Source organism: Notamacropus eugenii, chromosome 2, assembly GCF_028372415.1.
Source record: "Notamacropus eugenii isolate mMacEug1 chromosome 2, mMacEug1.pri_v2, whole genome shotgun sequence".
Taxonomy (NCBI): Eukaryota; Metazoa; Chordata; class Mammalia; order Diprotodontia; family Macropodidae; genus Notamacropus; species Notamacropus eugenii.
Window position 1 is genome coordinate 359991327 of NC_092873.1, and position 72089 is coordinate 360063415.

The window sequence follows — 72089 nt, forward strand, 5'->3', positions numbered from 1 at the left end:
TAATTTTGTGGGCATGGGTTTCTTGATTGATTTGGAAAATTTTCTGTGACTGACTTAGTAAATTAAGCTATAAATTTGATTTTAGTTTATATTCTGTTTAGCATGGTACTTGGTACACGGTAAACTTTTAATAAGTGCTTTTTCATTCATTCATTCATTCAACAAACATCCAGAAGTCTGTTGTAGAACACTAATTCTGATTTTTTATAGGTTATTTGAAAAGGAAGGGATCTTAGGAATCATCTAGGATCAGTCAGGGATGGGGAAGCTGTGGCCTCGAGGCCACATGTGGCCCTCTAGGTCCTCAAGTATGGCCCTTTGATTGAATCCAAACTTCATTATGAAGTTTGGATTCAATCAAACGACCACAGTTAAGGACCTTGAGGATCACACGTATCTTTGAAGATGCAGGTACCCCATACCTGACAAGGTCAATGCTCTTATTTTTACTTATTACTTAATTATTATTTTTAGATACATGCACAGTGGATAGAGCACTGGGCCTGGCATCAGGAAGACCTGAGTTCAAATCTGGCCTCAGACACTTATTGACTGTGTGACCCTGGGCAAGTTGCTTAATCCTATTTGCCTCAGTTTCCTCATCTGTAAAATGAGCTGGAGAAGAAAATGGCAAAACCACTCCAGTATCTTTGACAAGAAAACCCCAAATGGGGTCACGCAGGTCAGACACAATGGGAACAACTGAACAACAACAACAACACTTTAATATAAATATTACAATAATTTACAGAGGTGTTGCACATTATTGTATCCATAGAGTTAACTTCTAACAACAACAAAAATGAACACCATAATATCTGAATAGAAAGACCATGCATAAAAATAAGAGCAGAGAGTTTAAGATAAATGCTGTTTTCAGATGTGTCACTAGCATCATCCTCCCCTTCTTCCTTCTCAAATTCCTCAGGTTCACCCCCAGTGACATCCTGGCACTACTGATATTCAGATATTCATGTTGTCATCTGCATCTGTGAATTCCATCTCATTCATGTCTTCCCCTGTGACCCAGTGCAAGAAAGCTTGATGGCAGAACAGAGCTGTAAATTGTTCTAGAATGTACCTGAACAGCTTCTGACTAGGTGTGCTCTTGCCAATGAAAGTGGAAGACATTTTTTGGTCCCATGACATAATGTCACATAATGTCTTCACCTTGTTGGGAATCCAGTCTCAAAGTAGCTGCTTTCTTGTCCTGCACATACACAAACATCTGCTTATCCTCCTCCTTTGTGGGCATGTGGACCCATAGGTAACAACTGTACTGGAAGTTATCAATAGCCATCCTAGAACCAAACTTAGCATGAAGTGCTGATGGGGGAATGACATCATGCTTTTTTCTAGTTTGTAGAACACATCATTCAGCTGATGGGAACTGGAGGTTGGAGTGGTGATGTCATTCCTGGTAGCAGAAGGCAAATAGTTGGAATCTCTATAATTGGGTATGGTCAGTTAAACGGTTTGGAAGCGAATGTCATACAAATTTTCATCAATGGAATAGATGTTTTTTCTGTGTTATCCACCAAGAGGTAGATTTTATTATAGGGTTGAACTATATTGATATCTTGGGAAAAGGTATCATACTGAAGTTACTCATGATTCAATCTGTCTACCCTTCCCTGATTTTGGTGATAAGTAGAGCGTTCCTTCCGGATTCAGTGAATGGGTCAGTCATAAATCTTACAAACACACATCTTTCTTATTCCTTCATCTGCATATCTAGTAGACTCAAAGCCTATTAATTCAGCTCCCTCTGTGTAGTGGCCTTTTGTCTAGTTATTTCTTGTACCATGCTGGTCAAAAATGAAGCTATCTGGCTTAAAGGTCTAGTCAAATGGTGCAGCAATGACAATCCATTGTGCCAGGCTCCAAATCCACTAGGATTGCCTGTATTTGTAATCAATAGATTTGTAGTAATAGACATTGATTTTCTCTAGCCACATATCATTCTCTCCATGATAACTGCCACAGTGGAGGTGAGAGGATGTTGATACCATATTCATCATGGGTGACTTATCAAAACTTGGCTCCTACCTGGAGAACACATTGACCAGCCTGGATGTGTGTAATGGTATGTGCTTGTGAAAGTGATTTCTCTTTTCCTCAGCTGACCTGAGTACTCCTCTTCCCAAGGCTGTAGTTGAGAGCAATACTTCCATTTTACAGACAAGGAAACTGAGGACCAAGGAGATGACTTGCCCATATTGTATAGTGAGTTAGTAACAGAGAAAAGACTAGAGCCTGCTATCTCCTGGCTCCACATGCACATGTGTCTTTTAACAGATGGTGTCTCTTAACTGCCATGTTTACAGATCCCAACTGAGTTTATTTGAATGACAATCATCATAATCTTAATAATAATAATTACTGTTGTTCAGTTGTGTCTGCCTCTTTATGACTCCATTTGGGGTTTTCTTGGCAAAGATACTGGAGTGGTTTGCCATTTCTTTATCCAGCTCATTTTACAGATGAGGAAACTGAGGCAATCAGAATTAAGTGATTTGCCCAGGGTCACTTAGCTAGTAAATGTCTGAAGTTGTCTTTAGGTCTTCCTGACTCCAGCTCAGGAGTCTCTATCTGCTGCACCACTAAGCTGTCATAATTATAATCATAAAAATAAAATTTATGTGGTTCTTCAAGGTTTACAAAATACTTTATGAAGAGTTTCTCATTTTATCTTCATAACAATCCCGGGAGATAGATACTATTATTATCATTCCAATTTTTTAGATGAAGAAATGGAGGCAGACAGAGTTTAATTAACTTGCCACAGTTAGTCAGTGATGGGGACTGCAGTTAAACTCTTCCTGGATTTGAAATATTCCTGACTTTTGGTCCAGCACTCCATCCACTCTACCACCCACCTGTCTTTTCAGGGATTAGATTGCTTTCAAGTGGATCTTTCAATTTTCCCCATTTTCTTACTTCTTTCATACCTCTTTTATGTCCTTATTGTTCTACAAGCCTAGCCCGTTCTCCTAGTTTTTAAGCTTTGTTTTGCCTTTTTTCCATGTTCATTCTTTACCCAATTAAGGGTAAGCCCTTTCAGTAATGCCTTCTCTTCCCTTGACATTCTACTACTGCTGTCCTCTCACCTTATGTAACCCCCAAGGATTCATCTTTCATCTGCCTTTACTCTTTCTACTCACAATCCTTGAATGCTGCTAAAGAAAATCATGGGCTGACTATATTCACTACAAGTTTTAGTTTAATTGAATCATAGAATTGAAGAATCTAGGGAGTTGAGGAGGAGCAAAACCTAGGAGAATTTTTTTTAATTACAAGAAGATCTGAGAATTCTGTAGACTAAGGAGGGAGGAGTCAACAATGAGGGAAAGATCGAAGACTTGAGAGGAAAAGAGATGATTAATAGAATAATTTAACAAAGGACAGGGAAGGATATAGGATCAAGGACACAAGCAGAATAAATTTAGCAAGGAGGAAACACACCTCATCAATCCATCAATTGACAAGCATTTATTAAACACTTACTATGTTTCAGGCGGTGGCTTAGGCACAGAAGAGACAAAGATAAAATGAAACTGTAACCTGTCCTCAAGCTTACGTTCTATCAGGGAATACAATGTGTACACATATTTTTATATAAAACATATACATGTTTGTAAAATATGTATTATGTATGTAATATATATGTATTTATAATTTGTAAATCTAAATACATACAAATAAATAATATGTGCACATATATTGAAAATCGGAAGAACTTGCCTCAACCATCTAACCCAACTCATATATGAAATGAATTTCCTCTATAACATATGTGAGTGTTAGAAGAAGTTTAGTTCCTACTCCATACATCTGTCATATCCCTCTGAATCTTCCCTTCTCTTAACCAGGCTCAATTCCTTCAATAAATTCTCATATGGTATGAATGCAAAGCCCTTCACCATCTTGATTGCCTTCTCTGGACACTTTCCAACCTGTCAATGTCCTTTTTAAGCCATAGCACCCATAACTGAGGACAATATTCCAAGTGAAATCTGATGAGGGCAGAGTATAGCATCATCTCCCTATTCCTGGAGGCTAAACCCCTTGTAATTCAGCCCAAGATCTCATTAGCTTCCTTGGATGTCATAATCTCTGATTGCAGAAAGTGAAGAATTAAGAAGTCTCTTGATCAGCTTAAAATAGGAGAGTGTAAAAACTGGTTTAAACTTCACATAAGAACAAAGCACAAGAAAGTGAACTAAGATCTTGGCAACTGGTCCTATCACTTCCTGGCAAACAGAGGGAGAAGAAATGGAAGCAGTGTCGGATTTTATATTCTTGGGCTCAAAGATCACTACAGAAAGAGAATGCAGTCATGAAACTAAAAGACATTTGCTCCTTGGAAGGAAAGCTATGGTGAACCTGGACAGCATATTAAGAAGTAGAGACATTACCTGGGTAACAAAGATCCATATAGTCAAAGCTATGGTTTTTCCAGGAGCAATATATGGGTGTGAGATTTAGTGCTACCACACTGACACTTTCAAATTGTGGTGCTGGAAAAGACTTTTGAGAGTCTCTTGGATAGAAAGGAGATCAAAGTAGTTAATACTTAAAGAAATTAATTCATGTGATTCGCTGGAAGGTCAAATACTGAAGCTGAAGTTTAAATACTCTGGCCACATAATGAGAAGCTGGTACTCAGTAGAAAAGACCCTGATAACGGGAAAGATTGAAGGTAAAAGGAAAAGAAAACAGCAGAGGATGAGATGGATCAAGAGTGTTACGGAAAGAATGAACATGAACTTGGATAGACTTGGAGAGAGTGGAGGATAGAAGGACCTGGCATGCTACGGTCCATGGGGACATGGAAAGTCGGACACAACTAAACAACAACGACAACAAATGTCACAATCATATAGTTGATTCGTATTGACCTTGCAATCATCTGACAGCCCCAGATCTTTTTCAGAACATCTGCTGAATAGCACCCCCATCTCATACTTAGGAGGTTGCAAAAACTTTCATTTATCCCTGTTGAACTTTACCTTATTAGATTTAGGTATTGTCAAAATCCTCTTGGATCTGACCTTGTCATCCAGTGTGTTAGCTATTCCTTGGTATTATCTATAGATTTCATAAGTTTACCAAATATATCTTTGTTCATCACAGCAGCATAGCATTTCTTGTATTTATCTTGTCTTGATTCTCTATCACACTTCCCATTTCCCCACAAACTACCTCTCTCTGCAAGACTCTACCTCCATCCTATCACTTTCCCTCTCATCTAATGAGCTACCCTCTTGCTCGGCTGGGAAGTACCAGACCAGAGGTAAAAGAATTTGTTCTGTGGATTCAATCCTTTGACTCAGGCCACTCCAGAGAATGTAGAGGGACACATGTGGCTTCAAGACTACATTAAGGGGATTTGTTCTGTGAAGTTTGGATTCAGTCAAAGAGCTACACTTGAGGACCTAGAAGGCCACATGTGACCTCAAGCCACAGGTTTAACTAGACCATCCCATATATTGCCTTCGTTCCCCCTCCGCCACTTCTCAGACACATGACATTCTATCTCTCACCTCCTGTATCTCTACTTTTGAATGAGATGCTTGGAACATATTTCCTCTTTATTTCTGTCTCTTAGAATTTCTAGTTTTCTTTAAAGTTCAGCTCAAATGTTATCCCTTACATGAGGCATTTCCTGATCTCCCTCTGAGCCCCCAGTTATTAATACCTCCTCTTCCAAATTACCTTGTATTTATTATATCTAAATATAAGTGAATTTATTATATCATAATAAATTATATTTATATTATATACATATTATATACACAATGTATATTATACATAAAAGTGTTATATATAAAAGTATGCATACTTATTGTATTCCCTGATAGAATGTACGCTTGAGGACCAGTTACTGTTTCATTTTTATCTTTGTCTGTCCTGTGCCTAGGTCGGTGCCTGATATGTAGTAAGTGTTTAATAAATACTTGTCACTTGATGGATTGATGAGATGTGTTTCCTCCTTGCTAAATATATTCTGCTTGTGTCCTTGATCCTATATCCTTCCTTGTCCTTTCTTAGCTTATTGTATTAATCATCTCTTTTCTTCTCCAGTCTTCAGTCTTTCTCTCATTGTTGACTCTTTCCTCCTCAGTCTACAGAATTCTCAGATCTTGCTGTAATTAAAAAAAAAACTCTCCCAGATTTTGACACTCCTCAGATTATTTTTCTGCTTGTTTCTCCTCTTTACTATCAAACTATAAGGAGTAGGTCACACTTATTCCTCCTGTTCACTTACCACCTATTCACTCATTAACCTCTACCTCTTGCTACGATTGAGGCTTTTTTTTGACATAGAAGAAATTTATCTTGCTTGACTATATCTGTAATAAGGCTATGTATTTCTTGCTTTCTTGGGGAGGGAGGAAAGAGGAGGGGGGAGAGAGGAGAGTGAGATAATGTGAACTTGAAACACAAAATTGAATTTAAAAAATTAAGCCCCTTAATAACTGGCTCTTGTCACTAGCACTCAAAGGAAATAGCTCTCATCAAGGGACCAGTGGGAATGGGGTAGGAAGAAGGGATCCCAACTCTACCCTGCTCCTTTCCCCACTCAGTGATTTCCTTTCGAGGACCAGGTTCTTTTTTCCATTGCTTGTGGACCTTGTCACCCAATTCAATGTCCTTTCCACCCAGTTATCCTCATCAACTTCTCTGTATCTTTTGACATGATGGACCATGTCTTAATTCTTTTTGGGGGGGGTGGGGGTGGGGAAAGGGAGGTAATCTGGGTTAAGTGACTTACCCATGGTCACACAGCTAATATATGTCTGAGACTGGATTTGAACTCAGGCCTTCCTGACTTCAGGGCTGGTGTTCTATCCATTGTGCCACTTAGCAGCCTCCACTTGATTTTTTTAAATTTGCTTTAAGTAGTATTTTATTTTTTTCCACAATTACATATCAAGAAAAATTTTAGCATTCATTTTTACAAGATTTTGAGTTCCAAATTTTTTTCCCTCTCTCCTCTCCCCTCTTCTGAAAATGGTAGCTTGATATAATTTATACATATCCTATCATGTAAAACACTCTACTTAACTATCTATTGAGGAGATAGACTTAGTGGTCTATCTACCCTTGGCTTCTATCTATACTCATGCCTTTCCTTCCCTTCTCATTTATCTTTCTTTCCTTCATTGTTTACCCTTTATTAGTCTACCTTCTAAGTGTAGGCATCCCCCAAGTTCAGCCCTTGGTCTTTAAGGAAAAAGTTCCTAAAAGTTATCCAAAAGTAGAATGTGCTACTTTGGAAGATATTGAGTTTTCCTTCCCTGGAGGTCTTCAAGAAAAGACTGGATCCCTCTTGTCAGGGATGTCAGGAAGGGAATCTTTGTTCATGTATGGATTGGATTAGAGGGTCTCTGAGATCCTTTCCAACTTGGAGGTTCTATGATTCATTTCTTTCATTTCTATACATCACTTTTTTTTTTTGCTAGGTGGCACAGTGGATACCATGCTATCCATGTTGTCAGAAAGACTTGAATCCAAGTCCTGAGATTTTATTCTATCATCCAGGGAAGATCTCTTAACCATTCTGTGGTTCACTTTCCTTATCTGCAAAATGGGGATGCTTATTATGACCTACTTCTCAAGGTTGTCATGAAGATAAAATAAAATGATGTACATAAAGCAACTTCCAAACCTTAAAGTGCTATAAATGCCAACTATTATTATTGTTCCTTCATCAGTTCCTTTGACTTCAATTATCATCTCGAAACAGATGACTTCAATAACTATTACTTTCAGTCACAATCTCTCCCCTACTGCAAGTCCCACATTTCAACTGCCCAACTGGACATCCCCACCTGTGTGTCTCAACAGTACCTCAACCTTAACCTCAACGTACCTAAAAATGAATTTATCATTTTCCCTTCTAAATCATCCTCTCCTCCCAACTCCCTTTTTTTTGTTGATCAAATTTAGGGACAAGTCCAGGCTCTGGTGTACACTAGGCAAGGATTGTCATACAATCCTCCTGTAACAGACATTAATCATTATTATTGAAATTATACTGTAAGTCAATGGGAAAATAGTTTGTTTTGCCAAGATTTCCTTTACACCACTTTTCAGGAAGATATAGGGAGGGGGATGGGTAATAGTTCCATCTGTGTAAGTTTTTTCTCCTTCCAGTTTGCAAAGACTGACTATTTGGTGGAATTTTCCTAGTTTCATTCAGGCAAGAATCAGGTTTGTTACCAGAAATGAAAGAAAAGTATGCACAAGATCAGAGGGAAAGGAGAGGAAATGACCAAGTGTTTTGTATTTTTTATTGATTTTTTTCTTTAGGATTTTTGTTATAAAGTATAATGATCTCGAAGAGTTAGATTGATGAGAAATATACAGTTGTGCTTTACAAAAAATTACAGATGCTAAAATCAGTCTTCCTGGTTGATGATCAATTTTCACGGTTCTTGTGACCGTTTAAAACCACATATGAAAGATCAAAGACTTAATTCCTGCTTACCCTCTGCAGTGGGTTGACTCAGGAGGACTGAGAACTAAACCAAATGGGGTCTCCTTTGGAGAATGGGGGGAGGTGTTCTCTTTCCCAGGAAGATCTGTTACCATCTACTAGGGCATCAGGATTTCAGTCATGTCTGACTCTTTGTAATCCCATTTAGGGTTTTGTGTTTTTTTTTTTGCAGATACTGGGAGTGGTTTGATGTTTCCTGCTCTAGTTCACTTTACAGATGAAGAAACTGAGGCAAACGGGGTTAAATGCCCAGGGTCACACATCTAGTAGGCATCTGAGGCCAGATTTGAACTCAGGAAGATGAGTCTTTCTAACTCCAGGCCCAGCATTCTATCTGCTTCACTACTTAGCAACAGGATTAGATAGTCTTTAAATCATTGCTGCCTTAGGTTCCCCTGCCTATCAGCATTATTGTGCCAACACTGAGGAAGAGGTATAAATTATGAGAACTATGCCCCTGCTATAGACAATGTATAGGAACACAGTGCCTTGTACACAGTGGGTACTAAATAAAAGTTTGTTTATTGAATTGAAGAGAGTGGATCTATCAGCACAAAAAGGGAACATTCCATTTGGAATGTTTATTGGAGCTCTGTTATGACATGGGACAGTGACATTAGACAAATTTCCTTTTTCATAGGCCACCCAACTCTACTATTGACTTTCCTTATGTCGGGGTTCTCATTTATAATACTTAAATCCCAACTCTTAGGCCATTGGCATTTTCAGATATTTGTCATGAATTAAGGCTAAATTGCTACATCGTAGATCTCTACTTCATCTACTTCAATTCCCTGATTTTATAAATGAAGAAATTGAGAATCATGGATAGAGGTGAAATGACTTGATACAAATGATAAGCGTTATAGGCAGGATTTGAACCTTGGTCCTCTGTCACTAAAACCAGTGTGTTTGTTTTTGTTTCCACTGTACCACACAGTTTAGGGCTCAGTGTTTCACTCAATGGGGTATGGAAGAAGACCACTGATCACAGACATATAGTTGTTATGAGGTTCTCTCTCCCCCTTCTCTTTTTTCTTCTTCAACAGAATTAATGGCAGTTAAACTAGGTATGGATAGGCCTATCTGGTTGGATCAAGTCTCATGTGATCCAGCTCTAGTATTCCTAAAGAGACATTTTGGCATTTTCCTAATATGCTGCCTCAACCATCCCAGGGCCAAGGTATTGACCATAGGAAGATATTCCAGCAGGGAAATGGGTCACTTACTTACATGGCTAGACACGTATAAAGCAAATTTTGTCAGATCACAGGGAAAAGCAAGAGTCATGGAGAAGTAGGCTCTCCAGATCTTTCTGACCAGGGTAAGGCATTAGATCTTCTGCCCATGGCATCCTCTCTTAGATTTCTTTTCTGGAGGATTTCAAAGTATCAAAAAAGGAGGGTTCCAAAGTCTTGAACTCAAAGGGTAGACTGGTTGGGGTGAGGTCTGAAATAGGTATTTTTTTTCCTGTTTTTGTTCTTATTCTGGAAAGTCATCAATAGGTCCATTCAATAGGTGCCACTGGATGGATAGAGTATCTCTCATATAAAGAGTTAGGAACACAAGCTCAAGCACTGGCTCCATGATGGGGCTGGGAAAGGGAATAGGAAACTGGGGACTGGGGCAGAGGATTAGTCAGTGATCCAGGAAGCCCCCCAAATGGGCCACTTTAGCTGATGAGGGAAACTTTTTCAGTTTGGTTTAGTCTCCAGTTTTTGTAGCTGCTTCCTGACAAAGGCATCCAATGACTTTGGGATTGGGTAGGGATGGAAGGTGGGAGGGACATTAAGTTTTTTTTTAAAGTAGACAGGGTCAGTGAGTTAGATCAAACAGAACATCTTTTTCTCTGGAGCTTCAGGGCTTCAGAGAAGCTGAGTTATTTGTCTCCCTTTCAAGAGGTACAGAGTGGAGAAGAGTTTGGGGGATGTCCTTCAGGGTGTCAGAGGTGTAGTCTGTAGAATGGGGCAGGTAGGGAGAAGAGTTTCTTGGAATCACAGCTCCCAGTCCCATTTCTCACTTCCTGAAGCATCTCACTCTGAACTTAGGGAGGCTGCAGAGTCTACATCTTCAGTATCTTGCTCCTGGGGGGAAACAGGCTGCCCCCCTTTCACTCGTTTCCATTTCATCCTTCGATTTTGGAACCATACTTTGACCTGGGGAGAAGAAAGAGTGATGACAAGTTTAGTGACTCGTGGAGTTGATGTGACTTCTCCCCTGTGGAAACATTTAATCTAGCCTTAAGGGATAGAAGAGTTGGTTACGCCAACATGCCCAAAGAGCCGAGATGGAAAAGGGTATATCATCACTATTTTTACATGCTTTGCTTTCTTCCTTGCCAGCTACCCAAGAGAGCCCAAGGAACTGCTTGAAGACAAGACTTAAGATCATCTGGGAGACAGGAAGGTAGTACATTCATTAAACAGACAAAGAAAAGCTCAGGAAAAAGAAGATAAAGAAACTGCATGGGGTGGGGAAGGGGAGATGTGGAGGAAGAAAAGAGAAAAAGTCATTGGCATTGAGAAGAAAGAGGAGAGAAAGAAGGGGAGAGGGGGAAGAGGAGAAAAAAGGAGAAGAATGGAATGAAAGAGAGAAGAGGAAAGAAAATGGAGGGAAAGGAGGGAGGAGAAGAGGCGATTGGAAAGAAGGGGAAAGAGAAGGAAATTGGAGGGACAGAGAGAGGAGGAGTGTGGAGGGAAGGGATGAGGAGAATGGAAATGAGGGGAGAGGAGAGTGGCAGGAAGGGGAGAGGGGAAAGAGAACAAAGAATAGGAGAAATATAAAGCCCAAAGAGGTTCTCACCTGGCGTTCAGTGAGGTCCAGGTTCACAGCAATCTCATATCTCCTGAGTCTTGTCAGGTAGTTGTGATGGGCAAATTCTGCCTCCAGTTCCCTCAGCTGTTCCTTGGTGAAGGCTGTCCGCTCCTTACGAGCTTTGCTGCTGGTTTCTGGCTTCCCTCTGCAGTCCTGGTTTTCTGGGGGTAGAGCAGGAGAGAAAGAACAAACGTTGTAGAGAACTTGTTACTCTCAGAAGGAAGACACTAATCGAAGAACCTATAAAAGCTAGCCAGTCAGCTCTTCAGAAGCCACTGTGTCTTTCTTCTGCATCTAGGCAGCACTGTTTCTTTACTTTCCCATTTTAAAAGACCTTCTGGGAAAAGATACTACCTTTGAACTCCCTCATCTCTCTAGTGTCTCACATTCAGTTAAGTTCAGCAGTTCTTTTTGCCACCTGACCTAAATTCTCTTAATCCCTTCAACTATTTATTCTGTATGTATACATTACATATAAGTGCAGCAAAACTGGTCGGAAGGAGATCACAAGGGTCTCTTTGCTAGCACTGAGGCAAGACCCCGTTGCTTTGCTCACACTCTGATGAATATATGTGTGTATGTATATGTATATACACACACATGTGTAACATACATACACACACATTCTATACACACACAGATAAAAAAATATATACAACAGCATAATTCAATTTAATTCTACTTCTGGTACTAACTATGACCCTGGGCAAGTCACTTAACCTTTCTCCTCATTTTTCTCATCTGTAAAATGATAGGGTTGGACTAGCTATTCTCTGAGGTCCCTTCTAGCTCTAGACCCACAATCCTATGATCTTTATTCAACAAGTACATTAAGCATCTGCTGCGTTCATGGTACCCAGTCATGAGACTGAAAGACAACCAAAAGTCTCTGCTCTCAAGAAGTTTACATTCTTTTGTAAAGACCACTAGAGACTCACAGACTGGTCAGCTTTTTCAGTGTCCGATTGGGGCAGATGGGGGGAGAAGAGGAAATCTGACTTCTTTCTCTTTTGAAATGTGAAAGGGCAAGCTGATAGGGAAAGCAGAGATGAAAAGGAGTGCATTTTAGGCAGAGCAAACAGCTAGGGGAAATGCCTAGAGTAGGAGGTGGAGCCAAGATGGAAGCAAAAGGCAACGACTCTACTGAGCTCTCCCCCAAGCCTCTCCAAACATCTTTAAATAATGCCAGCACACCAGCACAGCTCCAGTCCCAGCAAACCAGAAGCAGGCCTTGGGAGTCATTGAATCAACTGTGGCAACAGCTGCTTCTGGAGCTCTTCGTCCATAGATGGTAAGGGGGTAGCAAAACTGGTCAGAAGGAGATCACAGGGGTGTCTTTGCTAGCAATGAGGCAGGGTTCTGTTGCTTTGCCCATACTCTTATCTGGGTCACAGTCCTGGGTGGCAGTCCCAGGGCAAGGAGGAGCACTAGCACTGCACAGCTTGTAGCTGCAATGAAGCAGGGATCCTTGTCACAGTTCCAGGGCAGAAAAAAATGCTTGTGGTCACTTACAAACCAGAGCACAGGCTAGGAGAGTAGCCTCATCTCTCCTTGGATCATATCACATTGGAAGAACTGAAAACTTACAGGCCCCTAGGAGTATCTTTGAAAAAAGTTGCACAAACCCTTGAAGCTTGGGACAGTGTGCTCTCCACCCTGGAAGCAGAGCCCTACTTTAAAAAAGAGTTAAAAGTCAAGAAATAGACTGGGAAAATGAATAGCTGAGAGAGAAAAATTCTGACCATAGAAGGTTATTATGGTGACAAGGAAGATCAAAACACACACTCAGAAGAAGATAACAAAGTCAAAACTTCAACATCCAAAGCCTCCAAGAAAAATGTGAATTGGTCTCAGGCCACAGAAGAGCTCAAAAAGGATTTTGAAAATCAAGTAACAGAAAAGGGAAGAGAAATGAGAGTGATGCAAGAGAATCATGAAAAAGAGTCAACAGTTTGGTGGAGACACAAAAAAATACTGAAGAAAATAATGCCTTAAAAAACAAAATAGACCAAAAGGTAAAGAGGTACAAAAAGCCAATAAGGAGAAGAATGCCTTGAAAAATAGAATTGGTCAAATGGAAAAAGAGTCACAAAGATTCACCAAAGAAAATAACTTCTTAAAAAGTAAAAATGGCCAAATGGAAAAAGAGGTACAAAAGCCCAGTGAAAAAAATAATAATTCCTTAAAAATATGAATTGAGCAAATAGAAGCTAATGACTTTATAAGAAATCAAGAAACAATAAAACAAAAACAAAAGAATTAAAAAATAGAAGACAACATGAAATGTCTCATTGGAAAAACAACTGACCTGGAAAATAAACCCAGGAAAGAAGATTTAAAAATTAGTGGATTTCCTGAAAGTCATCATCAAAAAAGGAGCTAGATATCATCTTTTAAGAAATTATCAAGGAAAACTGCCCTGATATTTTAGAATCAGAAGGTAAAATAAAAATGGAAGAATCCACTCATCACTTCTTGAAAGAGATCCCCAAATGAAAACTCCCAGGAATATTACAGCAAAATTCCAGAGCTCCCAGGTCAAGGAGAGAATATTGCAAGCAGCCAGAAAGAAACAATTCAAATACTGTAGAGCCACACTCAGGATAACACAAGATTTAGCAGCTTCTACATTAAAGTATTGGAGGGCTTGGAATATGATATTCCAGAGGGCAAAGGAGTTAGCTTAGAGATATGAACAGTATTCAGATGAAGTAATCAAAGCTATCTAAAGCCATATAAAAAGTGCCCTCAATTTCTATTGATTGGAGGAATGCAAATTGAAACAATTCTGAGATGTTATATCATACCTATTAGAGTGTCTAATAATGGAGGGGATGTGGGGAATATGAGACATTAATACATTGTTGGTGGAGTTGAGAACTGACTCAACCCATCATTTAAAGCAATTGGGAACTATGCCCAAAGAGCATAAAACCATGCATACCCCTTGATCTAGTAGTGCCACCATCAGTGCCACTATATCCAAAATGAGATAAAGAACAAGAGGGAAAAGGACCTATATGTATGGAAATATTTATAGCAGCTCTTTTCTGGTGGCAGGGGAGTTGGAAATTGGGAGGATGCCCATCAACTGGGGAATGACTGAACAAATTGTGCTATATGATTGTGATGGGATACTATTGTGCTATAAGAAATGATGAGCTGGATGCTCTCGGAAAAACCTAGAAAGACTTACATGAACTAATGCAAAGTGAAATGTACTGTGTATAAAGTAATAGTAACATTGTAAGGTGATTAACTGTGAAGGACTTAGCTCTTCTCAGCAATACAATGATCCAAGACGACACTCAAGGACTTATGATGAAAAAATGCTATCCATCTCCATCCAAAGAACTAATAGTGTCTGAATACTGACTGAAGCACACTTTTTCACTTTCTTTATTTTTATTGTTTTGTTCTATGTTTTCTTTCACGTCATGATGATTATGTGTTGCATGACTACACATGTAAAATATATATCAAACTTCTTGCCTTCTCAATGAAGGGGATGAAGAAGGAAGAAGGGAAAGAATTTGGAACTCAAAGTTTTAAAAACAAATGATAAAAATGGTTTTTATATGTAATTGGGGGAAAACAGAATACTAAATAAATTTAAAAAGAAAAAGAAAAGAAAATGCCCAGAGTAGGCAGATGAAGTATTGTGTGCAAAGTAAAATCAAGTCAGCCAGTGTCATTGGATTGGAGCATGTAGAGGTGAGTAAGGTTTAAGGAGACTGGAAAGGTAGGAAGGGGTCAGGTTCTAAAAAGTTTTGAACACCGAGAAGGTGTCCTGGAGAGCGTAGGGAACCATTGGGTAAATAGTGAGTGATATGGTAAGACTTGCTTGTGAGATCAGTCTGATGGCTGAGTGGTAAATGGATTGAAGTGGGGATAGATTGGAGGCAGTAGATCGAGAAGCAGGCTATTGCAGTGGTCCAGGGGTGAGGTTATGAGGGCCTGCTCCAAGGTGGTGGGAGAGAAAGAAGAGAGAAGGGGGCATATACAAGAGATGTTAAAAAGGTAGAAAGATAAGACTTGAACACTGATTGGACATGGGAGATGAGAGAGAGAAAGAGGGATCAAGCATGACTCCTAGGTTGTGGGTCCAAGTGACTGGGTGGATGATGGTTCCCTTAACAGCAATAGGAAAGTCTGGAAGAAGGGAGGGTTTTGGGGGAAAGATAATGAGTTCAGTCATTCTTTAATAATTTACACATGTGTGTGTATAGTACTTTCAAGGTTACAAAGTTATTTCCTTACAGCAACTGTAGGCCTCAGATTCCTCTGGCCTGTAGTTCAGAGTCTTTAAGTGACCTACTTAGGGTTATATACCAGAGCCAAGACCCAAACCCAGGCTTCCTGATTCCTCAAGCAACTTACAATCTAGTTGGGCCTAGAATTAAAGAAAAACTAATTGATAACAGGAGGCAGGATATGCTGAGTGAGTGGTACAGTGACTGCTCTAATTAGGAATTCAGGGAAAGAAAGTGTTGGTTTGGTCCAGGAAGGCTTCAAGGAGGAGAAAAGCTTTCAGTCAGCTCTTGAAGGATGAGCAAAGTTTAGATTGTTGGTTTGTAGATTTTTGAACTGGAAAAGATCATAAAGATCATCTAATACAATACCCCCATTTTATAGATGGAAAAGAAAGAAAATGACCTGTGTAAGGTCACACAGGACTTGGAGTAGCAGAATTGGGATTTGAAGGTTCTCTGACTTCAGGTTCAGACCTCTAAGATATATGTCAGGCAATTCCTAGTTCTTATCTGCAAAAACTTGTATCAGAGGTCATGCATGATGGCATGAGGTGTAGTATAGGGTAGTGGAAATTATGTTGAACTGCAAGTAAGGAGACAGGCTTTGACACTTGCTAGCTGCCCAACCCTGGATGATTCACTAGATCTCTGTTTTCTGATCCATAACATCTGGATAAAGACCCTTATATACACAGAGACTACTTCACAAAGATGCTGAGAGAAAAGTACTTTATAATAATTAATGATATTTACATATTGACTTATGGTTCATAAAGTTCTTTATATTATCCCATTTTACCAAAAGGGATACTTCGCAACCCTCTGAGCCCAATATACATGTTAGCTATATTCATTATTATTATTCACATACAATAACTCTGTGAGGATCTCCGTTTTACAAATGAGAAAACTGAGGTTGAGAGTTTATGACTCATCCAGTGTCACAGAACTTGGATTTGACTGAGTTTTCCTAACTCCAAAGCTCTACTCCCTATTGTGTGCTGTACAAGACTCAAAGGGCCATAGACATGTAAACATTTTTATTTTTGCTAGATCTTACCTGTGATCTCACTGGTGTCCGGAAATTCCCAGTAAGGAACTCTTTCTGTTTATACATGTTTGACACCTATTAATTTCTAGTCTTAGAGAGCTACCCTGGGGGCAATGAGGAATTAAGTGACTTGCCCAGAGGGCCAATATGTCTCAAAGGGACTTTAACCCAGTTCATCTTTCCAACCATTACCTCATGTCATCATCATTTTAATTTTAATTACTCTTACTAGTCTAGTAGAGTGAGTTGATCAGGACACCCTGGATCAATTAATTTACTGATTTCCTCCTTTCCTAGCCCAGTCAATTAAATCACAGAAGGTAAGGAGCAAGAAACAAGGACAAGGTTTTAAAATCTTAAAGGAAGTCTTAAGGAATCTGTCACTCAAGTATGAGAGAATTAGAAGCAAGCTTTGTTATCCTCTCTCCCTCCCCTTCTCAAAACTGTGAAAAGAGTTTTCAACCAAATTTCAGGTCAGTCATTAACACCAATTTCAGGTAGCTTTGAGGAGTGTAGCCTCCAGTAGCAGAGAAAAGAGCCAACTGTGGAAGTTAAGATCCAGGAATCATGCCTTCCTTAGGAGAGAGATACTATACTGAGAGAGAGCAAGCAGAGAGTTGAGGAATATGACGTTGGGAAGCAGAAAACACAGATAGCAATGAATTTAAGGGAAAAATAGTCTGGAATTTTTGGAAACTGAGACTCAAATAAGACACTGCCTTGGGAATTCAGCTGAGTGGCCTGCCTAGAAGGAATGCTATATCCAGTGGGAGGCATTGTAAAGACAAAAGAAATAATATCAGGGCCCTGTAGTGTCAGAGGTGTGGGTTGCTTGGCTACATGTATTCCCTATGTGTGTCTCTCAACCAGTATATTCTGTGTATGTGTTTACCCTTTCTGTTGATGCTGAATGTTGTTGTAGAAGAATATGTCCCATATCTATGGCAAGGGACTATATTGTAGCTATCGTTCTTTATGTTTTATTTCAGGAAATGTCTTTGCTTTGAGTTAATTTTGTCTAAATGCTGTCTGCTAAAGGGAAGCACACTGATGGGGGCTTTTGATCTATGGACTGCAGACCCACAGAGTCGTTTGAACCTGGGAGTAGTTGCCAAGTTGGGAAGGTAGCTCAGAGTGGGTAGTACACTATTTTAAATTTATGACCTTATAACCAGCACTCATGATTACTACTACTATTACCATTATCGCCACCGCTGTCACCTTTACCACTCTTACTATGGGAAATATGCTTAGGAAACAATTGAGATTCTCAAGCGTCTCTGTGTTGGGCTTCTCCACTCCTATCAGACTTCATTCCTTATCCTCCAGAGCAGAGGAGCACATGAGGAGAAGGGGAGGGGAGTAGTTGGCTCTTTCCCTCTGCAGAAAGGCCAAGGAAAGGCTCATGCTAAAACAATTTGTGAGCAGACAGTGTTGGGTTTCCCCATCCTTCCTCTGCACAAACCACTTTGCTCTTGTTAATCCCTTCTCCTCTCCCCCTCCCCCAACAAGCGATTTCTATGATGTGGCCTCAGGTTTTACATCATTAAGATGAATTGACTGCAGGGCCTCTGAGGAGGTCTGAATTCTCCCCCTTGAGTCATCTAGACAAAGTGCAGAGAAAGCCACAAACACCCCAAATCAACAAGGATTTGGACTTAGGAGCTCTGGGCCAACTGGGAGGCACTGAGGGTGGAGGCAGGAGGGGGTTGCTGTCTGGTGTCCCTGCTTCTTTTCCAGGGAGTTTTTTGCTGTCCTGGGATGTATCAGCCCACTTGAAATTCCTGGCACATAGTAAGAGGTTATTAAAAACTTCTTCATTAATTTATTCAAGGGCTTGTTAGGGCTCAAGCCAGCCATCGCCTGTGGATGTTTATATTAATTTTAAAAAATTTGTGAAACTAAATAAACATTTATTATTATGCTCAGTACTGTTTTAGGAACTGAGGGGGACATAAGAGCAGGGATGTGAATATTTAACAACTGGCTCTCCACAAACACACAACATACTTTCAAATGTAATCTGTATTATTCATACTTTCTCTTTCACTTTCTTAAGTCTAGAGACAGTCAACAAGGCAATCAAGCCCTAACTTGTAGCTATCTGCTGATGTCTGAGGTGTGAATACTCATGCTGAAAATTTTACAGTCTCTCACAAATTGGTTCTACCTGCGCTAACACATCCCTACATAGGAATATAAAACATGGTCCCTGTCCTAAAGAAATTTACAAGACATTTGGAGATTCATGATTAACATATATGAAACAGCAGTGAACACTCAAATAGCCTATCATTTAGAATTCAACTCTCTGGTACCAAATGTGTGTAGAATAAGAAAGTTTAGGGTGGGGAGGGCCAGGGTAGTAAAAGAGCTTAGGGAAGACTCCATAAAAGAGGAAGGATATAGGCTAAGATTCATAAGATGGGTGGGACTTGAGTGGATGCAGGAAGGGTGAGGGGGCATTCCAAGTATAGAGAAGAGCAGGCCACCAAATTACAGGAGTGACTGTGTGATGGTGAGGTTTTATTGGGGATGGGGAATGGGGATAGGAAAGGGAAGGCAGTGAGATGAGCCTGACCTCATAGTCTGCAGTACTGACCTCTGCCTACAATAGATACTCAGCAACAATGATATTTGAGCAGCTGGGTGGCTCAGTGGATAGACTGCCAGATCTAGAGTTAAGAAGACTCCTCTAGAGTTAGGAAGACTCCTCTTCCTGAGTTCAAATCTGCCCCCAGACAATTATTAACTATATGACCCTGAGCAAGGCACTTAACCCTGTTGGCCTCAGTTTCCTGATCTGTAAAGCGAGCTGGAGAAGGAAGTGGCAAACCACTCCAGTATCTTTGCCAAGAAAAACCTAAATGGGTCAGGAAGATTTTGAATGAAACAAATGAACAAAAACAATGATATTAGGAAATTACCGGGAGAAAGTGGGTATGACTCTTGATACAGTATTTTTCAAAGCTGTTAGAATCTAACCATAGTAATAGCTTTCATCTCTATAGTACTTTCTATCTTTTAAAAAATCTGTTTTTAAAATCCAATTTTATTTTATTTCCAGTTCAACACTTTTCCTCTTAATAACTCCATGAAGTGGGCAGTGAAATATCTTTGTCATTTTACAGATGATATATACATTAAATTTTAGACCTGCTCGTCATTGAGTCCCTTTTACCCTGGGGGCAGAGGTGGGGAGAGGAGTAGAGGTCACTCTTTTTGCAAGAAAAACTACTGGCCCACCTGCAGGAAAGCAGAGGGGTCATACCTTTCAAGAAACAGGAAGGTGGGGAAAGTGAGGAGGGAGAGGGAAGTGAGGTGAAGGTAAAGGGCTCAAGGTCACAGGGCCAGAAATGTCTGAATCCCGGAGGATTCCTGGTCCTGCCTTTCTGTCCAGCCTGCCTACCCCTAAGTATGCTTGGAAGAAGCAAGAGCTTAGGAGGTTCGCTCAGCAGCCCAAGTAATGAGTTCTTTTACATTCCATTGACAGGTCAAGGAGATAGGTCAAGCCTGGAGCAGGCTCTGGATCACATCTCAGACAGGGGATGGGGAAAGGTAGGGAATGGGGGTAGGAGGAAGAGGATTGGAAAGACATGTGGTGGGGTCAGCTGTCACATCCCATACTTGGTTATGCACTCTGTCCTCTGGCCAAGTCTTTCAGTTTTTCCTCCCAAACTCTTAGGTGCTAACCTCTATAATTCAATTAGAAAGAGTTCTTTGTGAAGGACAGACCCTGGGGAGAGGGTGGGAGAGGGATAGAGACAGAAAGGGAGAGAGAACTATGAGAAACAGTCAGAAAGAAAAAGCAGTTGAAAAGGTCTTGGCTAACAAGGCTGGACTTGGGTCCTGAATGGGATAGGGTTACCACTGTGGACTTGGACCTCCTAACATCACATAAACTGGGAGGTCCTGAGCCTCCTGGAAAGCAATGGAAAATCCAGAAGATGTTGTTCTCTGCCTTAACCTTTCCACTTACCAGCTATATGCCGTGGGAAAAAATGCAATTTCTTTCAGCCTCAATTTCCCCATCTTTTAAATAGGAATAATGATATTACTGCCCTTCTGAGCCCTTTCCTATTTATAAAATGAATATAATGATAACTTGTTCTCCCAGGGTTGTTTTTGGTGGAAACAAGGTAACAGATGTAACTGTAAGAGAGGTACCTTAGCATAGTGGATAGACAGCTGGCCTTGGAGCCGAGAAAACCTGAGTTCAAATTCTGCCTTCAATACATATTGGTTACACAGTTCTGGGCAATTATCTCTCAGTGTTCTCAACAACTATTGAATACTAAGTTTGAGAGAAGGTGTTGACCTGTACCAGTACAAGGAGTTTCTCCATCTGGGAGTTCCCTATAACAATGAAATCACAGGTCTATTCTCTAATCTCCTATGGGAAGAAATGTAAAACACACATCACACTCACATAGGATGTCCCAAAAGTCTTGGTTCAGTTTAAACTCTTAGAGATTGGACTAAGATTGGAGGACCCCTTGTATACCCAAACACAAATGTCCAATGTTGAAAGCCACACTGACCATACACATCTTAGCCCCAGTACATGGGAAAACAAGGACTCAGCAATCAAGTCATCTTCTCATTCCCATCATCCTTCCCTGGGGCAGGGAGAGAAGATGATCAAGGGAGGGCCACCAGGACAGGAAGAGCTTGCTTCTCAGTGATCCTCTGCCTTTCTGACCAGGATAGGACACAGGGCTGGTCACCCACAAACCAGGCCAAAGCTAGCCTCTCTGGGCCCACTCCTCACTCTCCATCCTCAGGTTTTTTATTGTTTGACTTGAAAGCTGTGATGTCATGGTTGGAATGTTCCACACCTCTCCCTCAGCCAGATTTGGGGGCCCTACGCAGTCCCTTTCTCTAAGCCTTATAACACAATCTTAGAGGCACCGAATTTCAGCTCAACCTATGCCTGCTCAGGCACCTTCTCTACAGCCTCCTTGACTTCTATTGTCTCTGAATACCTCAAGTAACAGGCAACTCACTGTCTTCCAAGGTGGCTTATTCCACTTTTGGACCATTCAAATCATTAGGAGGCTTTTCCTAAGTCTGGCCCTCCTCAGTCTACTCAAATCAGGACTGTGTTGGGTTATTCTAGGACAGGCAGTGAAATCTCTCTTTGTCTGTCTTGGAGAGACATGCAGATGTCTCTTGCCAAGATCTCTTCAGCAGATCATTTGTTCCCAGGCTGGGTGGGCACTGGGGGCTAGGGCTGGGAGTGGTTATGCTTGTAATATCTCTTTGAGATCCTTTCCCCTATACACACTGGGGGAACAGACTGCTCTGTGTACCTGAATCAGGAATTCCTAGCCTACCCCTCTAATTTGGTCATGCATCATCGATTTAGAGATGGCAAAGCCTTCTTGTGAAATACTCTTATTTTACAAATAGGGAAGCTGAAGGCCAGAGAGACTAAGTGACTTCCCCAAGGGCACACAGGTAGCAAACTAAGATTTGAACCTGGGTCCTCTGATGTCTTCCTAATTGGGTTCTTGGTTTTTCTTGCTGTTTTTAAGTCTATTGGCTCTTGTTTCTTAAAATATATATTCTTCTCTTACATCATATACAGGAAAGATGTAGCATGTAGGACAGCAGGGTGTGGTATAGAGGAAAGAGCACAGACCTGGAGTCAAAAGGCTTAGATTCAAATTTCAACTCTGATACTTACTATCTGTGGAACCTTGTGCTAATAATGATGCAGGTGTGGGGAATAGGTAGCCTTGAGGCCATGTGGCCCTCTAAGTCCTCAAGTGCAATCCTTTGACTGACTCCAAACTTCACAGAACAAATCTCCTTAATAAAAGGATTTGTTTCGTAAAATTTGGACTCAGTCAAAAGGCCACACTCAAGGACCTAAAAGGCCACAGGGTCTCAGGTTTCCCTACCCCTGAATCCCTTCCGCTCTCTTCATCTTCAGATGTAAAATGATGCAGTTGGATTAGGCAGCTCTGAAGATTTCTTCCAGCTTAAAGTCTTGGGATCCTCATGTGGCAGGCTGGCCTTGGGGTCCCTCCTGTCACCCTCTTCTCTAGTTTCTCCCCTCCCCTTCCACCGGATCCCATCATCTGACTCAGGTGGGGAGAGGTACCATGACTTTCTGTTCTCCTCTCTTTCCTTCCCTGCTGTAAATACAGATGGAGAGTAAAGAGAGCAGAGAAGCCAATAGTGCAGGAAGAGATTTTTATTGTTAGCATGGTTAGTCAGTGAGGGGGAATCCCAGGCATCACACAGACATTCCACATGACCTTGAGCTGCATTGGAAAACCCTCTTACAGATGCTTGGTTTTTAAAAATGTACTTTCTCATAGCTGCATTTGGAGTCAGGATGGCCTGGTTCAAAGTCCCATCTCTGTCACATACAGATGGTGAAAAGTTATTATTCTGTCGTATCCGACTCTCTGTGACTCCATTTGGGTTTTCTTGACAAAGATAATGGAGTGGTTTGTCATTTCCTTCTCCAGCCATTTTAAAAATGAGAAAACCGAGGCAAGCAGGATTTAAGTGACTTGCCCAGGATCACACAGCTAGTAAGTGTCTGAGGCTGGATTTGAACTCAAGTCTTCCTGACTCTAGGTGCTTTATCCACTGTGCCACATACCTGCCCCAGTTGTGACAGATATGTCCAGGCAAATCACAACCTCTCAGTCACCCCAGGCAACTCTCCAAAGACTGAGAATTGCAGAGAAGGTACAGACCTTCATGAGTAGAGGGAGTTTCCTCTTTGAGATGCAGCCTTTTGGCCTCTGGAAGATCCTGGATCCTCTGCTAACCTTTCATCTGATTGGTCAGTTCCTCCTGTCACCTCTGCTTTAAGAAAGGTGTCTAGACCAGCCATGGTCACTCTTTCATTCCTTTGGTGTGTAGAACCTCCTTGAGGACAGGGGTTGTCTTTCTTTTTGTTTGTGTTTGTACTTCCAGTGTAAGCACAGTGTGAGTAAGGCACTATGCCTGGTACATCATAAATGTTTAATAAATTCTTTCTGACCCAAAAAATATATCAATGAAATTGCAGAGTCATTCCATAACCTTCTTTTCCCTTTCTACAATTGTAGCTTGACTAAAAATTATTTTGTTGTTGATTAGTTGTGTCTGAACATTTCATGATCCCATTTGGGGTTTTCTTGAGAGATACTGGAATGGTTTGTCATTTCCTTCTCCATCTCATTTTACAGATGAGGAAATGGAGGCAAACAGTGTTAAGTGACTCGCCCAGGGTCATCCAACCAATAAGTGTCCGAGGTTGGATTTGAACTCAGATTCTTCTGACTCCAGTTCCAACTCTCTATCTACTGCACCACTGAGTTACCTTAAGAAAATTGTTTAGCATTTGATAACATAAGGTTATTTCTGGATATTGTTTTTCAGAGGATGTTTCCTCATAGGAACACAGACTTTATATCAGAAGAGATCTCAGAAACCATTTACTCCAGCCCCCTCATTCTACAGATGAGAAACTTTGAGCCCTAAAGTCTAAATGACTTGTCTAAGGCCACACAGATAGTCAATAGCAGAGCCAAGGTTAGAATTTAGAATGTCTGACTTCAAATACCACCTTCTTTCCACTGTACCAAACTTCCTCTCAACAAGAATCTCTGTCATCATGCATTTCATGTCTGACAATTTCTGAATGACACTTTATCACACCAGTGACTTGGTAGAGGAGATCCTCTCAGACACCTGTCCTATCTCCTTTAAACCCTTTCTTGTGGGATCACATCAAAACTGTTGTGGGAACATCAAAACGTAGTTTTTTGGGATAATTTTTGGCCATCATTCCAAAGGCAATTCTTTCAGTCACTGAGCAGCAGCTGATGAAAGCTTTTACCAAGTTTGAAAATTGATTAAAATAATGAATAGCACAAGAGACTGGTTATGTTGAATTTTAATTTAAAAAAATCAATATCTTAAAATTTTAAGTAATTGACCTTTCAAATTTTTTAAAAAAGTTTGAAGCTTTTATGATTCAGAAGTTATTGAAACTTAAAACTAAACTTTTTCTTCTTGTTTAGTCACATTTGACTCTTTGTGACCCCATTTGGGGGTTTTCTTGGCAAAGATACTGGAGCAGTTTGCCATTTCCTTTTCCATCTCATTTTACAGATAAGGAGATGGAGGCAAACAGGGATTAAGTGACTTGCCCAGGGTCACACAGCTAATAAATGTCTGATTTGAGCTCTGGTCTTCCTGACTCCAGATCTAGTGCACCACCTAGCTGCCCATACTAAAACTTTTGGGACATGCTATATGTATACATGTTCTCTTCCCAGATTGAAAGCTGCTTGTGGTTAGGGGTAATTTCATTTTTGTCTTTTAATTCCCAGAGTATACAATACTTGACACATAGTAGGTGTTTAATAAATACTTCCTGATTGATTGTAATGAAATTCTAACTCATTTCTCCTGTTTCAGCTCCTCAGGACATAGCAATAAATACATCTTCAAAAGTTCCAACAACTCAGCACTGGCTGTTCCTGTCTGTGGGCAGGAGTTAAATGCCCCTATTCTCCCATGCCAAGCCACAGAAGCCTTCTTTTGGAGGGTTTACCCTAAATCAACAATTACAAGGGTCAGAGGGACTTGTGTTTCTTGTTTAAAGGAAGATATTGATACAGAGGTTCTCTGATGAAATTCTTTAGTGTGCCCACACAGTTGCCAATGGGATGTATGTGTGTGTGTGTGTGTGTGTGTGTGTGTGATTATGGTTTCTATTGTGTGCTTTTATGACTGCAAGGCAGATTATTTCATAAAGAGTTGTCACATCTGTCAGTCTCGCCTAAAGTCAGCATTTTATCATGGCTGAAAGAAGGCTTAAACCCCAGGAAGTCAGACTTCTTGGAGGAGCCCACTTCCATACCACCGGTCAACCCAAACCCATGAAGTTCAATGTCAGTACCAGGCAGTGGAAATAATAGCTTTCACACTAATAGGAAAGCATGCCTCCCACCTCTCAATAGAGGTGTGGAAGGTAGGTGTGGAATGAGGCCAGATATGGCCAGATATGGCCAATGTGTTGATTTGTTTAATTATACTGTGCTACAAGGGAGAGCTCTAGGTGGGAACAGGAGGGGAGAGTCATTGAGAAGTGAATGGTATGAAAACAAAGGGCATCAGTCTAAAGTTTGAAGGGACCTCAGGTCATCTTGTCCAATTCCCTTATTTTATAAATGAGGAAACTGAGGCCCAGAGAAGTTAAATGACTTCTCCATGGTAACATATACTAAGGATAAAAGATAGAATTTGAATCCAGGTCCTCTGAAGACAGTCAATGCTTTTTTTCTACTGAAAAGCCAATAAGACTTTTTTGAAAGAAAGAAAGGAAGAAAGAAGGAAAGAAATAAAGAAGGAAAGAAAAAGGAAGAAAGGAAGGAAGGAGGAAAGGGAAAGAAGGCAAAAAGAAAAGAAGGAAGGGAGAAAGAAAGAAAAAAGAAAAGAAGGGAGGAAGGAAGGGGGAAAGAAAAGACATCTCCTCTTGAAGGCAGTCCAGAGAAGAGAAAACATTGCCGTTCTTGCAAAGAGAAATAGGATCACGGAAGCTCAGATCTAGACCTAGAAAGGACCTTAGTGCTTCACCTAGTTCAATCTTCTCCTTTTACAGATGAGGAAACTGAGGCCCAAGAGGATAAGTGACTTGCCCAAAGTCACACAGGTAATAATAATAGTAGCTAACATTTACAGAGCTCTTACTATATGCCAGGCACTGTGCTAAGTGCTTCATATTTATTATCTCAATAGATCCTCACAATAACCCTGAGAAGTGGGTGCTATTATTATTCCCATTTTACAGATGAGGAAACTGAGGTGAAGTGATTTACCAAAGGTCACACAAATAGGAGATGTTTGAGGTCAAATTTGAACTCAGGTCTTCCTGTTTCCAGGCCCAGTTTTCTATCCACTGAGCCACCTAGCTTCCCAGGTCATAGATATAGAAATGGAACTCACCTCAGAGGACATCTGATACAATTCCTCTCACTTTTCAGATAAAAAAATTGAGGCCCAGAGAGGTTGTGACTTGCCCAAGGTCACATGGGTTATAAGTAGCAGAGCCAGAATCTGAACCCAGGTCTTCTGACTTTCTGTACTGTACCATGTTCTTACCATGACATTCATTAGCAGAGTACTTTTTTATAAAAGGAAGAGAGAATCCATGTGGAAGGGGAAAGTCAGGGATTGGTGTCTACTCCAACCTCCAGGGAATGAGTGGGGAGGAGATGAGATAAGGTAGGGATAGCAGAGGGAAGGGGAACTGTGTTGTCAGTTATAGGGATGGGAGACTAGGTGTGATGGAACAGCAGAGCCAAATGAGGCAGTGAGAGTGGGGCTGAGTCAGGTTGGGTTGAGGGCAGCAGTAGTCAGCAGGATTGGGGGAAATAATTGTGAGGTGAGGGGGTATCTCGTAGCAGGGGGTAAGGTCAGATAGGAACACTGGCAAGGGGAAGGGAGAGAGGGGGATGGACTGAGTCCCCCTCTGGCTTTGTTTATTTTTATAAGTTACAGATGCGGTTCTTAGCTGTCACTGAAGGAAATGGTATGCTTGAATGCTGGAGCCTACTCATATCATTTCTTGAGATTTTTAGTTTGGGGAAAAAGAAAGATGTTTAAAAAAAAAGAACCAAAGGTAGAAGGAAGGGGGAGTTTTTCCTGGCCCATAGCCCAGAAGCCCCTTTGGGTGGGAAGGCCTCACTCTGATGGCTGGAGGCTAGCTGGGAAGGTGCGTTTGCTCACGTTGGGAGGAATATCTTTTTGAAGCACTGCCAGTTGGAAGCAAGTTTACTGTAAGGCACCAGCCCTATGGATCTGCTCATGCCCCATGGGTTTAATCCAGGGGTGGGGAACCTGTGGCCTTGAGGTCACATGTGGCTTTCCAGGTCCTCAAGTGTGGCCCTTTTACTGAATCCAAGTGGATTCACTACCCTATGCATACATATATGTATGTATGGTATAGTCACACACTCATATATATATTTCATTATTTTGAAGAGACTGGATTCAAATTGAGCTTTCTCTCTTTTTCTCTCTTTTCCACTCTGTCTCCTTTCCTTCCCTTCCCCCTTCTGTCTCTCGCTGTCTCTCTCCCTCGGTCTTTCCTTCTCTTCTTTTCTTGTGTCTTCTCTCTCTCTCTCTTTCTGTAACATCTCCTATATATACATGCATATACATATATGGATGCACAAACATATATATCCGTTTGAATCCAGTCTCTCCTAAGTAATGAATATTTCTGAATATTTACTAAATAGTGAAATATATTTTAAATATCTGGGTGACTTTGGGAGAAACCTTCCTCCTCCTCTCTGAGTCTCCATTTCTTCACTTGCAAAATGAAGAGATTACACTATATGACCTCTGGGGTCCTTTCTAACTTTAAGTCTGGGAGCCTATGGGCCTGCGTCTCTTAACCTTTATGGACCTCAGTTTTCTCAAATGTAAGATGAAAGAGTTGGACAAAATGACCTTCAAAACCCTACGCAGCTCTAAATCTATGATCCTATATTTGTCAGTGTGGAAAATTCCTGTTGTAGAAACACTTTCTACCTGTGTAGATATTAGAGATTTGCCCAAGGCACTGGGAGAGCCTCTAATTTGCCCATGATGACCCTGGTCTTCCTGTCTCCAAACTCTACCCTTTCTCCATGATACCACGCTGTCTTTCCAATAGATAAATAGGTCTTGAATATTACCATATAAATAACTATTTTACAAATGTTTGTAAAAGCTATTGAGAAGAAACAAGTACACGTTTATTACCGAATTGATCCTAGCTTTTTTGAACTCTGTGCTTCCTGACTCCAAGCCTGGTTCTCTACAGTGCCCCCTAGCTACCCCTCAGTGTTCTTTTTCCAATCAAAACTAATGTATTGTGGGGGATGGGGAGGACAGGGGCAGGGTGCCAAGAAATTGCTGGCCATCAAAAAGGTACCTTCCTGTTGGAAAAGGCTGACTTAGGTGCTGTCTGTCCTGGAGGCAAAAGGAGAGACCGAGAGAACTCTGTTGGTCAATTTGTCAATTCAGCAAACATTTCTTAAATGACCACTATGCCCGGGGGCACTGGTCTCTTATTTGTAGCCCAAGGCTACAGTGATAAGGTATTATAATTCAACTGTTCAGCAGCTAACCACTAATAACCAACTTTCCCCCTTCACTTTCTCCTGGCTCCCTCATATTGTAGTGGCTCAAATGCTGGTCTAATAATAAGCCAGGAAGACCCGGGTTTTAATTCTACCACAGATACTTATAAGGGTGAGCCTGGCAACTCCCTCAGCTTCAGCCCTTCCTCTGTACAAGGAAGAGGGGCTGGTAGAGACAGCCCCTTTAGCCCCTTCCAGCTCTAAATCCATTCTCCTACCCACAGCCTTGGATCTTAATTTTGTCTTCCTCCCTGAGGGCTGTAAACCTAGAGAAAGGATTTCTAGTCTGCCTGCAGCTGTGTAGTTATTCAAACCAACTTCCGGCTGCCTCCTGTTTGGGGGGAGGGGGGAGACGGTGAAGGAGGGAAAGCAGTGGAGTGGTGGAGAGTGCAGAATTAACTGCCTGAGGAAGGTCAAACAGCTCAGGTCTGACCACTGGGAAGGAAGAGTTTAAACACCCAGGCAATTCCTGCACAGCCCAGTTCGGGACACTGAGTCACATCCTCTCCTGTTTTCAATCAGTCCTGGCATCTGAGTCGTGTTTCCCAGAAAGGATAAGCCCACAGCTAGAGAGAAACACTCAAGTTTATCAAAGGGATCTCTAAAAAATCACCAGTTCAACCCCTCATCATCCTTATTTATTATCATTATTATGCAGAGAAAAGCAAAACAAACCAAAACAATCCAAATTTAAGATCCAGAGAAGGGGAGTGACTTGATTAAGGGTGTACAGCCAGTAAATAACAGAGCCAGAACCAGAACCCTCGAACCCGGGTCTCCTTCCCCCAATCTCATATTGCTCCCAGTTTCATTTAGCATTCTGAGGGAGCGTAAAGCCAATTAGAAAATCGCTTTCCAGCTGGTGCTCTCTCTTGCCTATGAGTCTTTGGGGACGCATGTTTTCCAGTTTTCATTGTGTGTTTATGTCATTGCAAACACAATAGTGCTGAAATGCTAACTGGTTTCTCCTTTTCTTGATCCCCGTACCTAGCAATGCACGTTCTGAAGCCAAAAAGGTGGGGGGAGGGGGTGGCTTTCCATTGGCTTCTGTTCTTGTAGAAGAGTTAAATTTCTGGGCTCACAGGATCTTCAGTTTAGAGGTGGAACGTTCCCTAGAGGATATCTAGTGCTACCCCTTCATTTTCCAGATGAGGAAACTAAGGCCCAGAGTGATGAAATAAGTCAAGGACAGTCAGTCACAATTTGAACCCAGGTTCTCTGACTCCAAAGTCCAGATACACTCTTTCCATTGTATCCCATATCCTTACTCCTCTTTCTCCATGTTAATTCTGTGCCTGTGCCATTTTGTGTTATGTCTTAGAAGTATTTACTTACTAATAGTTGAGTTTTTTTGCCTAAGTTTTTCAAGCCTCCCAACCCCCCACAATTTTCCCTTGCCGTGGTCAGAATAGCCCCTATTTTTTAATAGATTTTTGTTATTCAGTTAGGTTCAATTCTTTGTGACCCCCTTTGGAATTTTCTTGGCAAAGCTACTAGAGTGGTTTATCATTTACTCTACAGATGAGAAAACTGAGGCAAACAGGGGTGAAGTGACTTGGCCAGAGTCCCACAGTTAGTAAGTGTCTGAAGCTGAATTTGATTCCAGGGTTGGGTGCTCTATCCACTATACCACCTAAGTGCCCCTCTTTTAAAAGATAGTTATCTTTAAAATTCTCCCCACACTATTGTTATTTCTTTGTAGAACTGAGACACTTGTCTCTAAGCATATGACTCCAGTGCTAAGAAATCATCCCATTCCAGGAGCACTCCAAATGTTATTTGGGGATTAACCCTTTCATTAGGTTGTGACTGGCACCTCCTTTCCACCCACTCCTTTGGGAGACCATTTCCCTGGCCAGTCTTACTAACGAAGGGGCTGGCTTGCTGAAATACTAACAGCTAAGTATCTAACAGCCTGTAATAGGTGCTAAGAGAGATGTTCTGAAAGTGAGCTAGAAGGTGCTGCTTCCTAAGGTAGTGAGTTCCCCATCCTGGAGGTCTTCCAGTTCTCTGGATGATTGTTTGTGAGGGGTTGAACTGGTGATTTTTGAGAGATCCCTTTAGTAAACTATAGTGATGGTTGCAGAGGGGGTTCTCTATCAGGTACAACTAGGACTCGGTGGCTTCTGAAATCCCTTTCAGCTCTGATATCCTGTGTAATCTGAAGCTGCAGCCCAGACGGTGGCTTAAAGTGGGGCTTTTTCTTTCTCACTGACCCTTGCCCTTCTTGGTGCTAGTTTTATGTCCGAGGCATACTTTACTGCCACAAGCTCTGTGCCTCTCTCAAGTATGGAAAGGTCAAACCATGCCTTGATTACTGTATGTAGCCCAGGGGTACCCAGAACAAAAGGGTTTCATTCCCAAGAAACCCTTACAGTGCTCTCTAAATGGACATATAATCTTCTTGTCCCCTCTTCCTCTTAGAATATAAACTTCTTGAGTGTTTTATTTGTCTTTTATTGTATTTTGTCCCAGGTGGCACAGTAGGTGGCACAGTGCCTGGCACATAGTAGGTGTTTAACTGATAACAAATAGTTACAGAATGATGGATCAGAACCACCAAGAATATGTGAGCGGTCAAGTAGCAGTCGTATACGTGTGCACTCTGAGGATGGAGGGTGAGGCTGGCTGATGTCAAACTTGGTTAAAGCAGGGAAGAAATGTAATGGGGGAGGGAAGGCAGAGCCAGGGCCCAGACAATTGGGGTTTTACGTATGATTAAATTTATATTAAGTGAAATAGACAAATGATTAAATGCTTCCTTCCCTTGAACTCGACTATGAAATTGGCAATTTCTCTTACAATGATAAATTCAATTGACTTATGATTTTTGGAGGCGGGGCTCCTACTGTTCAGTTAGGTTAGGGGAGGGGTAGACAGAAACAACCAAACAATTGTCACCACTGAGGAGTGTTGACTTTGAAAATAGTGAGATACTTGGAAGAGTCCCATGTAAGAAAACATCACATTTCATAGGAGAATAGATTCAGAGCAGGGAGGAACTTTAAGAGGACATTGAATCCAATCCCCTTATTTTACAGATGAGGAAACCAAGGCACATAGTTGTCAAGTGACTTGACCAGGGTCACATATGTAGTATCTAAGAAGGCAGGATTGAAACCTAGGTCTTCCTAACTCCAAGTCCCATGCCCTATCCACTGTGCCATGATGATAACAAGAGGTTGAGCCAACAGAAGCAAGAAGCAGATTAGCAGCATGCCTGGGCAGTAGCCTGTGTAGCTCTTTCTTTATTAGACTTGAGATATCACAGCAGAGTGAAACCAGTTTGGCTCTCACAAGGAGAGTAGGGTGAGAAGGGGAGGTGAATCAAGGGAAACATGCCATTTAAATTACCAGGTGTCCAGACACCCCTTAAGGGGTTTGCTGGTAAAAGATGAATGAGGAGCCTTCTTCCCTACCTCCTCTCCCCCCACCAGATGCCTGGAAGAGCCTACAAGACTCCAGTTGATTTAACACCCTGACAGAACAGTGATTACGAGCATCCTAAAGGCAGGAATTATACTTTATTCATCTCCATAGCCTCCATAGCACCTAACAGAGTGACTTGCCTAACCCCACTGGTTAAACTGTTCGGGGATGCTAGGGATGAGAGATAACCACATGTTGAGTATTTGGGATCAGTGGTAGGGTGAAGGGGTAGAAATGTTGTCTTTGGGATAAGTCCTGTTTGTCTGGAGCTGAAGTGCACCTGCTTAGTTTGGGGAAAGGTTGTATGTTGATCATAGATTTTGAGCTTAAAGGGACATCAGAGGTCATAGGGTCATATATTTGGAATAGAAGGGATCTTCGAGGTCATCCAGTTCAATCTCTTTTTTTTTTTTTGAGGAAACCAAGGCTTATAAAAATTAAGTAGTGTGCCCTGGTTGTATAGCTGGTAAGTATCAGAAGCAGGATTTGAACCCAAGATTTTTTCCACTATACCGCACTGCCTCCCTGGTAATGGTGGGGGTGGGGTAGGGGTTAACATAGAGGGTTTGGTGATTGATTTCAGTCCCTTCCAATTATAGAAGGGGAAAGTTGAGATTTAGAGATGTTAAGGAGTTTGCCAAAGATCATACTGGTAGTAAGTGGGAGAGGTGTGATTTGAACTCAGGTCTTCTGACTGCAATTCCAGTGTTCTTTCTGCTATGGAAGTGGATAAAGCCGGACCTCAAGTTAGGAAGACCTAAATTTAAATCCAGATTCAGTTGACTCTGTGCAAGTCAATTGACCTTTTATCTGCCTCAATTTCCCTAACTGTAAAATGGGAATAATAACAGCACCTACCATCCAGATTTGTTGTGAGGGTCAAATGAGATAATCATTATAAAGTACTTTGTAACCCTTAAAGTTGGCTTTAGCTGTTACAGTACGCAGCCTATAGTAAGCATTATATACATGTTATCATAATATTTTAAAACATAAAATAACATCTCCTGTGTTGGGTTGGATAGTAATTCTGGGGCAATATGGGAGCGAATGAAATACCAGGGCCACGGACAGCCTCACCTCATAAATATGTGCTGTTTTTCCCAAGGAGGACCAGACAATGGCACCAACCCACCCTGCTGCAGAGAAAACAACTCAGAACATATGGTCTCCTGATGGCCGCTCGCAACATCACCTCCGTGGATGGAAACCTTGTTATTGCAATGACTTTCTAAACAAAATTACTCCATGTGTTATTTGTATAATAATAAAACCAGAATAACAGAGAAGAGCATTCAATTCACCTTAATGAAGTACCCTCTCCATTTGCAAGCACCAAGCAAGAGTGCTTGGCCATCTACAGCAATGAAAAATAATTGGAGAAAATTTGTCAAATCCTGACCAACCATTGGGCTTTCCTGTCCCATCCCAGTCTGTTTTCAGTCACTATTCCACTGGAAGGCACATATAACTTCCCTTTTCAGAAAATTGAGAGAGTTGGAGGAGAAATAGTGAGAATGCAGAATGAGATCTTTCTAATTTAGTACTGGAGCTGACTTACTTAGAGTCGTCCGATGAAGGCAAGAGGAGCCCATACCTTTACTTACAGAGCTCTAGTGAAGATGGGAAGGGGCAAGAGTGAGGCTATTCAGATTACTTATCTCACTGAGGTTTCAAAGGGTCAACTCTGCTTAGCGTACAAGGATACACTTGGAAAAATGTACAAAAGCATTACATTTAATTGCGATTCCAGAAATTGTTTAAGAATAAGAATTTTTTTAAAAATCTAAAATATGCAGTTTTTTAAAATAAAGGAAATTATTTCCTTGGAGTCTTTAATTGTTCTGGCTGCCACATGATAAAGAAGGCTAGCATCAGGCCTAGAGGGCCAACTCTGGAGCCAGGAAGAGTTCAAGTATTGCTTCTGGCACACAATGGCTGTGTGATGGTGGGTGCTTCTTTGCTTGAAGCATCTTTCCAAAATTATAAATTACAGATAAACTACTCTTCTTATCAATGAAAATAATTTCCCAGGCAGCTAGGTGGCTCAGTGGGTAGAGCTCTGGGCCCAGAGTCAGGAAGATTCCAATCAAATCTGGCCTCAGACATGTACTAGCTGTGTCACCCTGGGCAAGTCACTTGACCCTCTTTGCCTCAGTTATATGGTATCGAAGGACTGAGACAAAGAGTGGTTTTGATGATGCCTTAAATTAATTCTTCAAGACTTCACTTGGGGTTTTCATCCTGTTTACCTCAGTTTCCTCACCTGTAAAGTGAGCTGGAGAAGGAAATGGTAAACCACTCCAGTGTTTCTGCCTCGCAGGCCTCAAATGGGGTCATGAAAAATCAGATATGACCGAACAATAATAATGAAGTTTCCTAAGTGGATGAAATCACAGATTCCGTCTTTCTCCCCCTGCCTGCACTCACATAGATACCCATGTGAAAATAGCTGCAGTTCTGCCCTGCTCTGATGAGGCATGGAATGCACAGGTTCTTTAAGCCTAGGCCGGCGGGGCACCCAGGCCAGGCAGCAGACTGTATTGCCTATCTGTGCACCAAGCTAAGTAGAGAATAAGGATAATGACAATAATAGAGAAGAATGAGGCAATAATATGAAAAATAATATTAAAATAATAAAAACTTTCACTCAACAAAAGCTCCGTCATTCTATTTACCTACATAATAGTTTGCTGAATTCTAAATATCAGAAGTAATAGCAGGCTAGTGACTTGTCCCAGGATGATTTCTGAGACCCATGGAACAAAAAGATGAGAAGAATGAAATGATAAAAAGAAAGGGCTACCATTTATGTAACACTTTAAAGTTTGCAAAGTGATTTACATAATCTCATTTGAGTGAAGATTTAAGGTTTACTAAGTGTTCTGTACCTATAATCTCATTTGGCTGGATTTTAATTATCACTGGCAAGCTGATGCCAGAGAATGAATTCTTTGGTGAATTATGAAATCTACCAAGGTCAATTTTTTGGCGGGGGATGGTAAGTGCAGGAATAAACAGATTCATTTGGGGTCTGCCAGGTGAGGCCAGACTGGTGTGCTATAGACCACTCATTGAAAGCTATCTTCGGTTAGGAGAAAGAAGGAAAAGTGAGGTGGAGTTGGGGAAGAAGGTGCTAAAGAAAGAAGATGGGAAGGACTCAGTTTCCCATCATAGCTAGATTTCCCATTGCAACTGTAGAATACATTGCTGGGAAAATGGTGACAGCAAGGATCCCAGCTGCCCTAGAATATCAACAGCACATGGCTAATGATTAATTTGGGGGGCAGCTAGGTGGTGCAGTGAATAGAGTGCTGGGTCTGAAATCATCTTCTTGGGTTCAAATCTGGCCTCAGACTTACTAGCTGTGTGATCTTGGCCAAGTCATTTAATTCTGTTTGCCTCAGTTTCCTTATCTGTAAAATGAGCTGGAAAAGGAAATGGTAAACTACTAGCTGTGTGACCCTGGGCAAGTCACTTTACTCTGTTTGCCTCAGTTTCCTTATCTGTAAAATGAGCTGGAGAAGGAAATGGTAAACTACTAGCTGTGTGACCCTAGGCAAGTCACTTTACCCTGTTTGCCTCAGTTTTCTCATCTGTAAAATGAGCTGGAGAAGGAAATGGCAAAACACTCCAGTATCTTTGCCAAACGGAGTCATGAAGAATTGGATGCAGCTGAACAAATGCAAAAAAATTAATTTAAGGCATCCTCAAAACCACTCTTTGTCTCAGGTAGTTCCAGCCCTCCAATACTATATGAAGGACTAGCTTTGTGATCAGGCTCAGCTCCAAGGCTCATTTTGCCCACTTGCCTTCAGCATGAAGGATTTCTGACCTCAATCCAGGGTTTCCTATGAAATACGTATGACCCTGATCCCAATCCTGAGCAGTTCCCTAGGTCAGTCAGCTATACTTTTGTGGCAAATGAGTTTGCTCTTTGGGCACTTTGACATGAAATGGTGGCACCTTTCCCCCCGTGTTCATGCCAAGGTGAGAGATGAGGAAGACCTCTACTTCATCTACATTCTCTGTCCTGCTCCAGATAATTCTGAATCATTTGCCCAGTGGTATCCCAGGACCCATTCATTCCTGCCCTCAAGCTAATACCAGCCTCTTTTATCTCCTTAGAGGGCAGAGCTAGGAGCAGCGTATACAAACTGCAAATTGCTTTAGGCTTGAGGTAAGGTAAACATGACATGGGCTACTGCCCAAGATCTTAGTTCATTCTCACCCGACACCGTCAAGCACAAGCTGGATGACCACTCATCTGTTGTGTGGAAGACAGGATTCTTTTACAGTTGTGGCCACGGCGGTCCCCTCTAACTCTGGGATTCTGGGATCCCTCACCCTTTCACCAGGTTCATTGGATTCTGACCTTGATTAACCCTTCCTTAAATCACCAAGGGGTATTGTATTTTATTCTGATTTCAACTTCCTCTCTCCTATGCCCTCTGAGTCCCACCTTTCTCTATCCCCTGTTGTCCCATTCATTCTCTTGCAGTCAGCTCCGCTCCAAGGTCTTATCTGGGCTGACATTTAAAAATGCTGAATGGAGAGTTTTGACTGAAGCCCCAAATTCAAATAATCGTCAAAGGTGGGATGGTCTCACCAGGGGGATGTGGGTTAGGGCAAGTGGTCACTTAGTGCTTCTCTAAGGGCTGACTATGTGTGGCACTTGCCATATGATCTGGGTTCTATTCAGTCAGGTGGGGGCCAAGCAGGCCAGGGTGACTCAAAGGCATTGTGGTACCACCTGAAGGATCAATTCGAGTTTCCTGTTTGTCCCGAGCTTCACCTCTGCTTGAATGTCTATCCCTTCCCTTGGGTTGAGAGACTATTTGATAGGAGTTAGACCCTAGAAATCGCTTGTCCTCTTCCTAGCATACGTTTTCCTTGCCACAGTGTTTCCATAGGGTGTAGAATCCTAGAATTTAGTCTTCAAACTAGACACGACTTTAAGGGACCATCCCATCCAGCCCTCTACCTTGGAGGATGGTAATTATCCCAATTTTACAGATTAGGTAACTAGGCCCAGAGAGGTTGAACAATTTGCCCAAGGTCACACAGCTTGTAAGTGCCCATCTGCCCCAGTGCTGGCCCCTCTCATCTCCCCCATGCCACTTACCTGAGTTCTCCTTTTTCCTTTTCGCTGATTTTTTCTCAGTTTCGTTGGCAGTGGTCCCAGGGACCCCATAGTCCTCCCCTAGGCTCCCTACAGCATCCATGAGGCCGGGGCTGCTTTCACCCACCTCCCCAGAACTCAAGGTTGGGCCTGGGGTGAGTCTTCTCCGGGCCTCGGAGCCAGAGAAATGCCAGTCAGGGGGCTGTGGAAAGGTAGGGTGCTGGTCAGCAAGGATCCTCTCCTCTCGGGGCAGGCTATGGGGTGCAGCGGCCAAGCATGAGGCAGAGAAGTCAGGGTACGTTGGGAAGTCTGGTTTCTGGTGGAAGGAGAATGGAGCAGGAGGGTAGTGGGGCAGTGCCATTGGCCCGCTGACCTCAGAATGGGGGCTCCGCAGGCAGCCCCACAATGGGGCTGGAGAATGGGGGCCCCTCATACAGCTGTTGGCTGCTGAATCCATCTGCGTCTCCGGCTGCAGTGCTGTGCTCAGTCCTCCCACAAGTTCAGTTGTTACCCTTTTAAATTCGGATTAAAAAAAAAAAAGGAAACCACAAAAAAAAAAATACAAACCACCCAAGACAACAGAACACCCACCCAGACAACCCCCAAACAAACAAAATCCCTCCCTAATTACAAAAAAAAAAAAAATCAAATGTATCTCCTCCTCTCTCTCTTTCCACCTATATAAAACTTCAGCCTCTAACTTCCCACCCTCTAACGAGTCAGCCTGTTTATTTTGGTTCTATTGTAAATGTATTTGTTAGGAAGCCGTGGATGTCAATGAACATTTTCACTGTCCTGGCTCAGCCCCACCAGCTGGTTAGGAGTCGCTAGCAGCCCAGCCCAAATGCACTTCCCAAGGCCCTGAGACTCCTGTGAGAGTCTGGACGGGGGGGCTGGGGAGACACTTTTTAAATACTGTGGTGGGGAGAGAATGACAAGTTTCTGAAGTGAAATGTGAGAGAGGGGAAGGAGGGGTTAACCTGCACACATTAGATCCTCCAACCAAAGCAAAGCAGTCAGCTATTAATCATCAGAAACCTTATATGCACATCTAATGGGATTTGCAGATGGAGACTTTTTAAAGAAACATTGTATGTATTTTTTTAAAGGGGAGAGAGCAGCACACACACACAAAGTCTTTCATGTTTCCCTGTAACACTATTAAGTTATTTTTATTGCACTGTTAACAAAATTCCCCAAGTCTTGGATTTGGAAAAAGCCTTAAACCAGATCCAGAATCCATCGGATGCCAAATTCCAGGGAATAAGAGGCAAGAGACAAGCTTGCTGACTGCATTTGATTTAAAGGCCGATCTCATACGCACTTCAAAAGTCAGAATTATTTCTAAGTGATTTTGCCCAGATCTTGATAGAGGACTATGCTTTAACCTAGACAGAAAGACAGAGTTGTCAAAACCCCAGAAGAGTGTCATCCTTCTTGCCCAGTGGAAGATTCGTTCACCTTAGCAACTTGACCCAAGAATCAGTACCTTCCTTCCTATCAATAGACTCCGGCATTCTTACTGATTTGCTAAGACATCCTTTTTAAGTAGCAGGGCTGGTTCATCCTTACCCTAACAGGACTCTCAGAAATTTCCTATGTCCTAATGGAAGGTGTCTCCTGCCTCTATACTGCCTTCCTTCCCCACCTCCCCCATCTTCTTGGCTTCCCCCAGCCTTGCCTTTTTCATGGTCAATGCTTTTTACCATCTGCGATGGAAAGGGAGGGGGAAGATCTGACTTCTCCAAAGGAGTTATCTTTGGCAAAGGAGTTATAAATTGTGCCCAGACTATTGCCTCTAATATCAACATGAGCTCCTGTCTTCTAGCCAGAATATGCCTGTGGGCTTTCCCACCCTATCATCCACCCACCTTAGGGATGAATTTCTTGGATTAGCTGGTAACCAAGATCTGAGATCTCCTGGGGAGACGTCACTCCCTGAATGATATTTCAATCAAGTCTACCGTTTCATGCAATCCTCCATGCACTGTGGCACTCCTGAAAAGTTATTGTAATTTCTTGGAGAAATCACTCTCTGAACACATGGGGAGCAGAGCTCCTCTCCCACTAATGAGGAGCTAGGAGGCTGGTGCCATCTGGAATGTCTCCATGGGCCAAAGCAATAGGATCTGGGTGCAGAAAATGTTGACAGAATCAAGTCTGGAGACTAGTCTTTTAACTTTGTCTTTGCTGTTATCATGCAGACCCAGGGATCTCACAAGCTGGGAGCTCTAGGGATCTTAGCTTTGTGGCTTGATAGTAAAAGTCAATGGAAAGGGTGAGGGAGGTCTTCTCATCGAGCAGGCTTTGACAGAGTTGGATGTGAAGTCATATCTTTTAAGGCAACATGGAAGCTTGAGTCTGTGACTCGATTAACATATATTGAGTACCCAGTGTGTGCAGGACACTGAATAGCATTGGGCAATGAGTGTGTGTGTGTGTGTGTGTGTGTGTGTGTGTGTGTGTAGAATGCTCGATATTGTAACGGTAAAGTTTAGGTAAGAAGAAGGCATCATTCTTTTTCTCTGGAACCTAACAACTTAGGGAAATGGGACATACCTAAATCAAAAAGCATTTTATCATGTGAATATGGTGTAAACTGAGTGTTTTAGGACTAAGGGGACCCAGAGTAAATATGTGACCAAAGGCAGGTAGAGCTCCTCATGAATGGCTTCCTGGAAATGACTTTGGAAGGAGATGAGGAGCATGGGTTGGAATACCTTGATATCAAGAAGCAGGGCAAGAGAATTCCAGGATGTGAGAATGACAAATATAATGGTGTGGAAGGGGATGGGATTCCTCCCTCTGGAAAAAGATGCAAAGTAGCATGTGGTGAATTTTGGTGTGAATTAGATTCAAAGTTCCTGTCACTTACTTAGTTATATGATCCTAGGCAAGTCGCCTAATCTTTCTGAGCCTCGGAATATTGGGGATAATATCAGTGCTACCAATCTCTCTTACAGGGCTGTGATCCAGGATCAAATGAAATCATTTACGTCAACTGCTTTAGAAACCCTGTAGCCCTACATAAATGTCAACTATTATTATTGCTGGATAGGACTTGTGGTTTCATTGGTATGGGGGACTCTCCCAGTGAGGAAAATGCCTCTACTAACTGCAGATCAGCACCTGTGACTCTTGGAGAGTTGCCTGTGGATGCCAAGAGATTAAGTCCCTTGCCCAGGGTTCACACTGCCAGTCTTTGTCAGGGGAAGGATCTGAACACTGGTTTTTCTGATTCTTTGTCCAGCTGTCTGTTATTGCTTCTCTGTTGTTATCATCTCCCTATCGCCTTATTGCCTCTCTATTCTTATCATCACTGATGTTACTGTTATGACTGAATGCACTTAGAGAAGGCTCAGAGTTATTCCGTGGAAGCAACAGAATACCTAAAGCCTGTTAGACTATCAAGTACCTGAGTATGAAGACCTGTCTCCCTCTGCCTTTTAGCTTCATGGGCCCTTCCATAATTTCTGGACAGTTAAGCCCTTCCATGAAATAATAAAGGTGTCCTTTTCTGATCTAGCTTCTCCTTGATGGTGTCTTCTAATATAGCTTTTCCTGCTTGGAATAGGCCTAAAGGGCTGAATGTCTACCACCCCAAATACACCTGTCAACAGGGCTGTGAAGCTCTCTGCTGTTTCCAAGTCCTGTACTCTAACCACTACACCACACTGCCTCTGTGGTTCTGAGTTAGCCTGTAATAATAAACCACATGACTGTTGTTCATTCTAAAGCATGAAAGAGGGAAAGGGGAAGTCCAAGGGAATCATATCAGATTGTGAGCTCTGAAAGCTGTCTGTGGGAGGGTGGAAAGGAAATGCTACTGGACAACAAAGGAAAGTCTTTCAGGATTGGGCTCATTGATCCAGGAATGGCTATGTTTGAATCCTTGACCTGGACTTAGGTGGCTGGTTTACCAAGAGTACCAAACCACTACCCTAAGTTGTCCAAAGTGGCCTGTCACTCATAAATGCCCTTCTCTGCTTTCTCTTTCTTCTTGAGCCTAAGTGGTAGGGCTATGAAATGGGATGTGAGCAGTGGGGTGTATGGAGAAGAGATAGGTGGTTAGAGGGCAGTGCTCTTGGTGGTGAGAACGTGCTGGCCCTGCAGCCCCCTAACACCCTCAGCAGCTGCCTGTGTCTGTCAGCCACCCCTTGGGGGGGTTGTTTGCCCTCTACATCTTCCTGACAGTTGACTCTTCTGAAACCAGAAAAAAAACAATTCCTCCTTGTCACTGAAACCCATTTGTTAGATGCTGCTGGGGACTGGCACCTTTAACCTTCTTAAAGTCAACATTTCCCTTGTCAATATCCAGGTCCGGATAAGAGGCCAAGATGGATGGAAAACAATTGTTTGCAAAAGCAACTCCTTTAGTGAGACCAACAAACTGAACTAGGGGTTTCCAAGAAAGGAGCTAGGGATGCCAAACCCAATAATTCCACTTTGTTAGGGACATGGGGGGAAGGGAGAAGGGAATCAGTAAAGTGGAGGGCCATGGCCTAGGTTCATCCTGGTGAATCATCATGGTGTGAGTTATGTGTAACCAGAGACCAGAAAGTGATGAATGAATGAAGAAGATGAGGGAAATGGAAATGATAAGCATATAGGTCCAGGACCATGATCCCCAAGGAGTTCCCAGGAACTTGACAACATTTTCTCAAAAGTTTTTTGCCATCCTTAAAGTACTATGTTAAAGCAAGTTAATATTATTATTGATTGTGCATAAATGATTATCACCATAATTATTCTGCCAGTAATGGCAGGGCTCAGGGTGAGTGATTGAGCTACAAAATACTGCAAATATGGAACCTAGCAGAACTGGAAGAAGGATGTCAGCAAGGAAATGCATGAATGCAAAAGATGATAGGTTGGTCATGTGACAAGAGTAAAGGCTAATCAATGGACAATCCATGTGCTCTACTAACTTTGTGATGTCGAGAAAAAGCAAGAAAGGTGTCCAGCACATTGGGTGAATTCTGTGTAGCAAAATTATGGGAGGGAATAGTAGTGTCACAGAGGATGGGCAGGTGTGGATGAGCTGTAATTGGCATCACTGGTGGGAACATCCACATTGATTACATTCCTGATCCATTTAAGTAGATGGATAAGAATAACGTGGAGCAGTGAGGTGGCATGGTGGATAGAGCGCTGGTCCTGGAGTCAGGAGTTCAAATCTAGTCTCAGACACTCACTAGCTATGTGACCCTGGAAAAATCACTTAACCCTGTTTACCTCAGTTCCCTATTCTGTAAAATGAGCTGGAGAAGGAAATGCCGAATGGAGTCATGGATAGTCAGAAATGACTGAAACAAGAAGAACAACAATTCCTCATAATTCTATCCCCTACGAAGTGCAGTGGAGAGAGTGCTGGGCCTGAAAATAGGAGGACTTGAATTCCAATCTCACCTCAGACACTTGACACTCACTAGCTGTGTGACCTTGGGCAAGTCACGTAACCCCAATTGCCTCATCCTGGGTCATCTCCAGTAATTGTGATGAATATGTGGTCACTGGATTCAGATGGCTCTGGAGGAGAAGTGAGGCTGGTGACCTGCACAACCCTCCCTCACTCAAAAACAAAGTCAAGTGCAAGTCATGTCATTATCTCTCTGATGGAATGGTCTTCTTCAGCAATGAAGGACGAACACACACATACTATGGATCATTCACTTCTTACTGGTTAGTTACTCTCAGAATCACAGAATTGGAAGGGAATGTCAGAGACAGACCAGTCCAACTCATTTCAGTTGTATTTCACTTGTGTCTAACTTTTCATAACCCCATTTGGAAAAGGTACTGGGAGTAGTTTGTCATTTCCTTCTCCAGCTCATTTTACAGATGAGGAAACTGAGGCAAAGAGGGTTAAGTGCCTTGCCCCGGGTCACACAGCCAGCAAGTGTCTGAGGTCAGATTTGAACTTAGGTCTTCCTGACTCCAGGTCTTCCACTGAGCCACCCAGCTGCCTCACTCACACCTGAACAGAAATCCCATCTGTAATGTCCCCAAATAGATGTCATTCAACTTTTGCTTGAAGACAGTCAAGAGGAGTGTAACACATGCAATTCATTTTGGGAGAGCTCTAATTGATAGGAAGTTTTTCTTTACATAGATTTTAAATTTATTTCTGTACAGCTATCAACCATTGCTCCTGATTCTGCTCTCTGGGGCCAGGAAAAACACATGTATTCTCATTTCTAGGTGATAATCTTTCAGTTACTTGAAGACAACTATCATGTCCTAATAAGTCTTCCTTTTTCTAGGCTTTCAACCTTTCTTTCAAACAGTTCTCATATAGAATGAACTTGCCAAAGCCCTTTATAAAATTTGACATCTAGAACTGAGCACAATAGTCCAGATGTGTTCTGAGCAAGGCAGAGCACAATGATTCTATCACCTTCCTACTCCTGGATGTTATTCCTCTTGAACTGCAAGAGAAAATAGAACTATCTTTCCTGGCTGCCCCTATCACCCTATTGATTCCTATTGAGTTTGCAGTTCATTAAAACCCCTCATCCTTTTCAGATACTCGTTGTCTAGTGATACCTCTCCCATCTTGGATTTGTGAAGTTGATTTTTTGAGCCCAGATGTACTTCTTTACATTCATCCATTATACTACATACAATCATCAATTGAATTGTATTAGACTTGGTCCCATGTTCTAGTTTGTAAAGATCATGCTGAATCCTGGTTATTATCCTGTGTTTGTTCCTTCCAGCTTCATGTCATTTGTAAATCAGATGCCATATATTCAGTGCATGACGCCATTTATGCTTTTGGCCAAGTCATTTGCAAAAATGTTAAATAGCATAAGGTCAAGCAGAGATCCTTGGGCCACTCACTCCATGGGAAATTTCCTTCCAAGCTGTCATCAAATCATTAATGTCTGCTCTTTGGGTCCAAGCATTCAACCGGTTCCAAATTTACGTAATTGTGTTATTGCCTGCTCCACACCTCTTCATCTTTCCCACAAGAATAGTATGAGAGAACTTTGTTAAGTGCTTTGCTAAAATTTTGTTAAACTATGTTTATATTTCCCTGTTCTGCCAATCTAGCAACCTTGTTATAAAAAGGAAATAAGATTAATTTGTAATGACCTGCTCTTGAGAAAAACATGCTGTCTTTTATAATCATTCCTTCCTTTTTGACATCTTTACTTACTTTAATAAAACTTTTCAAGACAAACTCCTAGAAAAAAAGCTATCTGTGCTTGTTGCCCAACTTCCCTTTTTCTCATTGACTTCTCAGCACTTTGTAATCTGTCTGCCTCTCCTGCCACTTGACTGAAAGTACTCCCTTCAAGATTTACAGTGAATTCTTTTTTATTTCCTTATTCGGTATTTTATTTTTCCCCAGTTACACGTAAAAACAATTTTTAACAATTATTTTTAAAACTTTAAGTTCCAAATTCTCTCCCTTCCTCCCTTTCCACTCCACTCCCTATTGAGAAGGCAAACAATTCAATATAGATTATACATGTGTAGTCATTCAAAACATATTTCCATAATAGTTATGTTGTGAAAGAAAACAGAAAACAAAACCTCAAGAAGAATGAAGAAAGTATAAAAAAGTGTGCTTCAGTCTGAATTCAGAAGCTATCAGTTCTTGGTCTGGAGATGGATAGCATTTTTCATCCTAAGTCTTTCAGAGTTGTCTTGGATTGTTTTATTGCTGAGAATAGCCAAGTCATTTAGAGCTGATCATCCTACAATATTACTGTTACTTTGTACATAGTGCATTTCACTTCGTATCAGTTCATATAAGTCTTTTCAGGCTTTTCTGAGAGTATCCTGCTCATCATTTCCTATAGTACAAGAGTGTTCCATTATAATCACATAATACAACTTGTGTAGTCATTCCCCAATTGATTGGCATTCCCTCAATTTCTAATTCTTTGCCCCCAGAAAAGAGCTGCTATAAATATTTTTGTACGTGTAGTTTGTTTTTTATCTCTTTTGGAATACAGACCAGAGGTGGTATTGCTAGCTCAAAGGGTATGCATGGTTTTATTACAGTGATTTCTTAATGCTTTTCTCAGTTCTCATTCTTATTGGCCTTTCTATAGCTTTTGACACTACTGACCGCTCTATTCTTTTGGATACTTTACATGACCTGGTTCTCTTACCTGTGTGACCATTCTTTCTTGATGTTCTTTACTGTATTATCAACCCAGTCCTGTCCCTCTACCATGGATCTCTCCCAAGACTCTTTTCCCTCTATGTATCCTTCTTCAGTGATCTCAGATGCAAGTGGTTCAGTGATAATCTTTATGTAAATGACTTCCAGATCTACATATTCAACCATCCTCTCTCTCTGAACTTCATTCCCACATCGCCAACTGACTACTGAGAATCTTTCTTTGGCTTCCTGTAGGTTTCTCAAAAATAGATGTCCAAATGGAACTTTGACTTCCTCCTTAAACCCACTCATTCTGCAAACTTCTCTCTATTGAGGGTATTACTATTACTTACATTCACAGCTTCAGAGTCATCCTCAACCCTCTCCTTCCCACAATCCCCCCCCCCATCTAATTGATTGCCAATCTAATCAGTCTTGTGGCTTTATCTCTATAACATCTCTTGTATCCATCTACTGCTTTCCACTTACATGGACATTACCTTTTCTAGATTATGGCAACAGCCTCTGACCATAATTGGACTCACTGCTTCCAGTATCTCTTCTCCAAGACATCCTCTGCCAAAATGATACCAAATGTTCTATGTTACCAAAGGCCTATCCATGTCATTCCCTCCCTCTGATATCTTCTGTGACTCCCTAGTGCTTCTAGGATAAAATCCAAACTCAGTTTGGAATTGAAAGTCCTTTGTGCATTAACTCCAGCCTACTTTTGAGTACTTATTTCACATTACTAACCCCTTCCCCTATCCAAGCATTCTAGGTTCTAGTCAAGCTGGTCTACTTCCTGTATGCTGGTCTAGAATTTGCCAACTCCATTTCTTCATATAAATATATATGTATGTATATACACACACATGTGTGTGTGCATGGGCATACACATGTGCATATATGTGCATGCATACATGTGTGCACACAATATATGTTTATATGTGTATGTTATAAAGAATGTATAATAGTAATATGTAGAGTATGTTGTACATATTTATAGCATATATCATATGATGCATGCAGCTATACATTATGAATGCATGTTTGTGTACATATAGACATATATATGTTTGTGCGTATATATAGACATCTCTCTATATATATTTTAGTCATTTTTAGTTGTGTCCAACTCTCTGTGATCCCATTTGGGGTTTTCTTGGCAAAGATGCTGGAGTGATTTGCCATTTCCTTCTCTAGTTCATTTGACAGATGAAGAAACTGAGGCTAATAGAGTTAAGTGACTTATTCAGGATCACACAGTTGGTAAGTGTCTGAGGCCAGATTTGAACTCAGGAAGATGAGTCTTCCTGGCTCCAGACTTGGCATTCTATCCACTGTGCCACATACGTACATACAAAGAAGTCATGGGGAGTAGGTGAAGTAGTATAGATTTCAATAAGGAAAAATGTCCTGATATATGAGTGTGCATGTATACACATGTGTATGCATCTATGTATATTGAGCGTATATGTAGGGGAATATACACACATGACACATGTATACATATAAACGTATGTGTAGATACATACAGATATGCACATGTCCCCCCCATATATATATATATATCTCAGGACATTGTTTCCTTATTGAAACCTGTGCTACCTCCTCTGTTCTCCATGATGAGTCATGGCAGTAGTTTAGTGATCCCACCATCTGTCAATATTTTCAGTGTCCTTGGATGAATGCAGTTCATTTGGATCAGATAACTTTAGGGGTAGTTAGCTAGGTGTTCTTTGACTACCTCTCTACTTTCCTTATAACATTTTTGTTCGGTTCTTTTCAGTTCAAAGATCGTTTTCTATGGCAGAGAGGGAAGAAGCAGTTACCACCTTTGTTCAGATTTTCCCCTGAATTCAACCCTGGGCCTGGCTACCCCATATCCCCTAGGAGATCATCTGGAAGCTCAGTATAGCCCAGGAAGAGATGAATCTACATCCAGATTAGACCCAGAGAGCCAAGGTCTAACTCTATTGGAACATTAAAGTAGTCATGACCTTGTGGCCAAGAGCAATGGGGGAAGTGGGAGTGACCTCAGGGTTTCCTATGGACAGCTCAGGCCCCTCATTCTCTCATTCCTGCCCTCCAGGAGTGTCTAAAGCATAGACATTATCTGGGAAATTGAATGAAACTGGCAGAGACCAGGCAGCAGATCTTTTTCTGGAAGGTGGGAGACCTAAATTCTAGTCTGACAATAACTCATGATTCAACCTAAGATAGGTTACTTCCTCTTTCTGGGACTCAGTTTGCTTTTCTGTAAAAATGAGAGGTAGCCATGTGGTGCAGTGGATAGACTGCTGGGTGTGGAGTCAGGAAGATTCCTCTTTGTGAGTTCAAATCTGGCTTCAGACACTTCCTAACTGTGTGTCCTTGGGCAAGTCACTTCACCTTTTTTGTCTCAGTTTCCTCATCTGTCAAATGAACTGGAGAAGGAAATGGCAAACCACTAAAGTAGCTTTGCTAAGAAAACCTCAACTGGGGTCATGAGGAGTAGGATGCACCTGAAAAATGATTCAACTACAACAAAAATGAGGGGATTGCCAACGAATCATATGAACAGGCAGTTTTCAGAGGAAGAAATCCAAGTTATCAATAACCATAAGAAAAAAATGCTCTAAACCACTAATGATTTGATAAATGGAAATTAGTGTAACTGAGGTTCTTCCTCATAACCACCAGCTTGGCAAAAATTATAGGAAAGGGAAATTACAAATGTTGGAGGGGCTATGGGAAAATTAATACATTAATACACTGTTGATGGAGCCATGAATTGGCCCAGTCAGGCTGGAAAGTAATTTGGAGCTATGCCCCAGAAATCACTAACCACACGTGCTCTTTGACCCAGTCATATTAGTATTAAGCCTATACCTCCAGAGATCATACATAGAGGAGGAGGAACCAGATGCATAAAAATCTTTTGACTGGTTTAGCTTTTCGTGCCTCTGTTTCTTCATTTGTAAAATAGGGGATAATAATACATACAATATCTGTGATACTTGCCTCACAGGGTTATTGTGAGGCTCAAATGAGATTGTGTTCTTTGGGAAACTTTAAACATAAAATAACAGTCAGCTATTGTGCATGCTTGTATATATACCTCATGGATTACAGTGTGTAAAATTTACAATAAGAAAGGACCTTAGAGATCATTTCAGGACCACCACCATTTCAGGAAGATCTATAGATTTGGTGCCAAACATGGCCAACCTGCAATACTCCTGAATGTATCACAAACTAAATTAAAAAGTAAGTGGAGCACCAGTCTTGGAGTCAGGAGTACCTGAGTTCAAATCCAGACTCAGACACTTGACACTTAATGGCTATGTGAGCCTGTGCAAGTCACTTAACCCCATTGCCTCACCAAAAAAAAAAAATTAAAAAAAAGTAGTTGGGAAATATTTAACAGGATAAACATGTAATAAATATAATAGAACAGAGATAATATTAATATGTGTTTTTCTAAGTCAATACATGGCCAGTAGGGATCCTTAGATTTGGTTTAGTGGTTCCCCTTCCTTTTTGAATTTGACATCACTGGACAATATCTATGTTTCTCCTCAATAGTGCCTGGACTATTTCTCTGAACTTCTCCTCCCACTTTGCACCATTCCCTGTGCAGGTATCCTTCCTTTTTCTCCAACCCCATTTTAAGGTCCCCTAATGTGTTATCTTCTCCCACTAGAATATAAGTTTCCAGAGGGCAAGGACTGTTTTGCTTGCTAATTATTTGTATCTTGGAGCTTAGCACAGTACCCAGCACTTACTAAGTGCTTGATAAACATTTGTTCATTCTATCTCTCCATTCATCCATCTAGCCATCTGTCTCCCTTCCTCCTTTCCTTGCTCATTCTCTCTCTCTCTCCATCTCCACCTGTCTAGTTCCTGCTGTTATTTTTATGGATGCAAATGACTTACTCCAGGTTGCATAGGTAGAAGACAAATTCAAACCCAAGTCCTCTGATCTCAGACCCATTGCTCTTTCTACTCCATTACAGAAATAACTTGCCCACAGTCACACAACTAGTACATATCAGAGGTGGAATTTGAACCCAACTCTCTTCTGGCTCCAAGGTCAGGATGGGAGGGAAGTGAGGGTTCCAGGTCAGACGATCCAAACACCTGTGGCAGGCAACCAGGGGCTTCCCATAAGGTCATCTTTCCCCTACTGTGACTCTCTTTACAGGTACAGCAGGGAGAGGCATGGGCTGATGAAGGCTGGGCTTCTTCTACCTATGCATGAGCTACCAGGGACCCAATCTTTTGACCCAGTGGCTCTTCTACAGGAATCCCCTGCCCCATGTTTTCTAAACCGTTTGCTTGCAGCCAAAAGTGGAACTCTTTGGGAAAGTGATCTAACAAGATAGGACAGGAACTGGCAACCCAAGGATTTATGTAGTGTGGGAATGGCTCACGTTTCTAACACTGTTTACATGGCAGTATTTTTTAAAAAGAAATAAACGCTAGTGAAAACCACAGCTGTGAATTACTTATAAGGGACTATGAAAGGGAGCGGGGGAGCGGGGATAATACCTATAGAGAGGAGTTCCCTTGGTACCATTCTGAGAGTCTCCTCCCAAAATGCCCCTCTTTGCCCCTTCTGGGTGGCCTTCTCAACCTGTGTCATTCTTAGCCTTTGGTCCTAGGTAGAGAGGTAGAGGGGGATGGGGAGAGAGAGTACCTGAGGACATCACCTAGGAGGGCCAGTATTAATTAATGGTGGGGGGGGAGGGGTATGGAGAAGGGGAGGACCAGCCTTTTGGACAGAGTTTGGTGGGGGTCTAGTGGAGAAGGGTGGAAGATATGCTGAGCTGGGATGACATTAATTTACCATTGCCTTCCCCCCTCCCATAATGATCTTGTGCTTACTGTATACATATTGCCTATATACTTATGTATGTGCAGGTTGTCTTTCTCATAGAATGTAAGCTCCTTGAGCATAGGGACTGTTTCATTTTTGTCTTAGTATCTTCTAGTAGGTGCTTATTAAGTACTTGTTTGATTGGTTGACTGCCAGATCATCAAATCTTAGCACATTAAAGCTGGAGGAAACTTTAGAGATTACTTAACCCAAACCTTTCATTTTTCAGTGAGAGAAACTGAGGTCTTAAGATTAATTTCTTTATTCATTTATTCCTTCAATTTTGGCATGCCTTGTTGTTCAGTTGTGTCCAACTCTATATGACTCCATTGACTTTTGTCCATTGGGGTTTTCTTGGCAAAGATACTGGAGGAGTTTTCCGTTTCTTTCTCCAGTGTGTGCCCATTTTACAGACAAGAAACTGAGGTAAATAAGTGACTTGCCCAGGGTCACAGGATTTGAACTAAGATCTTCCTGACTCCAAGCCTAGTGCTCTATCCACTGTACCATGTAACTGCCGCTGTTAAACGACTGTTTTATGTAATTCTGGCTCTAGAGTTAGAGGGTCAGGATTCAAATCCTATTTCACTTACTTACCTGTGTCATCTTGGGAAAATCACTTTACCTCCCTGGGCCTCAGTTTCTTCATCTATAAAGTGAGAAGGCTAGACCAGATGACCTGGGAGGTGCCTTCCAGCTCTATGATTGAATGACCTGATGTTTCCTACTTTACAGTCTTAACTCTTCTGTAGTCAGGTTAACTGAATTCAAGTTCAAGTGAAAAGACCCAAGGCTCTGTGGTTCCATAGCTTTCCAGGAGCACTTCTGTTATATAAAGGAAGGTGCATCTGTAAGTCATTTCTTGGGATAGACAGGAAGGGCTATCCTTGACTTCCTAGAACAGGGGGTTCTGAGATAGGAAGGGCTATCCTCAACTTCCTAGAGCAGGGGATCTGAACCTTTTTTGGGCCATAGACCACCTTGACGGTTTGGTGAAGCCTACGGATCCCTTCTCAGAGTAATGTTTTTCTCACATTTATGATTGAAGGAATTGCTAACTCAGTTTGAGGTTAGTGAAAATAAAAATGTGGTTTTTTTCCTATCTGAATTCATGGACCCCAGGTTAAGAACCAACCCTTCTTCTAGAGCAGCATCTCTCAACTCTTTGGTGTCAGGACACCTTTATACTCTCAGAAACTGAGGATCCCTCCAAGAGTTATTGTTTACATGGGTTACATCTATTGGTGTGCAACTAGGAGGCATGGTGGATAGAGTGGTGGCCCTGGAGTCCTGAGGACCTGAGTTCAAATGTGACCTCAGATACTTACTTGTATCACCCTGGGCAAGTCACTTAACCCTGTTTGCCTCAATTTCCTCATCTGTAAAATGAGCTGGAGGAGGAAATGGCAAACTACTCCAGTATCTTTGCCAAGAAATCCCCAAATGAGATCATGAAGAGTTGAAAACAATTGAACGCATAAACATACTGATCGATATTTATTGTATTAGAAAGTGAGGGCAGCTAGGTGGTACAGTGGATAGAGCAGTGGGCCTGGAATAAGGAAGACTCTGAGTTCAAGTCCAGCTTTAGACACTTGCTAGGTTTGTGACTCTGAACAAATCATTTAACCCTGCTTGCCTCAGTTTCCTCAGTAAAATGAGCTGGACAAGGAAATGACAAACCACTCCAGTGTCTTTGACAAGAAAACCCCAAATGGGGTCATGAAGAGTCAGACATGACTGATAAACAACCCAACAATAAAAATGTTATTATGAAAATAGTTCTGACCTGGTGAACACCCCTGGAAAGGGTCTTGGGGACTCCCCCAGGGGTCCTGAACAGCTGTGCCAGAAGAACAGGAACCACATGACTGGGAAATGTTTGGGGCAGTGACCTCATTCTCCAGGCCAGTGGCAGGGCCCTCTCTTCTAGTAAAGAAGCCAGCAGAGAATTGTCCTCAGGGACAGTGGGAGGCAGGGCCCATTTTTGAAAGAGGGAGGGAGGAAGCTCAGGGCAACTCAAATGCTGCCACCACTGCTCTTCCTACTGCGTTTATGATTTTGAAAATGCTATAGCTGTTTAAAAGTGTGTTAATTTCTTAGAGTTCTGCACCCAGCAATTCCCAGGGCTTCTTTTCCTTTAATTGAATAAATAAATAATACATGAAGCCTACTTGACCAAGGAGAAGACACAGGTATGATTTTTCCTGTAAGAGCAACTATTTGGGATGGAGGAAAGATGTCATTCTAACTCTTGGAGAAAGGAGGAAAAGTTGAGAAATCAGAGGAGGCCTTACCTGGTGCCTAGTGAGGGCATGTGGTGTACACATGCAGAGACTCAAAAATGCCTAGAGTCATCAATACGGGCTTGCACATCTCAGCACTCAGGATCACAGATTTAGAGCCCACTGGGACCTTAGAGGTCAGGCAAATACACACACATGTCTGGACAGAGAGCTTAGGATCAAGTATGTCAGTGAGCACATACAGACACACGCAGAGCTGGACACAAACGTACACATACACACATACACACTGTGTGTCTGTATATATGTATATATACATATATACGCACACATTTATAATATACACATACATATATTTACGTATATATACACATATGTTATATACCACACATATGTGTACAATGTGCACATGTGTATATATGTATGTACTACGTACATCTGTGTGTGTGTGCATACATAAATATAAATACCTTGGCCATTCTCAAAGATACCAATGTTAGGGCATTCAGTGGATAGAGTATGAGACTGTGAGTCAGGAAGATCTGATTTCATATTTTGCCGGAACACTTACTAGCTGGGTGGTCCCAAACGAGTCATTCTTTCATCCACAGTTTTTCCTCATCTGTAAAATGGGGATAATAAGAGCACCTACCCTTCCCCCAGGGTTGTGGTGAGGATCAGATGAGATTTTATATATATAAAAAATGTGTATACATACACACATATTACTTTACAAACGTGAAAGCTCTCTATAAATGCTAGTCATTATTTGGACAAAATGACGGCTGTGTGGCTCAGCTGATAGAGTACTGAGCCTGGAGTCAGAAAGACTGATCTTTACTAGTTCAAATCTGGCCTCAGACATTCTAGCTGTGTGACTCTGGCCAAGTCATTTAACACTGTTTGCCTCATCTGTAAAACGAGTTGGAGGAGGAAATGGCAAGTTACTTCAGTTATCTCTGCCAAGAAAACCCCAAATAGGGTCACAAAGAGTCAAACAGGACTGAAAACCAATTGACCAATAAGGACAAGGACAAACACACAGAAGTGGATGTAGATACTCTAGGGGACATCCATTTCATGCATGCACACCCACTTAGAACTCTCTGCTGTCAGAGACATTAGTATGCACAGAACTAGATACAGATAATCAGACCAAGAATACCCAGACGGATCACTGTGTTCCTGCAACACTGTTCATTCTTATGCACACACATGTTCCCACCTGGAAACACATTCTCAGAGACAACAAAACATATCCCCAGACACACGCAAAAGCTTAGAGACACCAAGATCTTGGAACATATTCTCACTCTTATGTTTGACTTTTTTCCCCTTGTATTTTTCTTGGAAAGCTGGACTTGTGGTTAATTTCACTTGGCAGTATTTTTATAGAATTATACAACACTGGAGCTGGAAACGACTAAAGAGACTATTGAGTTCAAGCCTCTCATTTTACAGAGGATGAAACTGAGGCTCAGAGAGGATTGACTTGACCAGGTTTGGCTAGCTGAGCCAGGAATCAAACCTGAGTCTATCAGATACATGGCACCTCTCTATCTCTCTCTTCCTTCTTCTTGACATGCAATGGGGACCTAGCATTTTAGCACCCAAAGATAATATTTTAGGTTCAGGTCTGGGCCCTTTAATGCACATCTGGCCGCCTTTTCAAGGGGGCTTGTCCTCAAGTCTCTGGAGTCAACTTTCCTCCTCCACTAAATGGGAACTCATTGAAGAAGCCAGTTTCCATGTTTGAAGCAAATGTTTTCAGGCAGAAACGACTTTAGCATAAGGGGAGCCAGGGGGCTCAGCACCAGGAGGCGCCAGGAGGGACATCCTGTGGTAGGAAATGGAACTGTGGGAAGGGCTCTCCAGTGGGGCACTGTGGCCTGGAGGGGGGCCAGCTGAGTGAGCTCTCCACCCAGCCTCTCACTTCCCTCTTGAAGTTTAGAAAGCCCGGGGCCACCAAATTCCAGAGAATGCTTTGACTGACTCAGGAGACTGAGCTGGGCAGGGCAGTGTCTAGGAGTGGTCCCTGTCCTATGCTTCCATTTCCCTATCTTTAAAATGCAGATACTTTCAAAAAATGTATTTTTATTTTTTTTGTTAAGCATTTCCCAATTATGTTTTTATATTAAAATTCCTATTAATTTATTTTTAGTTTTCACCGTTCACTTCCACAAAATTTTGAGTTCCAAATTTTCTCCCCATCTCTCCCCTCCCCCACCCCAATGTGCATTCTGGTTACCCCTTCCCCCAATCTGCCCTTCCTTCTTCCACCCCACCCCCCTTCTCTTGTCCCCTTCCCCCCTATTTTCCTGTAGGCAAGAGAGATTTCTATACCCCATTGCCAATACCAACATTTATAAAATTTTTAAAATTTTATTTCTTTAAAACTTAGGTACACAATAAGAAAAGAAAAAGAAACATTATAAACTTAAATACAATAAGAAAAGGGAAATAAGCATGTCATATGCACAGCAGAAAGTAAGAGGATACAAAATATATAGCAATAAATTTCCATTTAAAGAAAGCCTATATAATAAATGCTATGCATTGTGTTGAGAGCTGTCCATCTTTTCATTGCTTTCTTGTAAGTTTTCTTTTATTCTGTGCTATGTACTTTTTATTTTGTAGGCACAGACACTCTTGAACCTCCTTAAGGCAGGCAGTGGCCATAGCATACGGTCATGGAACAGGCTTATGCTAAATTCCTTCTAGTCAGAACTTGAACCCTGAATGAGACTTAAAGATCATTTCTCCATCAGTCTCATTTTACAGATGAGAAAACTGAGACTTGGAGAGATTTAAGAGGCATGGTTAAGGTTACAGTCAAGGCAGCGGTGGTGTCTAGGACCTAGAACCTGAATTTTCTGACTCCTAGGTCAGTACCCTCTTTATTATAATACAATGCCTTTTTAAAAAAATTAACATTTTTTTCAATTAACAAGCTTTTATTTTCTTTTTCTCCCACCTCCCCCTACTCCACTAACCAAAAGAGAGAGAGAGAGAGAGAGAGAGAGAGAGAGAGAGAGAGAGAGAGAGAGAGAGAGAGAGAGAGAGAACAGGTAACTACCTAAGGCATTAAGAACTAATAGACATTGCCCCCCTTTCCGCATTTTTTTCCTGGGGGAAAGAATGATAGCTCGCATTTATATGGTGCTAACCCCATCAGACCCCCTTTAAATTACAGTAGATTTCACTAAGCCCCTACTGCTGCTAGTTAGGTTAACCCCTTACCTCCTGCTTCTTCCCAGCTGGGCTTTCACAGAGCTAGGACCAATGTATGGGAAAAAATAGAATCTGTTTAAATATTAGTAAAGAATGTGGGAGCTTGAGCAAAAAAAAGCTTAAAGCTGACGTCTTGTTTGGGGTTTTGATCCTATGTCTCTATAAAAGGTATGGACATAATCAATAATGCCTCGTAGGGAAGACAAGAATTCCTTGATAGGAAGTGGACAGTAAGGTCTCTCCCCTCCCCCAAGTACTATTGATCCATTTACACCTCATTAAAGATGAATGATTAATTCTTAGCATTGAGAGTGACTTTGCTGGTCCAATTAAGGTATACATTTGTACTAGGTCTATGAAAAGGGTTAGGCTAAACAGAATAACAATAAAAAAGAAATTGAACCTGGTATAATTATAATGTTCAGACTTGACGCTAGAGAAGTGTTAAAATGTACCATCCTCTTTTCATTGTGAAGGTGGGGGACTATGGATGAGAAATATTGCATAAACTGTTGATATGTTGGGTTTGTTGAACTGTTTTTTCTTTCTTTTTAAATCTTGCTTCAGGTGTGATAGTCAATAATTGGCTTAATCAATGTGCAAATGGCAACCAAGACAGCTGCTCTCAGACACAAGGGCATGAACAGCCATTTGGAGGGGAGGGGCTTCTCTGGGGAACTTGGAAGGGGATGCTCTGTCTGTACCTTGAAAGCTCCCCAAACTTGAGAGATTAACTGTGAGGGCTCCTTCCATCTGGGGTCCCTGAGTGAGCCTGGGAAAGTGGTGACAAGCCCTTGCTCTATATATACATTTGTATTTTGGTAAAAGTAACCGCTTGATTTGAATACTGCTGCTCCTAATAGTCTGTTAGTGCCAGATCAGATCAAATTTGGACACGAACCAATTGCAGTAGTTGAGGGGATATACCACAATGACCTTGTAGGTCAGAAAGGGTAATAGTCAGAAATAAAAAGACTCCTCAAATGCTGGGACTGCTGAAAAACATAAGAAAAACATTTCAAGCTTTGGTAATTTTACTGACTCAAAGGGATAAAGATAGTAAAAAAGGTTAGGCTTGAATGTGAAAAACACTTTTTCAAAAGACATTCCACAGGGAATGCTTTCTCCACTTAATTAATGTGGAAATTAACTAATTAAGTTAATTAATTAATTAATTATTCCACTTAATGTAATTCCTCTTACTGAAGGCAAAAATCTGCATTGATGCTTTATTTCCCATCTACTTATTTGCACATGACCAATAGGAGAAAGCTGTCTTGTGATTATCGTACAACTATACACTGCCTAATTATGGTTTAGCCAGCAGAGGATTTATTCAATATACCAGGGCAGCCAATCTTAGCAGGAAATCTCCCACTCAAACACAGATGCCATGTCCATCAGTGAATATTTATGAGGACAGTCCTCAAGACAGGTAAAGGACACCAAGGCGACAATTCCATAATAATGAGTTACTATGGTCATGTGGCAACAATACACATGTTCCCTAAATATATGCCATGCTACTTGAAATTTGCATATGCTCTCCCTCATGGATATTCTTTGTGTTGGTAGGAGAGTGCATCCCAGGTTTATGGGTAGAATGTTGTATAATTATTGTTGCTTTACCTTTTATGTAAATTCTTTTGTCAAGACTCAGTTGAGTGAGCTGACTGATTTGTTAATGGGTGGCATTAATGGGGGTTTAGGAGCTACATGGTAGGAGTATAACCACACACAATGGTTATCTCTAGAACACTGAGTAATAACAGCACTGTTCTCCCCTCTGGAGAACTGAAAGCACCAGGGAAACAGAGAAAGAGGAGGGGATTAGGAGGAAGGAGACAGGGAGAGGGAGAACAGTATATAATCTGCTACATAAGAAGCCTAGGCAACTAGTTTTTTAGTATAAGCTGTCAGCATAGACACCAGTTCCTTGGGCATCTGTGCCAGTACTAGTGTGGGACAATGGCGCAAGCAGACCTATTATAATCATTTGCTTGATGTAAACTAGAACTGTTAAAGACCCCTCCACTTGAATACCAGTATGGTGCCCTGGGGATAACTCCAGTGAAATCTGTTGTGAATATTCCAAGGAGGAAGGGTAGAAGAGGGACTCTGGACTAACATCTGCTCCGGTGAAACTGGACACCAAAGGGGCAGCAGCTGCTAGTATTGGGGGTGCCAGCTTCCAGAATCTGGCCATCATTTGCAATGATTATGACCCTCACTGGGTCTCTGAGGATCAAAATTTAAGGAGTGAATTGTGGTGAGGTATACAGCACACCTGACAACCCAGGTGGATGATCTGGGCCCAGGTAAATGTGGGACCACATAGAAAGGAGGGATGTCTCTGAGGAGCCAATAGAGGGTGTTATCATTACCTTCAGAGAGCTGCTGAGTCAAAACAGAACAGCCCTGCAGGATGCCTTCACCTGCAGTTAGGTCACAGAAAACCAAGCTCAATATGCATTTTTGTATTTTCATAAAACTAACCGATTTGAATGTAATAGCCCTGAGTGTTTCGTTTCTGACAAACAAGAGTGAACACAAACCAAGAGAAAAGGGATGACAGCTTCTTTGCATAGAGAAGGAGGAGGAGGCATGTATTAAAAATTTGTGATATAAAAACAAAAGCTACCAGTAAAAATAAGGTCTTCTTTCTTTTTCTTTCTTTCTCTTTCTTTCTTCCTTCCTTCCTTCCTTTCTTTCTTCCTTTCTTTCTTTTTTTCCTTCTTTCTTCCTTCCTTTCCTTCTAAAGGAGAAATTGGATGATATGCCAGAGAGAAATCCAAAGAGAAATGATGAGAGACTCAGTCTTGGTCCTTGGAGGATAATAAAACTTGTCCTTCTGTATAAGACTTTTCTGTTCATCTCCACCTTCAAGGCATTTCTCCCTTAGCCCACGATATAAACTACATGAAGAGTCAATGGCACAGTCTCTTGGCCTGAGAGATGGCAGCTATTAAGAAGGGAATCATATGTCCACCTGTTAAGAGCTTCTGAAAGTCCAGCTTTCTATGGGAATGGTGAGGTCAAGAATCAATCACATAGTCCAGCCCTGGAAAAGTAAGCAAGGGACTGAGCCATGACGCAGTCCCCTCTGCACACTGCACTGCTAGTCTACCTGCTGTTTCACATACACACACACACACCCCACTCCATTTCCTATCTCTGTGCCTAGAATTTACTCTCTCTTCAGCTCCTCCCCTCAAAATGTTTTAAGAGTCACCTCAACTGCCATCTTCTACATGAATCCTTTCTTGATCTAACCAGTTGCTAGTGAATTACCTTTCCAAAATACTTTGAATTTATTTTTCTATATACTAGTATTTGTGAATCCCATGTTGAGCATTATTTTCCGCATTTGGCCTTTTTATTTTGTATTTATGACACATAATTTGTCTCTATCATTTTTGCTTATACTAGTGTCAACTGTTCTAATGGGGTTTTTCTTCAAACCAGCTAGGTGTCTATGTATTTTAAAAGGATATTTATTTCACTTAAAAAAAAACAATAATGAATTTGTGACAAATTTAATTGTTGACCATTTCAAGCAATTATCTATAACTGTTCTCCAGTTATGTCTGCTTATAAAAGGCTGGCATTGCTTTTGGAAATCAGTTTAATATGATATTGTACTTACCAAAGTGAATAATGATGATGGATATAGGAGATATTGCGGTACCTTTAACTTCCACAAAATAATTGCGCAACTTTGAGTTTGTACAGTTTATGTTCAGAAGCATCAAGTAGAGGGAAAAAACCCCACAATTTCTCACCGTCACAGGCCTACATCAACAGTGATGGTGGCAGATGGTTCCTCCATTGAGACGACATACCATGACTAAAATTTGGCCACTTTTGCCAGTATCTCAGAAAGTAATCCTGTACCATATTCACTGGCAGTTGGCTTGAATTCACTGTGTGAGTCTCACTTTTGTCATCTAATTCACGCCTCTTTTTTGCCAAAAAGAAAAAAAGTACTGCATTTGAAAATACTCAAAAATTTTGGCCATTGCTTTGGTCTCCCTGGGAGAGTGGCGGGGAAGAAATCTCATGCTCCCCTTCCCTAAAATGAGGCATGCCCAATAGTTTATAAATCTCTGCCTAAGTCTAGTGGTCTATACATTCCACACCTAAGGTCTACTAGCCTGAAAATGCATTTTGCATTTTTCTGTAGAGTAATAAATTGTGGCATAGTAGAAAGAGAGCTCTTGTTTGGGTATCAGAGGATCTAGGTTCAACCCTTCAGCTCAAGTAGTACCTGTGTGCCTTCAGGTAAATCACTTCCTCTCTCTCAAGTCTATAAAATGAAAAGGTGGTACTAAATGATACCTAAAATCCTTTCAGTCACTAAAAGAAATTTTTTAAGATTCTATTTCATGGTAAGGATTGAGACAGACTTGGAAAGTGAGGCAGAAAAGTTTAGATTTAATTCTAAGAGTGGTGGTGAGCCAATGGAGGATTCTGAGTAGTGGAGTGATGGGATAAAAGTATAGTCTGAAGAAGAAGGCTTATTTTATATCTGTGTGAGACCCCAGACTCTGTCATGATTTGATGATGATGAGGCAATCTCCTAGGGGCAGGAGAAAAGTTGAGTGAGTTTCAAACACATGCAGGGAGAATATTTGTATAAAAAAGATTTTTCCTGGAATGGAAATTTTGGGAACTTGAGTAAGTGGGAAGGAGGAGGTTGATTGAGCTTCCATGTCAGCCAGATGCAGTGTGCCTTTAATGCCAGGGAAAGGAAGAATGAAAAATGAGTCAGACTTGGACGAATTCAGGCCACAGAAGAAAAAGGGGAGTGAGAGAGACTTGGATGAAACTTTTTTTTCCCGAGAAAAATTACTTTATTGACAAGCTATTTCTTTAAGGATGAAGCTTTTAAAAAAGGGGGAGGGAGTCAGATCACTCAAATGGAGGGAAAAGATAATGAGGACAAGATAGAGGGCTGAAATAGATAAGCTCACAGACCGGGGCTGGAATCTGTCCACTGGTCACTTGCACAGTCTCCCATCTTTCTGTCCTCCAGAGATTCAGAATGATAAAAGCACAGGTTTGGAATTTTTTTCTTGAAAAGCTAAATGATCTCTCAGACAGCCAAGAGAAAGTCAGTGTGGTTAAAGAGTGAAAGACATTAGATATTGGGCAAAGTGTCAGGAAACATGAACTCACTTTCTGCTGTAATCCCAGGGGGACAGCAATCTCTGTTCTAAAGCCCTGTATTTACAGCAGAACAGCAAGGCAAATGAGATTTTGATGAGCCAGAGAGGGAGAAAAGACAAATGTGTATAAGAGATTATAGTCTAGAATCCCCCACATCCCTCCCATTACCACAAACATCCTAGAGTCTAAGGCTTTAATTCCCTTGTCCTGATGCTTAGGTGAAGTATACTTTAAAGGGGCCACAGAAATCCAAATTTTCCATATGTGCAACCCCTGCAGCATCCCTGAATACTAAAATATGGGAACCAGAATGATAACGGTCCTCAGAGGTCATTGAGTACATACATCTCATTTTACAGATGAGGACACTGAGACCCTAAAAAGAAAAGTATGTGTGTGGGGAAATGCTGGATAGGAAGTTAGAGTATTTGGGTTTGAATCTCAACCGTGTTATGTAGTACCTGTGTGGCCTTGGGTGAGTCATTCTCTGGCCCTCAGTTTGCTCAACTGTAAAATGAGGACTGTGTACCCAGTGACTTCTGAGGTCCCTTCTAGCTCTAGATACATAACCCTAAGTGACTTTTGTGCACTTTCTTCCCTTATTAGACTATAGGCTCATTGAGGGCAGGGACTATTTTTTTTCCTATTTGTATCTTCAGTGTTTAGCAGAGTGTCTAGCATATAGTAGTTGCCTAATTTAATTACTAATAATAATTACTGATTATTGACTTGCCCATGATCTCATTAGTAGTGAGGGTACAGAGCCAGGATTCAAATCCAGCATCTCTGACACCAGAGCGATCATTCTAGGAATGACTTGAAATTACTCCTCCTTGCCTGGTTTAGATGTCCCTGGTGATACTCTCATGTCTGAAGAGGACAGACTTGTGTCATGTGCAGAAGGCAGACAGAAGATTACTACAACATCGTTGAGGCTGAGGCTGTGCCATCCAAACTTCTCTCAGTATGTTTTTGGCAAGTCTGTTTCTCCTAGTAAGGGGTTCACTGTATCCCTTACCACATGGTGATTGGAGGCTTTTGTTTTTAAAACTTTAAGCCATCTCTCTGTTTCCACCATCTTTTTGGCTGTGCTCTGTTCAGTGACTCTTATTTGCTATGCCCAGCATGGATGCCTTGAACTGAACTAAGGAGAGGAAGGACATACCCTGCTTACCTCTCTTTTATTCCAACTCTGAGAAATGGGTGTATGGGCATTTGTTTCTAGTTTGTGTTGTTTGTGTCCTCAGTTTCAGGTGCCAGAGATGATCCTCGTGGGACTGGGAATTCAATCCATGGTAACCTTAAAGCGAGGATGGCAGGTGGAGTGATGCAGTCAGACAGGTCAGCAGGGAAGCCCTGAATAGTCAGGATGCTTGGGACTCAAACCTGAGGGAAGGGTTTTGGATTTGGAACAAGGACTGTGCTCTATGAGATTGGAGCTAAGTCATAATTGTAATCCCCTTCCCTCTCTTCAGGGACTGGGGTGGCAGAGAGGAGGAGGAGGAGGACAGGTTGAAAGGAGCATTCAGAGGACCTAGCATAAGTAGGAAAGAAGTCTTGGTTTCTCGGGCACTGTTGCATGCCATAGCTCTCTCTTTCTTGAGAACTTAGGGCCTACTGAAGGGTCTCTCTTTACTCAGTAACTGTGTTCTTCAAAGGAGTACATGTTATTCTGGGAGGGAGCATGGAGGTAGTGACCAGGGAGTTAGAAGAATCAAATTTTCGTCCTGGTTCTAACAGAAGACCAGTGTGAGCTTGGGCAAATTGCTTATACTTTCTGGGTCTCAGTTTCCTCTTTGGTAAAATGATGGAGAGTGTTTAGATCAGGGGTTCTTAACACGGAATCCATTGATATATTTCAGTGGGTCCTTGAATTGAGATGGGAAAAATTATATCTTTCTTTTAATATAATTAGTTTCCTTTGTAATCCTGTGTGTTTATTTTATGTATTTAAAAAGGATAGATCAATCCCGAGAAAGGATCAATAGATTTCCCTGGACTGTCAAAGGTGTCTAAGGTGCAGAAAAGTTTTGAAACTCCTGGGCTAGAGAAACTCTAAAGTCTCTTCCAGTTCTGACATTCTCTGGTTCAAGTAAAATAAATTTATGTTCAATGCAAGAGGAAGCCTAGCATGATGAATAGAGCATTGACTTTGGAGTCAGAAAAACCTGGGATCAAGTCCTCCTAATGACATACTACTGGGACTGTGTGCAGGGGTTCCACTTAAACTCTCAGTGCTTCACACATCTCTCCAGGACACTAGATTAAAAATGAGTTGCTGACTTGCATTAGCAGAAGGAGTTTCTAAACCAGGGAGGTAGTGCAGAAGAGATCCCTGGGTTGCATAGGGCCAGTTGGTGCAGGTTACACACACTCTGTTCATCAGCTTCATTTCAATCTTCTTGATTGACCTTATAAGCTCTGAGTCCTGAGGGTGCTGTCCTCAGTGCTGATGGCACATTAGGTGGTCTACATACCAGAGTCAGAGGGCTGAGGCATTTGCCTGAGGTACAATAACACAACAAACACAGGCACAGAGAAATAGAAAACTATAGGTCTACTCTACAAGCAGATTATGGAAAAGCAGCAGTGGTAGCTAAACTCAAATAGAAATGTGTCTCTACAGGTGGTGTATTGACTTAGAAAAACCACAACATCATCTGCATTTTTGTATTCTATTTTTATGAAGTTTGTTAAACATTTTCCAATTACATTTTAGTCTGGTTCAGGATGCACTGGGGAATTTTGCCTCCTGCTTCTGGCCTACTTCAATGAGGTTGACACTTCTGATATAGAGTGTTGAATTTGGAGTCAGGAAAACCTGGGTTCAAATCCTGCCTTTACTACTTACTACATGTATACCCATGGTGTACAGGTATTCAGTAAAGACTAGCACCTCTCGTGTGAAGGCTGCTGAGTGCTTCTCAGGGTTGCTTTTCACCTGTGATGTCTTCCACTCATGTCTTACCTGTGGCTCCAATAAGCTATAGATTGTATAGAGAGAGTGAGACTGATGATTTTGTGCAACTCTGCCGCACTTAAATCTCATTTATGTGTGAGTCAAAAGATATCACCCATAGCATTTTGCCACTTTTACCAACCTAGAAGTCCTGTGGTGATGGGCAAGTGACAAAGCAGCAGGTGTGCAGACACTGGGAGCTGTAGTCACTATTGTGCCTACAGGCAGCCCAGGGCACAGGGTTGTCTTCTCACTGGACTGAAGAAGCAGTGAGATTTGATAGCCCGTTGGGTGTCTGAGCAAACTTTTTAAAGAACTGTACTGTTCACCTCCTGGTATGAGGAAGGGATTAGAAAAGGTGCCCTAAAAATTGTCTGCTTCACTTAACCTAACCCCAGTCTGCTTATCACATCAGGTGAGGATCCAACCCTGTGGATGAGACATGAAAAGATGTACAAAAACGTTTGTGAAGATGATTCCACTCACTGTTGGTACGTGGAATGTGTGCATGTTTATGACAACAAAAAATTCAGTAGACCTGAAAGATGAATAGCTCTTGTTGTAAGAGAATTCAGTAGGTATTATATCCAAATAGTAACCCTGAACAAAACTGGCACATGAGGGCCAGCTTAACAGAGTTGGAGTTGGATGCACATTTTTCTGGAGTGGCCTCAGTGATGGGGTCCACTGTGAAGCTGGTGTAGGTTTTACAATCAAAACTAATCTAATCAACAAGTTTGCACACTTCCCAAAAGGACTGAATGACAGGCTCATGACAATGTGATTGTCAGTTGTAGGAAAATGCCATGCCAATATCATCAGTGCATATGCTCTCAACATGATGAACCTTGATGAGGTCAAAGAAAAATTTTATGAAGTCCTGGAGACTTTCATCATCAATGTGCTGAAAGAGGACAAGTTTGTAATCTTAGGTGACATTAATGTCAGAGTAGGCATAGACTACCAGACATGGCAAGGAGTCTTTGGAGAAATGGAGTTGGAAAGAGCAACAGCAATGGTCACTTACTACTGAAGGCTTGTGTATCTCATGACCTTCTCATCACCAAACTATCTTCCTTTTACCTAAATGCAATAAAATTTTGTGGATGCATCTCCACAGCAAACATTGACATTTAACAGACTATGTCATTGTAAAGAGAAGAGGCAGACAGGATATGAGAGTGATGAAAGCAATATGTGGCACCATGTTGGACTTAAACTCTCCAAGCTAGACATTCACTTTCAACAAAAGCAGTGGCTCCAAGACATGACCACTACCAAAAGACTTAATGTCAATGGACTAAAGAGCTTCTTCATGCATGAACAGTTTGAACTTGAGGGGAAAACTGAGCCAACACATAGTTGGCAACATGGAGCAGAAACGAGGGGGCAGCTTTCAGAGATTTGGTGTATAGCACCACGTTTACTCATCTGGGCAAGAATGCTCACAAATGTCAAGATTGGTTTGACAAAAATGATGGGAAAATTCAGAAACTGCAAAATGAAAAATGAGAACCTCACAGAGTTTACAAGTAGGATAGTCTGTCCATCTCTAAGTAGGTGGCATTTAACCCCATCAAAAATAAAGTGCAAGTGAAGCTTAGAGAGATGCAGAATTCTTGGCTCAGTAAGAAGGCAGATGAAATTCAATTTTTCTCTGGTAGTAACAGTTCAAAGCACTTTTATGATGCCTTGAAGGCTATTTACGGTCCAAAGATCTATGGTGTATCTCAACTACTCAGTGTTGATGGAGCCACATTGATTAGTGATGAGGACATGATCCTGGAGAGATGGACTGAGCACTTCCATAATGTTCTCAATGCTGAGGCCATTGACTGTATATCTCAGTTTGAAGTCAATCCCTCTCTAGCTAAACTTCCAATTGAAGAGGTTTTCTATGCCATTAGGCTCCTCTCATGTGGCAAAGTGCCTGGTACTGATTCTATTCTAGCTGAGACTTACAAAGCAGGGTATCCACTGCTGATACAAAAGGTGACTGAAATCTCCTGGGTTACATGACAAGAGGAGGTTATCTCCCAGGAGTTCAAGGATGCTTCCATTATCTATTTCTATAGAGGAAAAGGAAATAAGTTGTCTTGTGACAATCATGAGGTGGGAGGTGTTTTCTCTCTTCATCTTTTCTGGCGATATTCTTACCAGAGTCTTCCTTAGTGGGTTTCTCCTTCACCTGAAAGATGGGCATCTACTCAAGAGCCAGAGTGGTTTCAGAAAGGACTGAGGAACAGTACATGTGGTGTTTGCTGCCTTACACCTCAAGGAGAAATTTCAGGAGCAGAACAGACATCTATACATATCATTTGTCAATTGGATCAAGGCCTTTGAAACTGTCAATCATGAGAGCTTGTGGAAGATCATGGCAAAATTTGGTTGCCTAGAGAAGTTCATCAGTATAGTGCACCAGTTTCATGACAGTATTCTTGCACAGGGTCTAGATAATGAACAATGCTCTTGAGCTTTCCCAGTCACCAATGGAATGAAGCAGGTCTGTGTGCTTGCTCCCACAGGTTTACAACGATGAGGTCAGCATAATGGCTCTGTAGACTTCCAGTTTGGTAGGCAGCCTAACACCCCTTCTCTTTCAGACTTTCCTTAAGAGCCTCTCAAACACTAAACTAGCTCTGCCAATGGATGTGTCAATGTCATCATCTATGAGTACATCTCTGAAAAGTATGCTGCCACTTAACCAGAGCATTCAAACTTTCTCCATTTGTTGTAACTAATAGTTCCACATGTGGATGGTATGGTGCTTCCTCAAGAATCTCCATTTTTTGGTGTTGATTGTCAGGCCAAAATTAATACAAGCAGCAGAGAATTGATCAATGCTCTGTTGATCTCAGCCTCAGAGGCTGCATTGAGTGAACCATCATTAACAAGCAAAAAGTCATGCATCAACTCTCCCTCCACCTTAGCCTTGGCTTACAGCCTTTTCAAGTTAAATAATTTATCATCATTGTGGTGACTGACCTTGATGCCATTTTTGTGCTCACTGAAAGCCTCTAATATCACTGAAAACATCTTTTGAGATTCATGACACTTCTATGGGGAAGAGTTTGTGGAGTAGGCTGCTGATAAATGATTAACAATTCTGAAGTGCATATCCACACATAGACTTTTAAGTTTAATCTGCATTATTAAATTTGCCTTCGTCATTGCTGACTTTAGACTATCAACAAAACAATAAACCAAGCCCTGATTTGTGGTGTTTGCTGATTTCTAAGGTACAAATGCTGATTTGAACTGGCTTAAGTATCCCCTTGGTTTTGAGTCTTTAGTGCAGAGAGCCTTGATATCATTGTTGAGAAACTGCTCCCACCAATATTTGCAAACTTCTCTCTTGTTATGGGTCTCTACACAATTCCCAGTTTGGTTGGTCTCAGATACAACTCAGAGCTCTGGTTGTGGTCATCTCCATGCTGCTCCATACTGCCGCAGCTCATCTCACTCTTCCCATGGTCATGAATTTCCAGCAGAAGCCACCATGCTTCCTGTTTCTAGCTGCTATTCTCCTGACACAATTACCCTATGTTGTGGGCACATAGTCTCTTGGGAAATGCAGTCTTTGGAACCTGTACAATTAGCCCTCTATGATGATCTTGGTTCAGACAATCCAGATAATGTAGAAATTAATTGGACATGCCTATACAAGAAAGTATATGTTAAGAACCAAATGAACAAAACTCAAAAACTGCATTTGTTGTGCATATACAGACTCTAGGCTTACTCCTCCAAACCCAAATTGACTGATAGGTCAGATTACCCAGAGCAAGGCTAATATCCCTCATTCTCTTTTAAGGATTCTAGTGATATCCTTGAGGGATTGGTTCTTCTACTGCTAAAGTCATGAGTTTCTATCCCATGTGTTCCCTCTTGACCAGTCAACATCTAACATTTAACCAGTGATGACTGCCCCACCATAATTTTGAGCAATTGAGATCTCCTTGATAAAACTGAAAATCTGTTAGCATCAATTAGCTTTTACAAAGGGATAATTTTTGATAAAATATAAAAAGGACAGATGCCTAAGAACACCTTCTTCAATCAGGGTACACTCTTCTCTCTTTAACTGAGTCACTGGAGAGAGTGGGTTCAACCTTAAAGTGGTCACTACAAAACATTCCTCCCACCAAGTTCACTTCTGCATGTGGCAGAAATGAATGTCATTCCCTTCATTGTAGGACATGGTGTCTTGGCTCCTGGGTTAAGCCACTGTTGGTTTGGGTTGAGCAGGTCCTTCTCAGTGTTGGCTCCTCTCCAAGGTCATCTTCTGTGGTTAATGGAAGACTCTGTTATGTATTCCAGTTCCCAGGCCACCGGTAGTTCTTTTTGAAGCTTACAAGCTCATTCCATCTCCTAAGAGTAGAAAAGAATGAAATACAAGAAAGATAAAAAAACAGCAGTGCCATGTGTACAAAACTTCATGGTGACTAGACGAGAGAAGGCAGAGGCCCTTCCTCTCACCCAGAGGCATAGTTTGTCCACCTCACTTGAAATCCACCAGGGAAAGACAGATATTGAGTTCTTCCTTCAAAGCCTTTCATATTGACATTCAAGGTCAGCTCAATGGTCAGTTAAAATAAAGGCTTTCCTGTATCATTCAGTAAGTGGACTGGAAACAGTTATAGGATATCTGCTTACTCTGAAGTGGAGGGCAGAACCCTTCATTAGGCATGCCCAGAAGCAGGCCGATAGTAGGTGGAACATAGTGTGAAAGCTCAAAAGACTTGACCAGCTCTCTGTTATACCTTCTATTTTAGGGTAGCTGTAAAGGAGGGAGAGATCTCTGTGGGCTGTGGTGCTAGAGAAGAATGGGGACATCACACCACAGACTGAGAGCAAGCAGGATCTTTGGAGGGTGTATAGTGCAGCTAGCTTGTTTTACAGAAGAATTAAGTGAAATCAAGCTAGGTCAAGTGACTTGACCAAAGTGATAAAGCTACTAAGTGGCAGAATCAGGATTTGAACCCTGTGTGGACCAGGTAGAATTGAGGAGATGTGTTAGCCCCTACATTTCTACTCACCAGATGGGACTATTGAGGGCTAGACTTGGAGGAGTTTAGGTTAATTTTGCCCCCACCCAGGCAGATTGATTTAGGACAGAACTATTGAGAAATAACAACAAGCAAACAGCAACAAGCATCTAGTAAGTGCCTACTATGTACCAGGCATTGTGCTACACATAGAAAACTGTCTCCATCTTGTATATGTTTTTATCTTTCTGGATTGCTTTTAATAATGATGTCTACCTGAAGATGTTTTTAGTGAAAGTTTAATTTGTTTGAACATTGGGTTCTGAGTAATACATTGTATCAGGTCCAGAACCACTAAAAATATAAACTTAGACCCTGTAACTATAAATCCTTGCTGGCCATCCAGACACTGAAACCTAGAGAGAAGGAAATGACTTGCCCAAATTCATAGGAGTGATTGGAACCAAGGATCTCTGATTCTAGATCTAGTGCTTTTTCAACATGGTACCACACATTAGCCCTCAAGATCTTTCCAGAGATCTTTGATTTTATCAATGGGATTGATGGACCTAGACTGTCAGCCTTCTACAATTAAGTAGATGATGTTTACTATTTGCTGTAACCTGTGACCAATTTGGTATTGAGTTGCTCTGAATCTGGCTAAGCTGGTCCTTGAATGATGGATACTCAGTCTATAACTAGATTCCATTCAGAGTTTTTCCAGAATGGCAGGATCTCAGAGAAGCTTATGCTTTCTCGCAGGCATCACCCATGAGACTCTAGGGTCACATCCTTGCCATCCTGAGACTGGTATAGAACTCCAGTGGAAGAGAGACTTACCAGTTTTATTGTTGTTTAGTTATGTCCAACTCTTTGTGATCCCACTTGGGATTTTCTTGGCAAAAATACTAGAGTGGTTTGACATTTCCTTCTCCTGCTCATTTTACAAATGAGGAAATGGAGACAAACTGGGTAAAATGACTTGCCTAGGGTCAGACAGCTAGTAAGGTGAGATTTGAACTCAGGAATATGAGTTTTCCTGACTCTAGAGTCTAAGCTCATCACTCTGTTCACTGAGCTATCTATTTTGGCTCAGACAAAACAGCACCTAGGCTTTCTAAAGTAATCTTTAACTAAAGTTTTCCAAGCCTAGTTTGACCCATTGTAGTTTCATCCTGGCAGTAGCAACCTTTCCAGGTTAAGAGCTCCAGATGAGGACATTTTCTGTCCTAAGACACCCTCTTCAGGAGAAACCAAGCTCCTGCTGCCATGACCTCTCCAGTCTTATTTATTACTCCTCTTCCAGAAGAACCTGGGCTCTGATCAGTCTGTTCTGCTTGCATGTCTCTTGAACATACTATGGATCACTCCTTCATGCCAAGAGGGTCAGGAGTCACTCAGACAATAGTACTTTGTCTAGGTCTTGAAAGATACATAGGGGATCTGGATAATCAAAGAGAAAAAAGGCAATGGAAAGAGTTTTGGATTTAGAATGAACTGAATAACTGCTAATTATTATGTTGGTGACCTAAAAAAGGTCTTTTCATCTCTCTGAGCCTTAGTTTACTCATCCATACAATAAAATGGTCAGATGAGATCAAATGTGTGCCAGTAAATGTTTCACAACTGGCTCTCTGGGGGAAAATGACACCATTTAAAGTTTATTGTGCATTATTAACATATTTCTCAATCGATTTCTTACATCTAGACAGTCTACAAAACAATAAATCAAGTCCTGATTTGTAGCACTGCCAATTTCTGAGCTGCTTACACTGAAAATTTAACAAACATTGGAATGGTTTCCAGCACACCTTTGGGACAGATGAACTCAAAGATCTATTCCATCACTACAACCCATGACCCTATTGTTAATCATCCTTCATTTTTTATAATATTCATTTTATTTATTTTTAGTGTTCTACAATCACTACCATAAAACTTTGATTTCCCCCCCCTACCTATCCCTCACCACCCCCCTCCCTCCCCAAGGTGGCATACAATTCTATATAGGATCTACACATACATTCCTATTGAATACATTTTCACTATAGTCATGCTGTGTAGAAGAACTAAAACAAATGGGAGAAATCATATAACAAACTAAACATAATACACACACATAAAAAAATGATCTGCTACATTCTGCAATTGAATTCCATAGTTCTTTCTCTGGATGTGGAAGGCATTTTGCCTTAGAAGATCATGGGGAATTTTTTTTTTATGTTTTTGCATTGCTATGACGATCCAAGTCTACCAGAAAAAACTCTCATATGCTGTGGTCATTGCTGTGCACAAAGTTCTCCTGGTTCTGCTCCTTTCACTCAGCATCAGATCGTATAAGTCTTTCCAGACCTCTCTGAAGTCTTCTTGTTCATCATTTCTTATAGTGCAATAGTATTCCAATACATTCATATAATTTATTCAGCCATTCCCCAATTGATGGGCATCCACTTGATTTCCAGTTTTTGGCCACTACAAAGGGTGCTGCTATAAATATTTTTGTACATGTGGGACCCTTTCCCATTTTTATGATCTCTTGGGGATACAGTCCTAGAAGCGATTTTGCTGGGTCAAAGGGCGTGCACATTTTTGTAGCCCTTTGGGCATAGTTCCAAACCACTCTTCAGAATGGTTGGATGAGCTCACAGCCCCACCAACAATGAATTAGTGTTCCAACTCTCCCACATCCTCTTCAACATTTATCATTTTCCTGTTCTGTCATGTTTGCCAATCTGATAGGTGTGATGTGGTACCTCAGAGTTGTTTTGATTTGCATCTCTCTAATCAAAAGTGATTTAGAGCATTTTTTCATATGATTATAAATATCTTTAATTTCTTCCTCTGAAAATTGCCTGTTCATATCTTTTGACCATTTATCAATTGGGGAATGACTTGTATGGTTGTACATTTTACTCAATTCTCTACATATTCTAGAAATGAAGCCTTTATACCCAAGATTAGCTGTAAAAATTCTTTCCCAATATACTACATCCCTCTGAATTTTGGTTGCATTGGGTTTGGTTGTGCAACAACTTTTCAGTTTAATGTAATCAAAATTGTCCATCTTGCACTTCATAATGCTTTCTAACTCTTCTTTAGTAAAAAATTCTTCCCTTCTCTATAAATCTGATAAATACACTATTCCTTGCTCCTCCAGTTTGTCCATGGTATCAATCTTTATACTAGATCGTG

General features: G+C 41.4%; 1 protein-coding gene across 1 annotated transcript; it reads right to left on the reverse strand.

Moving 5' to 3' along the window:
* Nucleotides 1-8278: 8278 nt before the first annotated feature.
* On the reverse strand, nt 8279-38217 carry MEOX1 (mesenchyme homeobox 1). The gene is made up of 3 exons (XM_072646629.1): nt 37325-38217; nt 11309-11481; nt 8279-10662 (listed from the first exon to the last, which is right to left on the reverse strand). Exons 1-3 carry the CDS (start codon nt 37776-37778, stop codon nt 10540-10542), a joined length of 750 nt encoding a protein of 249 aa, XP_072502730.1. The 5' UTR covers nt 37779-38217; the 3' UTR covers nt 8279-10539.
* Nucleotides 38218-72089: the final 33872 nt, after the last annotated feature.

Bases quoted from the DNA above. Each gene is read 5' to 3' on its own strand.
- MEOX1 (XM_072646629.1), bottom strand. From the start codon at position 37,778: ATGGATTCAGCAGCCAACAGCTGTATGAGGGGCCCCCATTCTCCAGCC. The intron at 11,482-37,324 runs GTAAGTGGCATG...CTCTACCCCCAG, and splicing joins AAGGAAAAAGGAGAACTCAG to AAAACCAGGACTGCAGAGGG. The intron at 10,663-11,308 runs GTGAGAACCTCT...TCTTCTCCCCAG, and splicing joins TGGACCTCACTGAACGCCAG to GTCAAAGTATGGTTCCAAAA.